The 60,948-nt window shown below is 67.2% G+C and overlaps 6 protein-coding genes across 17 annotated transcripts; 3 read left to right on the forward strand and 3 right to left on the reverse strand.

Annotated features, from left to right (window-relative positions):
- Window positions 1-4,605: 4,605 nt before the first annotated feature.
- DLX3 (distal-less homeobox 3) lies at window positions 4,606-7,764 on the reverse strand. Its single transcript, XM_009464615.2, has 3 exons — window positions 7,198-7,764; window positions 6,667-6,857; window positions 4,606-4,967 (listed from the first exon to the last, which is right to left on the reverse strand). Exons 1-3 carry the CDS (start codon window positions 7,514-7,516, stop codon window positions 4,626-4,628), a joined length of 852 nt encoding a protein of 283 aa, XP_009462890.2. The 5' UTR covers window positions 7,517-7,764; the 3' UTR covers window positions 4,606-4,625.
- Window positions 7,765-13,015: 5,251 nt separating this feature from the next.
- On the forward strand, window positions 13,016-29,035 carry ITGA3 (integrin subunit alpha 3). 2 transcript variants are annotated; one of them, XM_087770348.1, is made up of 26 exons: window positions 13,016-13,275; window positions 19,910-20,031; window positions 20,117-20,199; window positions 20,785-21,034; window positions 21,498-21,581; window positions 21,861-22,068; window positions 22,321-22,514; window positions 22,814-22,902; window positions 23,050-23,186; window positions 23,389-23,475; window positions 23,560-23,627; window positions 23,880-24,016; window positions 24,373-24,519; window positions 24,618-24,715; window positions 24,876-25,041; window positions 25,124-25,192; window positions 25,280-25,359; window positions 25,628-25,705; window positions 25,894-25,996; window positions 26,070-26,240; window positions 26,368-26,481; window positions 26,619-26,732; window positions 26,848-26,946; window positions 27,042-27,167; window positions 27,735-27,893; window positions 28,119-28,257. In XM_087770348.1, the coding sequence occupies exons 1-25, from the start codon at window positions 13,091-13,093 to the stop codon at window positions 27,843-27,845; spliced, it is 3,120 nt and encodes a 1,039-aa protein (XP_087626474.1). In that variant the 5' UTR covers window positions 13,016-13,090; the 3' UTR covers window positions 27,846-27,893; window positions 28,119-28,257. The 2 variants fall into 2 exon arrangements, with proteins under 2 accessions (XP_087626474.1, XP_087626475.1); XM_087770349.1 differs by lacking the exon at window positions 27,735-27,893 and having other exon boundaries at window positions 28,119-29,035.
- Window positions 29,036-29,533: 498 nt separating this feature from the next.
- On the forward strand, window positions 29,534-36,618 carry PDK2 (pyruvate dehydrogenase kinase 2). Of its 2 annotated transcripts, none has more exons than XM_087769838.1 (11): window positions 29,534-29,728; window positions 31,466-31,607; window positions 32,720-32,791; window positions 33,046-33,230; window positions 33,983-34,072; window positions 34,379-34,456; window positions 34,562-34,638; window positions 34,728-34,826; window positions 34,942-35,064; window positions 35,699-35,812; window positions 35,896-36,618. In XM_087769838.1, exons 1-11 carry the CDS (start codon window positions 29,611-29,613, stop codon window positions 36,034-36,036), a joined length of 1,239 nt encoding a protein of 412 aa, XP_087625964.1. In that variant the 5' UTR covers window positions 29,534-29,610; the 3' UTR covers window positions 36,037-36,618. The 2 variants fall into 2 exon arrangements, with proteins under 2 accessions (XP_087625964.1, XP_087625965.1); XM_087769839.1 differs by having other exon boundaries at window positions 34,942-35,049.
- Window positions 36,619-36,732: 114 nt separating this feature from the next.
- Window positions 36,733-42,797, reverse strand: SAMD14 (sterile alpha motif domain containing 14). Of its 7 annotated transcripts, none has more exons than XM_087769847.1 (10): window positions 42,656-42,797; window positions 41,782-41,833; window positions 40,281-40,417; window positions 39,865-39,964; window positions 39,676-39,763; window positions 39,302-39,376; window positions 39,073-39,229; window positions 38,469-38,582; window positions 38,228-38,383; window positions 36,733-37,563 (listed from the first exon to the last, which is right to left on the reverse strand). In XM_087769847.1, exons 2-10 carry the CDS (start codon window positions 41,819-41,821, stop codon window positions 37,408-37,410), a joined length of 1,023 nt encoding a protein of 340 aa, XP_087625973.1. In that variant the 5' UTR covers window positions 41,822-41,833; window positions 42,656-42,797; the 3' UTR covers window positions 36,733-37,407. The 7 variants fall into 7 exon arrangements, with proteins under 7 accessions (XP_087625973.1, XP_087625966.1, XP_087625971.1 ...); XM_087769840.1 differs by having other exon boundaries at window positions 39,865-40,123; XM_087769845.1 differs by having other exon boundaries at window positions 40,281-40,438.
- Window positions 42,798-44,904: 2,107 nt separating this feature from the next.
- Window positions 44,905-54,564, reverse strand: PPP1R9B (protein phosphatase 1 regulatory subunit 9B). Of its 2 annotated transcripts, none has more exons than XM_087769833.1 (10): window positions 53,003-54,564; window positions 49,347-49,479; window positions 49,101-49,221; window positions 48,816-48,920; window positions 48,272-48,407; window positions 47,971-48,123; window positions 47,799-47,852; window positions 47,221-47,450; window positions 46,305-46,401; window positions 44,905-45,037 (listed from the first exon to the last, which is right to left on the reverse strand). In XM_087769833.1, the coding sequence occupies exons 1-10, from the start codon at window positions 54,302-54,304 to the stop codon at window positions 44,984-44,986; spliced, it is 2,385 nt and encodes a 794-aa protein (XP_087625959.1). In that variant the 5' UTR covers window positions 54,305-54,564; the 3' UTR covers window positions 44,905-44,983. The 2 variants fall into 2 exon arrangements, 1 of the variants encoding a protein (XP_087625959.1); XR_015707412.1 differs by having other exon boundaries at window positions 44,917-45,037; window positions 45,832-46,401.
- Window positions 54,565-56,400: 1,836 nt separating this feature from the next.
- SGCA (sarcoglycan alpha) lies at window positions 56,401-60,330 on the forward strand. 3 transcript variants are annotated; one of them, XM_087769837.1, is made up of 9 exons: window positions 56,401-56,474; window positions 56,971-57,123; window positions 57,657-57,802; window positions 57,895-57,967; window positions 58,064-58,262; window positions 58,368-58,530; window positions 58,612-58,817; window positions 58,986-59,012; window positions 59,636-60,330. In XM_087769837.1, the coding sequence occupies exons 1-9, from the start codon at window positions 56,435-56,437 to the stop codon at window positions 59,817-59,819; spliced, it is 1,191 nt and encodes a 396-aa protein (XP_087625963.1). In that variant the 5' UTR covers window positions 56,401-56,434; the 3' UTR covers window positions 59,820-60,330. The 3 variants fall into 3 exon arrangements, with proteins under 3 accessions (XP_087625963.1, XP_087625961.1, XP_087625962.1); XM_087769835.1 differs by having other exon boundaries at window positions 58,368-58,817; XM_087769836.1 differs by having other exon boundaries at window positions 57,660-57,802; window positions 58,368-58,817.
- The last annotated feature ends 618 nt before the right edge of the window (window positions 60,331-60,948 follow it).

A 60,948-nucleotide genomic window follows, 5' to 3' on the forward strand; every position in this document is an offset into this window, starting at 1 on the left:
AGCCGTGGCGCCCGCTCGGCTTTCCCGACGGATGTGCTGCCAAGGACCTGCAGCCAGAGCCGCTTGCAGGTCCTGTCTTGCAGCGGGAGGGAGGCAGCAGCCCTCGGTTCCCGGGGCCAGGATCCGGCCCGCCCGGCACTCACGGTGCGGCCGGGACGGCGGCTGGCGCCCGGACCCCGCGAGCGGGGCCGCCTTCGCCCGCGGCTCCCCCTGCACCCAGCCATGCACACAGGAGAGCCGTGGCCGACCCCTCCTGCCCTGACGCGTGGGAGCAGATCCCAGTTAGGGCACCCTTGGGTGCAGGGAAATTCCTGCTCCAGCCCGTCTCTCAGGCACCCAGGGGAGCCCGCCCCTGCTGCCACTCGCCTGCGCTTGGGTCCTGCTTGGGATGCTCCCGTGGGATGGGGATGGGGACAGGGACGGGGTCTTGTGCCCTGAGGAGGGGGTTTGGGGGCTGTTCTGCCCTTTCCTCTGCAGCCAAACTGGACGGTGACGCCTTCTGCACCCCGGAGGGGGCCGGCGTTGCCAGCACGGCATCACTGAAGCTGGTCTTGGCTCTTCTCCACTGGCCAAAAGCGTCCCTGGTTGGGGACACTCAGAAAAGGCCAAGAGCTCCCAGGCATCCCAGTCTGGTAGGGTTTCACCCGCTGGATGGGAGAAATCCCACTGGGGACACGGATGGTCCTGGGCTTGTTCGGGTCCCTCTTCCCTCCACCTGTGCCGGCTGGAAATCCAGCCAGCCCCCTTCAAATTGCCAGGGCGGGTTTGGGCAGTGGGGGGACTTTGGGTTCCCTTCCTGTCTCCAGCCCAGGCAGGGTGATGGGACATGGACTGGGGCGGACAGGGAGCAGAGATGTCCCCAAGGCCACTCAGGAGCATTTCTGTCCTATTTTCCAGAGTTGACACAGTGACGGAGCCCCAGCTGGCGGCAATGCCGTGGCTGCCCGGCGTTGCTCCTTGGCTCCGGCTGCCGCATGCCGGGTTAGCCAAGAGCCGAGGAGGGGATGAAGACATGGCGGATGCCAGGCCGGGCTGTGGGCGGGCAGCTGCCCCCGCTCTTTGTGCTGGCAGCAGCCTGACGCAAGCGGCTGGAAGCGGCGTGTTGCAACGGGGCAGGAAACGTGTGCCGCGCTGGGAGGGCTGCGCGCCGGGGCTTGTGCACGCGGGGCAGAGCCGTGCGGGGACGCCGGTGGGACACTGGGCACTGCTGCCCCACAGCTTGGACCCACGGGGGCTGGAAAACACATCTGAGCCCTCCTCCTGCCCATAGCTGCAGGCAAAATCCCCTCCAAGGGGCTGGGTGTCCCCAGCATCCCCATCCCGGTACTGTCCGGTGCCACTCTCCAGCCCCAGGATAACCGGGATAACTGGGATAATGAAGGATGGTCACTTCATTCCATGCCAGGGCCGGGTTGAGGGATGCTGGGAGGAGTGGAGTGATGGGGGGACGTCCCCACCCCGGTGGGGGCCCTGCCTCTGGCTCTCAGGCCCCGTTCTGCTTTCGGGAGCACACTGGGGCAGCAGGAGCAGTGGGCTTGTCCCTGGGGAGGGAGCTCTGGGTCCCGCAGCCCCTTTTGGGGAGCTCTGAGCTGGAAGAGCTGCAGGTGCTGCTGGTGCTGGGCTATTGGAGATGGGGCTGAGCGAGGAGGAACGGGGGAAGGCAGCCAAGAGGGGCCGTGCCCGGCTCTGCTGCGGCTCATCGGGCAGGTGCAAGGGGCTCCCGCACCAGCCGTGGCTCCCGCCACCCAGCCCACCCCACAGGGTGCTGAGACCCCCAGGAACCCCCAGCCCTACGCGGGCTCCAGGACATGCTCTGTGGCCAGGACAGAGGGTGGGATGGGAGGGATGGGGGGGCTACATAAGCGCAACGTCTTCCCCGGTGCCCATCCCCGGGGCGTCAGGACTGGCGGCACAGGCTGCCGGGGGAGCCCGGCTCACAGGCAGTGCTGCCGGAGGGGAGCAGGATTAGTGCCTGTCCGCCGGCAGCGATGCACCCAGCATTTATATAATCCACGGATATGCAATCTTCTTTTTTTTTTGTTTTTCCTTCCCCCCCTAAATTAAAAAAGAAAAAAAAAAATAACCCAGCGCCAGCTCATGCCGTGCTTCTCACTCCAGGCAACGCCGCTCGGTTTCCTCCTCTCCCAACCCGCCGCCTCCTCGCTCTTGCTGGCAGCCTCCCCCTAATAACCCCCGTGTCTCCAGCGTGTCTGCCCGCCTGCCGGCGCTGGGGCGGTTTGCACGCAGCCTCCAACCCCAACCCCAGCCCCAAGTGCTGGGGGACGGGGGGCTGGCAGCACCCCTTAATTCTTTGCAACCGGCCTGGTCATGCAGGCGCCATATGGGGATGCCCGGGGGTCCGGCTGCGCCCGACGCTGGCACGCCGGGGGCACGGGATGGGGATGGGGAGCCGGCGGGTGCAGCCCGTGGTGGGGATTTGGGGAAACCCCCACGGGTGCAAGGTGCGAGGTTGGCCCCACGTGGACTTGGCTGTGGGAAGAGGGGACGTGGGGACACCTCTGGGGACGCTGGAGGCTGGGTGCGTCCCGGCCGTGCCCGGCGTGCCGGCACCCCACGGTGCTGGGGGTGTCCCCAGACAGTGCAGAGGGACCGTCCCCAGGGCCACCCCATCCATCGGGGATGCGATGCCAGGGACCAGGGCAGGTCCCCTGTCCCCAGCACGGCTCGGTGGGGACAGCACCAGGATGGGCGATGGGGCTTCAGCCCCCGACCCTTTGCTGCGTTCCCACCCATGAAACGATGCGAGTGACACCGGGGACAGCAGGGCAGGGGGACCGAGGTGGTTCAGCCCCAGGGACTGTCCCCATCACCACCCCAGGCCCCACGTCTGGGGCATCTTTGGGTCACTCGAGCCCTCCCAACCCCGTAACGCCGATGGGGAAAGTCACCGTCTCCGCAGTGGTGGCGAGTGTCGGTCCCGCGGCATCAGTGCCTTGGTGGGGGTCCTGTCCCCCACCAGCCCTCGCTCACAGCGTGACCCCAAAGGGGACACCGGAGCAGCCCAGCCACCCTCCCAGTTTGCACAGCTGGGAGCCTACTGGTTCCCAGTAAGAGGAGCGGGAGGGGAGCGGCAGGTCTCTGCAGCGGTTCAGGGGAGACTCTGCAAACCGGGAATAAAATCCCCCCCAGTTCCCTCTCAGCGGGGCAAAGCGGGACTCAGGGTGAGCCGGCAGTGGCCATGCCCATCGCCCGGTGCCATCCCCGGTCCCCACCACCCCTCAGCTGCCCCCAAAAATGGGGTGCGGGGGACGCGGGGTTTAACTCTGCGTTTCCCAACCTGGAAAACTCCTGAGCTCCTCCCTGCTCACCGAAAACCTCCCCAAAAATGGTGTTTGGAGCCTTCAAATTCAAAGTGGTTTTATTAACATTTATAGATCAGCTTCTGTTCACGAGGAAAGCAGCAAAGGGCGCTCAGAGGAGGCCCCGTCCTGAGAGGGGGCTCCCATCAACCAGGGTTGGTTTTTTCCTTAAAAAAAGAAAGCGAACAAAAAACCAGACCGAAACCAGTTTGGTTTGGATCAACTTTATACAAACTGAACCTTATGTACACTCTCTTTTTTCCCCCATACACCCCTATTTATATAAGGCAACATAAATAAGATCCTCGGGACTGTACAACGCATATGAACACTTCTTAAAACTGCACTTTCTGCTTTTAAAAAAATAGCATCATTCTCTTAAAAAATAGTAAAGAGTTTTTTTTTTTTTTATTTAAAATGTGTTGTCAATTTATTTAAAAAATAGGTATTCTGCTTCGCCGTTAGCTTAACTGACACAGATGGAGGCACTATTAGAAAACGGACATTAGCACGATTTTTCTCTTTAAAAAATAACTTAAGCCATTCCTGAACTGTTTAAATATTAAAATATTTTCTCCCCCCCCCACTTATTTATTTTTAAATAACCACCTTTTTGTCTGAGCATCGTCCCGGGCGATTCCTGCGAAGCTGCCACGGACGCGGCTGGGCTGGGGGTCCCGGTTTGCTCCCGTGGGGTGTCCGTGGGACCCCAAACCGCTCCCGGTCCCCGGATTTTGGGTGCCGCGAGGGCGAAGCGCATCCCCGCTCCTTTGGCATCGGCGCTGGGCACCTGCGCGCCGCGACGCTGCATCCTCCTCCCCACGGGCTCCGTCCCCGCCGGGGTGCAGGTGCTCCGGGTGCCCCTCGCACCCCTCCTGGGTGCCCACCCCTGCTCGGGGGGGCCGCGGCGTGGGGCAGCCCCCCCCAAGGCAGCTCATTGGGGTGGCCCCAAGAAGCAAAGCTCCGGCGAGGGACCCCCGGCGGGACGTGGCTCCTCCGGGGCCGTTTTTATTAGGGGGTGATGGAAAAAGAAAAAAAAAAGGCATAAGAAGAATTCGCCACCTTTTCCTCGCCTGCCCTGGGCTGGGAGCTAACGAGTTTAACCCTTTGCAGTCCTCTTGTTCCTGAGATGAGCTGGGAGAGGATAGGATATATAAGTGTATATCTAGGGGTGCGTGTACATTGGGTGTCCTTTTTTTTTTTTTTGGGAAAAAAAAAAAGAAGAAAAAATAAAAAGTAGGGGGAAAAAAAAGGAGGCAAAGGAGTTCTGCCACTGTCTCTTGTTCCTTTTCTCGCTCCGGGCTGTTAATAGACGGCACCGGTGTTGGGGGGAGGCCCCGGGGAGGTGTGATGCATCGTGGTGGCCGGCGGCGGCTGGTGGGGTCCGTGGGGTCCGCTGAGGGTCTGGGGGTGATACCAGGGGTTGTGCTCCTCCAAAAAGCCGGGGGAAGAGCTGTAGGGAAGCGGCTGGGGAAGCGGGGTCCGGCCCGGCGCGCTGCCGTGCGAGTTACTGTCCCAGACGGCCGGGGAAGGGGGGGAGTTGCAGGCCATGGAGTCGCTGTTGTTGGGGCTGTGCTCCAGCGGCACCTCGCCGTTCTTGTACAGCTTCTTGAACTTGGAGCGGCGGTTCTGGAACCAGATCTTCACCTGGAAGGGAGGGAGAGGGGTCAGTGCCCCGCCACCAAAAGCGGATGACCGGGTTGAACGGGGTGCGTGGGAAGGGGACACGGGATGGGGGTGATGCGGGGACCTTGGGCATGCGGGAAGGGACATGGTTGTCACAGGGAGTCCAGACACGACGCAACGTGGGAAGGGACCAGGGACGTGGGTGTCACGGGGAGCCTGCACACACTGTGCACTGCGGGAAGGCACCCAGGACGTGGGCATCATGGGGACCCCACACACCGTGCATCACGGGAAGCCCCCTGGGACACGGGTGTCACGGGGACCCCACACATGGCACCTCGCGGGAAGGCACCCGGGAGGTGGGTGTCACGGAGAACCTGGACACACCATGCACCGTGGGAAGGTGCCCACGATACGGGTGTCGTGGGGACCCCGGGGACATAGGCGTCGCGGGAAGCCCGTCACACCATGCATCATGGGAGGCCGGTCTGGCACGCCGGGCGTCAGGAGCGTCCCCGGTGCTGGGTGAGGCGGCGGTGCTGGACGCCCTTGGCCCCCGGGGAAGGGGTGGGGGGAGCGGTGGTTGTCACCCAAACAGGATGTCCCTCTGGGAGCGGGTGACGCGCTCCGTCAGCCCTTTGCCGAGTGTGCCCGATTGCTTCATCGCCCAAGGGAGGAGGAGGAAGGCCGGGCGCTGGGGAGCGCCGCGCCAAGGGCGGCACAAGGGCGCCGGCGCCGGCCCGCAGGCAGGGAGGGCGCCCGGGACTGTACGGGGTGCGGGGGAGTCGCACGCTGCAGTGACGGCGGTGACAACCTGCTCACCCTCACGCCAGCAGATCAGTGGGGACGATTTGTCCCCACATCAGGCAAGCCCCAAAAGCGAGGGTTTAGCCCCAAATCTGGGTGGCTCATGGGGAGGAAAAGGCCATCGCACCCATCCCTGCTCTTCCAGTCCAGCCTAAGCTGCCACCCCCAGCACAGGGTCCCTTGGGGGATGTGTCTCCTGTCCCAGATTCCCTTCTCTCTGCCTGGACCAAGTGGGATGGAGGAGACGGAGCGCCGGGAGGACGGACACAAGGGGAGTCCCAGAAAGCCCGGCCAGGGGGAGCAGAGTCCGGCCCCCAGGATCCCGCGCTCCAGCTGGATGCAGGGCCAGAACCTGCTGCTGGGATGGGGTGTCCCGAGCACCCCGTCCCAAGCACCCTGTCCTGAGCGTCCCGTCCGGCCTGGGATTTGGTGTCCCGTGTTCTCGGGAGGCCGGGCGTGTTGCTGACCCAGACCCTCCCAGGCACCGGGGCAGGATGCAGCCTCAGACCCTGCCGGGTGCCTGAGCAGAGCGAGGGCTGGGCTGGGGCTGGCTCCGGAGGGAGGGGGATAAACCCCAAAACCTGGGGAGCGGGGCACGGCCGGGCTCCGTCCCCTCTCTCTGCTCCTTCCCTCCTCTCCACCTTTTCCTCAGCAGCGCAGATCTGCTCTGCGCAGGGAAATCTGACGGCAGGGACCCCTGCGCCCGCGAGGAAGTGGGGAGCATCCATCTCCGGGGACCCCCAGACCCCTCCCGGCTCTCACCATCCAGCTGTGACCAGAGCCCCTCTCCCAAACTCCCACTGATTCGGGTTTTGCAAGGGGGGAGCAGCCCCGGCTCCCCCTCTTGCCGATCCCTCCTGCCTGTGGCTGGAATTGGGGTGATGGGGGGTGTCGAGGGGGGCTCAGCCCTTACCTGGGTCTGGGTGAGCCCCAGCTGGGCGGCCAGTTCGGCCCGTTCGGGCAGTGCCAGGTACTGGGCTTTCTGGAAGCGGCGTTGCAGAGCCGCCAGCTGGTAACTGGAGTAGATGGTGCGGGGCTTGCGGATCTTCTTGGGTTTCCCATTGACCATCCGCACCTCCGGCTCCGGCTCCTCCTTCACCGACACTGGGCAGAGAGCGGAGGTGTGAGGTCGGTGACAGCAAAGGGGTCCCAGTGCAGACCCCCCCCCAGCTCAGGGTCACCCTGCTCTGCACGGTAGCACTGTCCCGTCCCCCGGGGCATTGCCCCGGACGGCCGCATCCAGCGCGGCTCCATCCCGCTGCATCCCCCCAGCAGCACCGGGGATGCTGGAGGGGGCTGACCCCTGCCCCAACATCCACCCCATCCTTCGGCGGGGACAACACCCCCTTCCCCAGCCCCGCGGCCACCCTGTCCCCAACTTGGGGACACTTAGAGGGGTGCAATCAGTGGGATGGCTATGGCCCCTCTCCTCCGAGCAGCCTACCTGCTTCTTGGGCTGGGAGCTGCTGGTCCCTGAAGTGGCTGTACTGGCGGTAGGAAGGGCTGTAGGAATAGTCGGATTTGGGCGAGTAGGTGCCGGTGGTGCCGATGCCGTTGAGGTTGAACTGATGGTAGGGGTAGTGGCTCACGGGCTGGCTGTAGGACTGGCCCGGGTAGTAGTCGTGCTGGCCGGTGTAGTAGCCCAGATCGGTGACGGAGGACTCCGGTAAGGTGGGAGAGTCCTTGGAGGCGGCATGGCAGCTCAGCGAGCCCGAGAGGTCGGTGAGGATGCTGGAGAGCTTCTTGTCGAAAGACCCGCTCATCGCTGGACCTGGGGGGGGGGGGAGCTGCCCGCCTGGCTGGGGACCCCCCAACCCGGCGGCTCCGGCTGCCCGCACGTCAGGCCTGGCGTGCCCAGAGCTGGCTCCTCCGCACCGGCTCTTCGAGGAGCAACCAAGAGACTGTGCCCAAACCTCCAGCCCCGGCCGCCTGCTTAAAGCCTTTAATTAGGGAGCAGGGCAGGGTGGGTGCGCATTCCGATTGGCTCCAGAAATATTGCCTGGGAGGCAAAACAGGCTCCTGCCTCCTCTCTGTGTGTGTGGTTTTTTTTTTTTTTCTCTCTTTTTTTTTTTCCCCTTCTTTCCCTCTCTCAAGAAACAACAAAGAGTGGGTGAAGGAGGGCGAAGGAATAAATAAAGATCGCAGGCTCCCGTCTGCGGGAGCAGGGGCGGGAGGGGGGCGGCTGGCAGGGCCTCTGGGGACGCCAGCGATTCGGGGGGGGCTTTTTTTGCGAGGGGATTGGTGGCCCCCCGGGGACTCTTGGTGCTGAGGGGGGATTTGGAGGGGGAGCGGGGTGGGGGGGTGTTTGCTAGGGGGCAGGGGGGAGGAAGGGTTGGGGTTAGGGAGCAGGATGGATCCGGGCTTGGGGCTGGGCGGCTACGGGGGTGTTTTAGACACACACACCCCACCCCCGGCTCCCACCTTCTCCCAGTAGTTACCAGTGTCTCCCAGTTCAACACCATCCCCAAGGCAGAGCCCCCCCAGCCTCATGGAGCAGGGGACCTTCATTTACCCCAAAACTTGCCTCCTGGGGACCCTGGGGTGGTGTCAAGCCCCGATTCTGGGCCCCCCCCCCCCCAGGGGCTCTGTGCCCCTCTCCCACCCCCAGTCAGTGGCCCGACCCCCCCGCTGCCCTAAGAGCCCCCAACAGCATCGCCCAGCCCGGGGCCCAGGCCAACCCCTGCGACCCCCTCCCCACTCGCAGGGCTGTCCCCAGGCACCGGGGGGGGGCTTGCGGGGGGGACGACTTCTATTCTGGTGGGGGGGTCTCTGCCTCTGCTGGCAGGTCCTTACCCCAGGGGGGCTGGGGGGGGCTGGGGGCGGAGCTTTAAGGCTTCGCCCCCCCCGCCCCCCCGATTGCCCTCCCCGACCCCCGCAGTGCAGCGCGGTGCAATGGCGCCACCTGACGGCCGCAGCGGGGAGCGGCGCCGCCGGCTCAGCCGCGGGTTCGAGTCCCGGCCCGGCCGCCACCCCCGGGGCCAGGGGTAAAGCAGAAAAATGACCAAAAATGTGAACAGGATGGAAAGAGAAAGAATGGAACAGGAACAGGAATAGGAATAGGAACAGGAACAGGAATAGGAATAGGAACAGGAATAGGAATAGGAGAAATTAAGAATAGGAATAGGAATAGGAATAGGAGAAATTAGGAATAGGAAAAGGAATAAGAGAAATTAGGAACAGGAATAGGAATAGGAGAAATTAGGAATAGGAATAGGAATAGGAGAAATTAGGAACAGGAGCAGGAATAAGAATAGGAAAATGAACAGGAGGGAATAGGAATAGGAGAAATTAGGACTAGGAATAGGAAAAGGACTAAGAGAAATTAGGAACAGGAAAAGGAAGAGGAGAAATTAGGAACAGGAGAAATTAGAAATAGAAATAAATAGAAATAGAGATAGAAATAAATAGAACTCGAGATCAATTCCAGAGGGAAGCGGCCGGGACGAGGCAGGAGGCAAAGCGTGACCCGGAGGCTGTGTGACGGCACGGGCTCGCCTCCCCGCATGGGAAACGTAACTTGAGATTTGAGGAATTAATTCAGAGGGGACAGAAATGTCTGGGAGAAGCCCAGCCCTGCCCTGTCCCGCCTGGAGCTCTGCGGGGGCCTCCCTGGGGAGGCTTCCCAAGGTCCCGGAGGAGCCGCTGGGACATCCCCAGCTCCCGGGCCTGGCTGTCCCTCCGGCCGGACTGTCACCAGGGCTGGTTCCTTCTGGGAGAGGGTTTCTCCAGCAGGAAAAGCCGGTTCGAGAGCTGCAGGCCGGGGAGCGCGGCTGGGGAGCGGGGCGCAAACAGGGAGCAGGTCTGTGCAGTCCTGAACCAGTTTGGGACTGGGAGGCACTGGTGCCTCTGGCTGCCGGAGGCTTCTTGGCCAGGCTGGCGCTTGCTGAAGCCCCAAAACCATGGGAGCTCATGGATGGGGGGCGGGGACCGAGGGGGACTGGGGGGGGTCCAGTTTGGGTGAACTGGGACAGTGGGGGTGGCAGAAGTAGCTGCACTGGGGGTCTCTGCGGGGGTCTCTGCGGGTGGGTGTTGGGGGGGGCTGGCAGGGCTGACCCCAGGGACAAGCCAGAATCCCTCACCGCCCCCCTCCGCCCCCCACAAGGCTGGGGGGGGTCCCCTCCCCTGTGCCCCCCACAAGGCTGGGGGGGGAGGTCACCCCCAGGTGCCCCGGTTGGGAAATCCCCCTCCCCAGCCCGGGGGTGCCCACGGGAGACCCCTCGTGTCCCCAGCTCCGCCACAGAGGGGTGCGGGAGGTGGGGGGTCCGGGGGGGGGGGCGGGGCACCGCCCCCCGCAGCATCCCTGGGCGGACAGCGCCATCTAGCGGCCGCGCGGGGTAACGACACCCCCGCTGCGCGTGCGGGCACCCCCTCTTGGGTGGTCGTACCCCCCCGGTGCCGCCCCCCCCCTTAGGAGATAGCACCCCCGCACCACCGGGCAGGCAACACCCCCCGGGGGCAACACCTCCCCGCGGGGGGTCAGCGCGCTCCTGGGGTGCTGGCACCCCTCCCGGGCACAAACACCCGCTTTGGGTGCAAACACCCTTCTTTGGGTGCAAATACCCTGTTTTGGGTGCAAACACCCTTCTTTGGGTGCAAACACTCTCCTTTGGGTGCAAACGTCACTCTTCTGGGTGCAAATATCCTCCTTTGGGTGCAAACACCCTTCTTTGGGTGCAAACATCCCTCCTTTGGGTGCAAACATCCCTCCTTTGGGTGCAAATACCCTGTTTTGGGTGCAAACACCCTCCTTTGGGTGCAAACATCCCTTCTTTGGGTGCAAACACTCTCCTTTGGGTGCAAACGTCACTCTTCTGGGTGCAAATATCCTCCTTTGGGTGCAAACATCCCTTCTTTGGGTACAAACACCCTTCTTTGGGTGCAAAGATCCCTTCTTTGGGCGCAAACACTCTCCTTTGGGTGCACAGATCTCTCCTTTGGGTGCAAATACCCTTCTTTGGGTGCAAACATCCCTCCTTTGGGTGCAAATACCCTGGTTTGGGTGCAAACACCCTTCTTTGGGTGCAAACACTCTCCTTTGGGTGCAAACGTCACTCTTCTGGGTGCAAATATCCTCCTTTGGGTGCAAACACCCTTCTTTGGGTGCAAACATCCCTCCTTTGGGTGCAAACATCCCTCCTTTGGGTGCAAATATCCTCCTTTGGGTGCAAACACCCTTCTTTGGGTGCAAACATTCCTTCTTTGGGTGCAAACACTCTCCTTTGGGTGCAAACGTCACTCTTCTGGGTGCAAATACCCTCCTTTGGGTGCAAATACCCTCCTTTGGGTGCAAGCACCCTTCTTTGGGTGCAAACACTCTCCTCTGGGTGCAAACATCCCTCCTTTAGGTGCAAACATCCTCCTTTGGGTGCAGATACCCTTCTTTGTGTGTGTACACCTTTCCTCGGGTGCAAACCCCTTTCTGGGGTGCTGCCCCCCTCCTTGGGTGCCAGCACCCTCCTGGGTGGCAGCCAAGGCCACAGGACGAACCCCTGAAACACTTGACCATCCGGCGGGCAGAGAGAGGGACCCACTGTGCCCCAAAACGTCCCCAAGCTGGGGACTGGCCCCGGCTGCCCCGCCAGGGCTCTTCGTCCCCGTGCCGAGGGCCGTGTCCCCTGCCCGAGAGAAAATCCACCCGTCCCAGGGGAGACAGCGGGCGTTTGGGGTGCTCCGAGCCAGGATCAGGGCCAGGCCACGCTGGGGGACCTCGGGACAGGGACTGGGGATTGGGGACAAGGGACAAGGGACAGGGGACAGGGGACAAGGGGATGGGGGACAGGGGACAAGGCCCCGTGCCAGATCCTTGGGACTGTCCCCTGTGCGGTCACTCTTTCCAGTGACATCGCGGCGCGGGAGCTGTGCTGGGGCGCGGGGACACCGGGGCGGGGGACACAGGACATCCTGCAGCCGCCCCCCCACCCACGGGTTTCCTGGCACGGGTGGGAGCGGCGCGATGGCTCCCGGTGACCTTTGCCGGGGTTGGGGACCGGCTGCCACCGCCTCCCCGGGAGGGAAGGGACGATGCTGCGGCCGCGTCGCCCCGCGGCCCTGGTCCCGCTCCCGGGGGTCCAACCGTGACGCCCCGCCGCCGCCAGACCCTCAGGGCGGGGGTCTGTCCGTCCAGCCTCCCGCTGCACCCAGGCACCGGGACCCCCCCCGCCCCGGTCCTCGCAGCCATCCCCGGCGGGAGGGGCCCGGCAGCCGGTACCGGGCAGGGCGCCCGCGGGAGCCGGTACCGGGCAGGGAGCCGGCGCATTCCCGGCGTTCCCGGGCGGGCGGACGCCGTGGGAGGCCGGGGATTTTCTCTCCCTCCCGTCCCGCCCCGGCAGCTCCGACCTCCCAGCGGGGCACGGCCGGGGGGGCTGAGCTGAGGGGCGGGGGTCCCATCCCGGGGGTCCCCATCCCACGGGGGGTCCTAACTTGGAGGTCCCGTCCCGGGGGGGTCCGATCCTCGGGGGTCCCATCTCCCATCCCGGGAGGGGTCCGATACTGGGGGTGCCCATCCCACGGGGGGGTCCTACCTTGGGGGTCCCATCCCGGGGGGTCCCATCCCGGGGGGGTCCGATCCGCGGGGGGCCCATCCCGGGGGGTCCCATCCCACGGGGGTCCCACCCCAGGGGGGGTCCGGTCCTCGGGGGTCCCATCTCGGGGGGTCCCATCCCACGGGGCTTCCGATCCTGGGGGGGGTCCCATCCCGAGGGGCCCATCCTGGGGGTTCCGATCCCGGGGGGGTACGAGGAGGGGGGTCCCATCCCGGAGGGTCCCGATCCTGGGGGGTGCCCATCCCATGGGGGGTCCTAACTTAGGGGTCCCATCCCGGAGGTCCCATCCCGGGGGGGCCCGATCCCGGGGGGGGGCCATCCTAACTTGGGGGTCCCATCCCGAGGGGGCCCGATCCCTGGGGGGGTGCCCATCCTAACTTGGGGGTCCCATCCCGGGGGGGTCCCATCCTGGGGGGGTCCCGTCCCAGGGGTCCCACGGGACGGCGCAGGGTGCAGGACAGGTCACGTGGGTCCCCACCCAACTGTGGTGGGTTTTTTGGGGGGGGGCGCGCTGATTCCCCACCCACGCGTGGGCGTGGGCGGGGCGTGTGCCAGCGCGCGTGCTCCCGCCGCCCGCTGTGCACGCGCAGGTATTGCCCACGCCTCCCCCGCGCGCACGCGCGGGGCGGCCCCCCTCCCTTCCTCCCCCCCCCCCCCCGCAGGTGCCCGGTGCGGGGGGCGCGGCCCCTTTAAGGGGAGTGCCCGGAAGGGCGGGCGCCCCGCCCGGCCCCGCCCCCGCCCCGCAGCGCACCGGTACCGGTGGGGCGCGGTCGGCGGCGGGGGCCGGTGCGGGACATGGCGCGGAGCCGCCGGCTGCTCCCGGGGCTGCTCCCCGCGCTGCTCCCGGCGCTGCTCGGTGCCGCCGCCGCCTTCAACCTGGACCGCGCCTTCCCGGTGCTGAAGGAGGGCGCGACCCCCGGCGGCTTCTTCGGCTTCTCGGTAGCGCTGCACCGCCAGACCGAGCGGCGGGAGCGGTGCCTGTGAGTGCGGCGGGGCCTGGGGCTGGGGAGGGGGGGTGCAGGCAGGGGGGTTCCGGGCGTGGGAGCGGGGTCCCGGGGCTCGGGGGGGGGGGGGGGTTCTCCGGGGGGGTGTCCCGAGGCTGGGCCGGCCGCCGTGGGGGCAGGGGGGCGCCGGGAGGAGGAGCTGGGGGGCGGGGGCAGGGAGAGGGGCGTCCCGGGGGTCTGGGTGCTGGGGTGGGAATGGGGGGGTGCTGGGGGGGTCTCTCGTGGGAGGAGGAGGCGGCCCCGGAGCCCTGAGCTTGGGGTACAGGGGGGGTCTATGCTATGAAATAGCTCCATGGGCGTTCATCCCCTGCTCTGGGCTTCGCCTCGCACCCCTTTATCGGTCGGGGTCCCATCCTGACCTTGGGGTCCCCCCCCCCACCCTCGTTCCCCGGGTGCTGAGTGCCCGCTGTGGGGCCCCCAGCGCAGGACCCCGGTGACACGGGGCAGGTCTGGCAGCAGAGCAGGGACACGCCGGGACAGCACCGGTGGGCACGGAGCCCGGCAGCCGCCCCGGGACGCGGGGGCCATCCCCACCCGTGGGGTCCCGGACAGCGCCGACCCTCGCTGGGGCGGTTGCGAAGCCCCTCGCGTCCCCCCTTCAACTCTGACTGGAGGCTCCGTCGCCATCCAGCAGTCCTGCTTCTGCCGGGGGAGCCCTGGGGAACCTGTTGAACTGTAATTCCTGCTGCCGAGCAAAGCCCCAACAAAAGCCCTTTTCAGCCGGTGCATTCCCCGTGTGATCCCGCCACTGTCACTCGCCGTGTCCCCCGCTGTCCCCCCGCTCAGCCGGACCCCCCCACAGCCAGCATCCCCGGCTCCCATCCCTCCTGGCCGGAGGTGCGAGTCGCGTGTGCGAGTTGCGTGTGCGTGCCGGGGAGAAGGCGCCGGCGCAGGGCTTGGGTTGGGTTTTTCTCACTTGGGGGCACAGTTTTTTGCTGGCTCACCCTCCCGTGGAACTCCCGGCTGCGGGGGGCCCTTCGGAGACCCCGAGGGCTCCCTCTTTTCTGCCGTGCCCATGGCGGAGGGACCGGTGGCAGCTGCTGGACGGAGGCATCTGCTGCTCCGCATTCCAGAGATGCATTTTGGCCGCTCACCCTGCTGTGGGACGTCTTGTTGTTGCTCCCGTCCAGGAGGGAGTGAAACCGTTCCCTGCGGAGCAGCTGTGGGCGTGCAGGAGCTGGGCCAGCGCCCCGGGGACCCCTCCTCCCCATGGGGACACGCTGGCTCCCATCCATGACTGTGTTCCCCCAGCTCTGGTGGCATCGGAGCAGCTGGCAGGGGGGGCATCGCAGTCAGGGTCCTGGCTGGCACTGGGGCAGACCGGCTCATCCATCTTCCTGAGATGCTGGTGGTGGCTGTCACTTTGTCTTAGGGGGTTTTGGGGGGGCTCTGGCCCCTGCAGGGGCTTGCGATCCCCCGCCATGGGCCACGTGGCCTGTGCATGTCTGAGCGTGATGCTGGCGAGGCGCGGAGGCTCCGCAGTCTGTGGGGGAAAGGCTTTGGAGCACAAAATCCCCAGGGGATCTGCACCCCCTTCCCCGGGAGCCCTCCGCTGCCTGTCCCCATTGTGGGGGGGGACAGGGGACCCTTGTGAGCGCAGAGGGGCCATTGGATGCCAAGCACGTCCCTGCTTCCCCACGTGGCCTCGCGTGTGGACAGCAGACCTGGATGGGCTGTGCAGGCAGCTCTGCCTGCGTGGCACAGGCAGGAGAGGGCCGGGGCGAGTGTAGGCAGCTCCTGCCTAACCCAGGCCTGGCTCACTCACTGGGGGCAGGTCCAGGGAGGGCACCTGCCTCTCGTGGAAGTGGCAGGAGGTGAATACCAATGTCGGTGTCCCGACGGCCAGCTGCCCTCCTGCAAGCTTCTCGCTCCTGCCCGGGGTGGGACGATGCAGGCAGGAGTGTGGCAGGGGGCTGGAAGAGCCGCAGGGTTTGCTCCGTCTGTGGGGGTCTCCGTTGTCCCCAACCAGGGGTGTGGGTGCCGTTCCGGGCGGATGTGGTGAGTTGGGACTGGCGCAGGCGTGCCCCCCGGCTCTCCCCATCCCAGGGCAGCCAGCCCCGTGCTTCATCTCCGCAGCCGAGCCGCCCGCTGGGGCGGGGGGTGCTGAGCCGGGCTGCAGCACCCTGGGGGCGAACCCGCTCCCCTCCCTCGGCCCTGGCAGCGGATGGCAGCTCTCCCTGCACTTTGCTCGCCGGGCGGGCCCTCGCAGGTGCACCCTGCCGCAGCCGGGGTGGGGACAGGAAAGGGACGCTTCCTGCCACCATCCTCCCCGACGGCGGGGTGTGTCCCGTGCTTTTTTGGGGGCTCAATGCCTGGCGTCACCCTGACGCGGCTGCAGCTGCCAGAGGTGTGGGGATGGTGGTGGGGTCAGAGGGATGCTCCGGAGCACAGCTGGCATTCCCAACCTCCCGGTGGGGTTGGGAGAGCCACTTCCCGGCTGGGCGCTGGCGGGGGGCCAGGCTGGCACGGCACGGCCAGCGTGACGCCGGAGTCCCCCCGCCCCCACGGTGTTTTTTCATGTCCCAGAGTTGTACCCATGCAAAGGTTTGTTTGCTCGCTCCTCCCTGAGCCAGGTGAAGGCAAGGTGGAAGCAGCGGCGTTATCTGCCTCCCCGAGATTAAGAAACTCCTTTGGCTGCCCATGGCGGCTCCGGCCACTCCTGCAGATTCTGACGGGGGGAGCTGGACTGGTGGACCTGGCAGTGCTGGGGAAACCTGATCCATGCAGGTTTGGGGGTTCCTGAGTGACGTGGAGAAACTGAGGCACGGTGTGTCCATGCCGGGGAGGCTGGGGGCCCCGTGTGTGCAGCCCGGGGGGAGGCAGGAGGCAGCACCCACATCTGCAACCGTCTGGGTGCCTCAGTTTCCCTCCCATGCATGGGCGAGCGGGGGTGCTGCCCCGGCGCTTGGGGGCCTTGCTGGTCTCAGCTCACCAGTGGGGAGAGGGAGGGCAGGGCCGGGTGAATTCCCAGCTTTCCCTCCCCCTCGCCTGGTTTTCTGCCGATTGCCAAAGCCGGCCTGGCCACGCTCCCCCCGCCTTGGCCGGGGGCCGGCGGGGCTGCAGCTCCTTGGCAGGCGGAGGGGGGACGGATGTGCCGTGGCGGGGCCGGTGTCCGGGGGGTCATCCATCCATCCATCCCTCGCTGCTTCGAGGAGGCATCTCTCCCGCCTCCTTTCCGGCACGAGCATCAGCAGATTTGCCAGCTCAGGGCTCCCGGGGGGGATCGATCGCTGCAGAGCCCCTCCGTTACAAACGTAGAGAGCGGAGAGGGGTCAGGGTGCTTTGGGGTTGGCCTGCAGCAGGGGTGGGCTATGCTGGGGTCACCCCTCAGTTGCCCACCTTTGGGGGGGTTGTTGGGGGCTGTACCCTGCAACCCAATTGAGGAGCTGAGCTCTTAAACCTGGAGCCAGGTCCAGCCCCAGCGTGGGGTAAGGCTTGGGGTGTGAAGCCTTGGGGAGGTTCCCTGCGCCCCACTGCGCCGTCACCGCCTGTGACCAGGGCTGGGGCACGATGGGGTGCTGTGCCGGACCCCCCACCCTCCTGCCCACTCTTCCCCGCTTGTCGCTCCTTGAGCGTGTCGGGCGATGGATGAGGCCCTGCGCTCCCCGCCTGGCGCCCGCCCCGCCGAGAGGCTCTGGGCAGTTGGGCTGGGGTGCGCAGGCTGCCCTTTGGGGGAGCACGGCCCCCCTGATGCTGAGCCCAGCCCGCCAGCCGGGCCCGATCCCCCTTCGCATCCTCAGCAGATCTCTCCCACCCCAGAGGCGGCTGCGTTTCGGGGCCGGTCAGTGCCCTGGTGCTGAGACCAGCCCGCAGCCGCCCCTGCCGACTCGGCCAGCGCTGGCAGGGAGCCCCCACGCTGCCGTCCCCGTCCCCCCTCCGGTTTACCAGGGCGGATTAGGACGGGGCACGGCCTCTCGCATTCCTGCCTCACTCCCTCCCCAGCCTCCCCCTCTTGCTGCTGTTTGACCATCCCTGCCTTTGCTCTGCTCTCTGAGCACAAGGCCTGGGCTGAGCCCCATCTCCTCATCCCCCTGCCCAAGATGGGACCAGTGCCACAAATTGGTCCTGGCCTCCCTGAGATGGGAGCCCCAGCATCCCAGCTCCTGGTTTTCCTGGATCTTGAGGTAGCTGGGCTCCATGTGGCATCTTGGGGCATGCACGGGTGAGGGATGCCTGTGCATGTCCTCCCTGCTCCAGTGGAGCTCAGAAGCCCCCAGCATCCTGCAAACCTCCCCCAGGAGCAGAGCCTGCGGGTGGGCTGCCGGGCCGGGAAGTCTTGGCTGGAGGCAGCGAGACGCTGGAGCTGCTTGGCTTGGGTCGGCTCCCACCGCGCTGGGACCTGCAGGGCACAGCCATGAGGAGCGGTGGTGGCTGGGAACGGCTTTGCTTGGGGCTGGGGTCCGGCTGAGCCAGGACCACCCAGGGAGGCTGGGGGCAGGTCCTGGCCGTGGCAGCCCCCAGCAAGGGGCCGTATGTGTGTCCCTGCCCCCAGGAGCTGTGCTTATGGTGGGGCAGCAGCCGAGGGCTGTGGGTCCTGCTGGGGCTCAGGGCGGGGGGCAGGACCCCCCCGACTTCTCCCTCCAGCCCTGAGTCACAGCGCGGCTGCCCTGAGTCACTTCCCCTCCAGATAAGTGGGGACAATGGTGCCCCTTGTCCCCCCCACGTCCCTCAGGTGTTGGGGTGGGGGGCAGGAATTAGGGGGGCAGATTCCATTGTGCCAGGCTGCAGAAAGTCAGGAGGAGACATCCTCCCTTCTCCGTGCCCTTGCCTTCGCACCCAGCGGGCTGCACTTCCCCAGGGTGATGTGGATGCCGCTGGCATCCCCAGCCCAGCGTTCCCGGGGGCAGCAGACACCCCACTGCACCCCTCTGGGGGCTCTTCTGCGGCTGAGCGACGCCGTCCCCCCACCTGCAGCATCTGGCTGACTCAGCCGGAGCGATGCCGCCGGCGGTGCCCGTCATCACCGGCCAGGCAGACGCGGCGGGGGCCTCGGCGTGCCGAGGCGGGGGCTGCCTGGGGCCCCACATTCCTCCTGAGCCTGGGCTTTGAGTCAGCCGCCCCGGCGCTGCCCGGACGTGCCCACGCTCCCGGCCTCGCATTGCTCAGCTCTGCCCAGCGCAGCCTCCTGGGAGCTCCCTTCCCAGTGGTGGTGGTGGCAGTGGGATGGGGACGGCCAGACTTGCCCCTGTCCTTGCCGGTGGCTGGGCTGGCCACGCTGAGGACTGGCCAGCTCATTACCCCAGTGCCCTACGATAAGGTCTGGGGGCTGTGGCAGCTACCTGGGTGCCTTGTCCTCCCCGGCAGCTTGCCTCCGTCCTGCCTGCGAGGGGGGACGCGCTTCCTCTGCTGGCACGGTGTGACCGTGCCTCCTCCACGCCATTGTCCTCGCGATCCTGAAGGACTTCCCGGCGGAAAGGCTGGCCTTTCCGGAGCCCCCCGGGCACGCCGGGTCCTCCTGCCGTCCCCCTGACCTGCGGCAGGGCTGCGGATCCTGTGCCCTGCTGCTACCTGGGGGTCCCCAGTCTCTTCCCTGCTGGGGAGCTGCTTGTCTTGGGGTGGGGGGGGGGGGTCAGGTGGGTGCTGGGGCCCCTTGTATTCTTCAGCATCACCTTAAAGCCCCTGGGGGATGAGCACACGTGGAGCTGGGCTGCGGGTGCTGCATCTCGAGCCCGGGCACCCCTCCAGGCATGCCAAAGGCCTCCCCTCTGCGTGGCACCACCGTGACTCAGCTGGGACATCTCAGCCCCTCCAGGGGCCTGAGTCACCCCCGGAAGGGTGCTGCCTCCCCCGGGACCCCCGGGGCTGCCCGGCGGAGGGGAGGCAAGCCCAGACCCCTCCTGGGAAGAGGGATACACGTGTACCCCTCCCGGAGCTGGTCCCAGCTCACCCTCCCCACTGCTGGGGGGTTTCCCCCCTCGCCGCGACGCCCGGTTCTTGCGGCATTCCCTGGCATGGCAGCGGGAGGCGGCGAGCCTGTCTGCCAGACACGCTGCAGCTGTGCCGCGGAGGCCCTGGCCTCGCCGCTGGCTCAAAGGTTGGCCTGGAAGGGCTGCGGCTGTTTACACAGGCATGGGGGCCCCGGCGCTGGCGGCAGCTGAGTTGTGCCGAGCGGCTCCCCGCTTTGCTTTCCCTGCTGGTACGGCGACCCCCTGTTCCTGCACCCACCGCGCACCGGGATGGGGGGCTCAGCCGTGAGCCCAGGCTGGGATCGGGTCCTGCAAGGAGGGGGCAAGGAGCGTGTCTGTCAGTCTGTCCCTTTGCTGTCCCGTGAGACCTGTCAGCATGCTTGTGCACCCACATGCCGGGGGCGAGAGGCTGGTTGCTGCCAGCCCCCTGTGTGCCCATCCAAGGGGAACCCCAACTCCTGCTCTGGAGATGGGGCTGGGGGTCTGCCGCCCCCCGTTATTTGGGGGTGTCAGGGTGTGACATGGACTGGGGAAGCAGCTCCTGTCCCCTCCGAGCACCTCCTGGCCGCTGTCACACCCCACCACCCTCTCTCCAGGGCAGCCTGCCTGGCTTTGCACCCCCAAAATGAGGCAGAGGGCATTGGGGTGAGTGAACCCACTGCCCCCCCCATTACCCACCCGCTCCCCCCTTCTCTGCCCCCCAGGCTGCTGGTGGGGGCCCCCCGCGATGTGGAGCCGACGAACAGCACGCGGACGGGCGCCGTCTATGCCTGCCCCCTCACCGTCTCCACGAGCGACTGCCAGCGGCTCGACATCGAGTTGAAGAGTACGTGAGCACCCCAGGGCACCCCAAAACGCCCCCCCCGGCACGTGGGGGGTCCCCGCTCTCACACGGTCTCTTCCTCGCCCAGGTGAGCCGGAAAAGGCCATCATCGATGACATGTGGCTGGGGGTGACGGTGGCCAGCCAGCGGCAGCCGGCGGGGAGGGTACTGGTGAGTGCACGTGCACCCTGATTCTTCGCACACGCACCCCCTTCTTTGCACGCGTGTGCCAGTTGTGAGCTGCCGCCTTGCACGACTGCACGAGGGCACCAGCGAGCTGCTGATGCTTTCACGTGTGCCTTGCACGTGTCCCCAGCGTGGTGGCACCAGGCAGAGGCACTGCGGGCGCTCCTCCGTCACCTCCCTCTCTCCCTGGCCTCTGGGGCAGGGAGCGGTGGGGTGACAGGGTACTTGGACCCCTCTCCTGGTAGCGTGTACTGGTGTGGAGGGACTGAAGCTCTCGGGAGTGTCGCAGATGCTCTCAGGACCATCTTGGGAGCATCTCAGATGCTCTCGGGAGCTCTCAGGTGGCAGAACAGCGTCATACTCTATAGCACATCATAGCCAGGATAACACTGGGACGTATGGGCTGCGCTAACGGTGGGGCAGCAGCTGTGTACGCGGCCTGATGCCGGGATCGGGGCAGAGGCAGCGCGTGGGGCGGGGGGGGGGGCGGCCTTGGGAAGGAGGGGGCCGTAGCCCCTCATTTTTGGGGGTGCTGCAGGTGCTGAGGCAGGTGCCGGGCTGTCCCGGCAGGCCTGCGCTCACCGCTACACCAAGGTGCTGTGGTCGGGCAGCGAGGACCAGCGACGCATGGTGGGCAAGTGCTACGTGCGGGGCAATGACCTGCGCCTCAACATCAGCGACGAGTGGCAGACCTACCACAACGAGATGTGCAACTCCAACACGGACACCGACGAGACCGGCATGTGCCAAATGGGCATCAGTGCCGGCTTCACCGCCAACGTCATCTATTTTGGGGCTCCCGGTGCCTATAACTGGCAAGGTGCGTGTGCCTGGGGAGGGGCAGGGGTGGGCAGCCCCCTTCCCCAGGGATGCGTGGTGCCCGTACCCCCGTGGGGCATCTCCTCGTGCGTGCATCGCACGTGGGCACGGGCATCTGTGTGCGCATGCACATTGGAGCACACGTGTGCATGCGTGCTTGTGTGTGCTTACGTGCCCGGTGAGTGCACACACGCACTGGAGCATGCACGCACGTGTTCGCACGCTTGTGCATGAGGACGTGCCTGTGTGCCCTCCACGTATCACACGTGTGCATCTCTGCATGTGCTTATCTACACACCCGTGCACACCCTCTGCGTGTGGCTGAGCGTGTCCGTGTGCACCTGCACGCCTATGGCCGCGGGCGTGCTCACGTGCTGCGGGTGTGCAAGGGGAGCGGGTGCCGAGCCGGGGGGCGAGGGGCTGTCCCCCGCTGCGGGATTGACCCCCCCCCCACCCTGTCGCAGGTACTGACTACATGCTGCAGCGGGAGATGTGGGACCTGCACGACTTCTCCTACCCCAACAAGAAGAACGGCAATACCTATATAGGTGGGGGGCAGCAGGGCAGGGGGCTTCCCCCCGGTTCCTTGGGGGGATTTGGGGTGAGGAGGAGGTTTGGGGGATGTGGATTTAGGGGGAACCTTGGGGGTGGATGTTAAAGGGGTGTGGGGTTTAGGGGGGCTTGGAGACCCCCCCCAGGGATGGTGTGAGCAGGGGGGCAGTGGTGGCACTGTAGCATTGAGGGGGTCATGGGGGGGAACATGGGGTCTGGGGATGTTGGGGGGGTCCCGTGCTGGCCCCCATCTCACCAGCAGGGTTTGGCGGCAGGGTACACAGCGGAGGTGGGCAGCGCGGTGCTGCAGCAGGACGCGGTGACGGTGGTGACGGGCGCTCCCCGGTACAATCACACGGGCGCCGTGTACCTGCTGAGCCGCAGCCCCCAGCAGGCGCTGGAGAAGAGCCACCTCCTCCCCGGCCACCAGGTCGGCTCCTACTTCGGCAGCGCCGTGGCCCTGGCAGACCTCAACAACGACGGGTGAGGGCGGGCAGCCGGGACCCCCCAGCTCCCGGGGGTGGGGGGGTCTCTCCTGGGGCATCCCGCAGCTCAAGGGGGTCTCTGTGGGTCACAGCATGGGGGGCACAGCTCCGGGGGTGGAGGTCTCGCTGATTTTTTTTTTGAAGGGGGCATCTTTTTATGGATCTGGCGGGGGTCCCCACCACTTCTGGTGTGTCGGGGGGGGGGGGTATGTCACAGCCCCCAGCCCCAACCAGCCCCTCGGCCCCACAGGTGGCAGGACCTGGTGGTGGGAGCCCCTTACTACTTCCAGCGGAAGCAGGAGGTGGGGGGCGCAGTCTATGTCTACATGAACGAGGTGGGGGGCTTCCAGTCCCACCCCAGCCTGGTCCTCACCGGCCCCAGCTACTCCGCCTTTGGCTTCGCCGTGGCCAGCATTGGGGACGTCAACCAGGACGGCTTCCAGGGTGAGGGGCTGGGGACCACTGCAGGGGGAGCCATGGTGGAGGGTGCAGCAGGGCTGCCTTTGGGGTGGGGGGGTGTCTTCAGGTAGGAGGGGATCCCACTTGAGGGGGGTGGTGGGTCTCTGGAGAGGTTTGGGGTGAAGAGAAGGAGATGGGGGGCATCTTGGGGGGGGTGTTTAAGGAGGAGAGGGGCTGGGTGAGAATTGGGTGCGGGGGGGGGGGTGGGTTGAGGAGAGGTGGAGGTACTGCGGGGCAGCCCTGAGCCCATTCCTGTGGGGCTGACCCTGCTCTTCGCCCCACAGATATCGCTGTGGGGGCTCCTTTCGAGGGGCCCGGCAAGGTCTACATCTACCACAGCAGCGCAGAAGGGCTGCTGGACAAACCCCGGCAGGTAACGGCCCCGCGGGGAGCCCCTCGCTGCGGCAGCGGGGCTCCGGATCCCCTCCGAGCATCCCGTGCTCCGAGGTGGGATGCAGCGGGTAGATCCCCAGATCCGTGGGGCTGGTGAGCAATGGGTGACATCCCCCTACAAACGCAGGTGATCAGCGGGTCGGATCTGGGCCCTGCCAGCATGCGGACCTTCGGGTACTCGCTGAGTGGGGGGCTGGACGTGGACGGTAACTCCTACCCCGACCTCCTGGTGGGCAGCTTGGCGGAGAGGGTCGTCCTGCTCAGGTAAGGGAGCCGGCAGCGAGCGGCGGGCGTCCTACAGCCCTCTGCCCTCCCTGCCACCTCCCAGGGACAGATCCTGCCTCTGCCAGCGCCCCAGGGCAGCGAGGTGGGCACGGAGCAATGTGCCCGGCTCCGGGAAGCTGGCACCGGGCAAGGAGGGGCTGTGCCGCTGCGGGGTGCTCAGCCGACCCCCATCTCTGCCCAGAGCTCGGCCCGTGATCAACATCTTGGACAAGACCTTCACGGTGACCCCCAGCAAGGTGGACCCTGCCCGCTGCACGCCGGACTCCTGGTGAGCCCCACCGGTGCAGCCGGCCCCGCTCGCGGCACTGCGGTGCCGGCAGCTCCGCTCACAGCCCCTTTCCCCCCCCCCCAGTATCACGGTGACCGTCTGCTTCTCCTACAACCAGAGTGCCGGGGACCCCAAGTACAAGGAGAACATCAGTGAGTGCCCGGGGGCGCGGGTGCACGTCGGAAAGTGCTGGGGGGGAGGCATCCACCAGCGCTCGTGCAAGGGTGTGCGCACACGCGTGGGGGTGCAGGGGGTGCGTGCGAGCACAGGTTTGGGGAGGACGTGCACGCGTGTTGGCATGTGGGGATGCGCACACGTGCGTGCAGGGGATACGCGTGCACGCACAGGGTTGTGTTGGAGGCACGCGTGTGTGCAACACCCCCGGCACTCCGCTCTCCCCGCAGCCCTGGAGTACACCCTGGAGGCTGACAAGGACCGGCACCCCCCCAGGGTCAGGTTTTTGGGGACCCACTCTGCCACCTACCGCGGCATCTTCCCCATGCCCCAGACCCGCTGTGAATCCAAGGAGCTCCTGCTGCTGGTGAGCGTGCGTGAGTGCACGTGTGTGTGTGTGCACGCATGTGGGTGCTGCGTGTTGCTCTGCGTGTGGCACTGGAGCTGGGGACCGGCTTCTGGGAGATGGGGAGAGGGGTGGTGTGGCGGGGCAGAGGGTCTTGGGAACAACATGGGCAGGAAAAGAGGTGGAAATCCATCCGTCCGTCCGTCCGTCCGTCCATCCACCCCTCCATCCTGTGATGCGTTTGTTGGGTCTCACAAGCAGGGTGTGAGCAGGAGCTGGTACCCCAGACGCGGCCAGGGGCTGCCTGGCTGCAGCTGGAGCTGGAGGGGGGCCGGGGATGGAGCCGGGGCTTTGCTGTGATTTCTGCCACCCTGCAGGACAACATCCGAGACAAGCTGCACCCCATCGTGCTCTCCATGAACTACTCACTGGTGGAGAAGCCCAGGACCTTCCAGCTGGGTCCCCGCTCCCTCGACGCCTTCCCCGTCCTCAACCAGGACCAGTCCCACGAGAACGAGACCAAGGTGCCGGAGGGGTGATGGAGATGCTGGGCTGCAAGCGCCCCAGCGTGCCTGGCCCCGGGGGTGGGAGAAGGCTCATGGGGACGTCCCTGTCCCTCCAGATCGAGTTCCAGAAGGAGTGCGGCTCTGACAACAAGTGCTACAGCAACCTCCAGCTCCAGAGCAGCTTCGTCACCGACCAAAACCAGCCCCTGCCCAGGTGATGCTGGGTCCCTCCGGGTCCCCATCCACCTCTGCCGCCTGCTGTGCCACCCTCCTTAGCCATGGGTCACCCCTCAGCCCCCCCCGGGCTGTACCGGGGGTCTCCATCCCGCTGGGGTGGGCCACCCGTGTGCTGAGCAGGGACGGTCTCTGCACAGGCTGAACGGTACCCAGGTGCTGCAGTACAGCCGGGACGTGCGGAAGCTCTACCTGAGCATCAACATCACCAACGTGCCCACCACCCCCTCCAATGGCGAGGATGCCCACGAGGCGCTGCTCAGCATCACGGTGCCCGCCAGCCTGCTGCCCTCCTCCGTTCGCCCGGTAAGCGATGGTGTCCCCCTCCCCAGCTGGAGAAGGCACGAGGACCAGGGTGGGATGTTCCTCACCCTCTTCCCCTCCCCAGAGCGGAGCCTGTACCTTTGCGGAGACGGTGCTGTGCGAGCTGGGCAACCCTTTTAAGAGGAACCAGAGGGTAAGTGCTTCTCCCCAGCCCTGCCTGGGGGCTCAGCGGGTAGGTGGGGGTCCGGCCGAGCTGCTCCACGGTCCCTCTGTGCTGCAGGTAGAGCTGATCATCACCTTCGAGGCCATTGGGATCATGCTGGACACACGGGAGGTCTCGGTGTGGCTGGACCTGTCCACGTGAGTGTCCTCGGCTGGGTGGAAACGGGCTGGGAAGAGGGTGCCTGGAGCGATGTCAGCTCCTCGTTCCGTTGGTGGAGCTGGGATCGTATCCAGCAGCGTTGCTGGTTGGGGAAGGATCGGAAAGCAGGCAGGGAGCTGCTCAGCCCGGCAGGGGTGGGCAGGACCCCAAGGGGACCCCAGGGCTCCTGCTGGGAGGGTGGGGGCTGTCCCACGCTGTCCAGTGGCTGTTCGGCGGTGGGAGACGCTGACCCCGATGCCTTGGCAGGCAAAGCACCCAGGAGGACCTGCAGCCCGTGCTGGCCAAGCTGCTGGTGGACTACAGCATCCAGTCCTCACTGACCATGTGAGTGCAGCAAGGCTGTGGCCCCCATCCCGCTGCGTCCCCTCCATCTGCCCCACCCGAATTTGGCTGCGTCAGGTGTGGGCACGGCCCCGCCGTGTCCCAGGAATGGGGCAGAGGGATGCCCCAGAGATGCTCCCTGCCCTCTCTGCCCACCTCGACATGCCTGTACCCCCCCACCCTGTCCCCAGATCCCCCTCCCACGCCCAGTCGCACTTCAGCGGGACGGTGGTGGGCGAGTCGGCCATGCGGAGAGAGCAGGACGTGGGCAGCCCCCTCGCCTTTGAATTCCAGGTGAGCTGGGGGGCGGCCGGTGCCCGCGGCGGGGCCGGGAGTCCCAGTCTCCATCCCCTGCTCTGCTTTGCAGGTGACCACCAAGGGTGAGTCACTGGGCACCCTGGGCACCATCCTGCTGGGTTTCGAGTGGCCCTACGAGATCCCCAACGGCAAATGGCTCCTCTACCCCACTGAGATCCTCGTCAACAGTAATGAGACCTGCCAGCCCCCCGGGGGGGTCATTAACCCCCTCAACCTCACCGTGAGTGACCTTGGCCCCACTGCTTTGCAGGGATGTGCCCCTGCCCCGCTGCATGGGGACTTCCAGCCCCATCAGCCCTGGGTGGGCAGAGCTGCCCGGGCTCTGATGGGGCTCGTCTTCCCCCCAGCTGCTGGAGGACCAGGCTCCATCCCGGCAGAGACGGGAGCTGGAAGCCCCCGAGCCGGCGGAGCCCCCCGTCACCCTGGCCACCGCCAAGAAAGCCAAGTCGGAGGTGGTGCTGGTGAGTGGGGGCTGCAGGGTGGGGGGGGTCCGGCAGCACGTGCCCCCCACCGGGACCGCGGCACATGCTGCTTCTTGGCACTGGCGCGGTGCACTGGGGACTCTGGTTCCCCCCCCCGACCCCTCCTTATCTCCCAGAGCTGCTCCAAGGGCACAGCTCGCTGCATCTGGTTCGAGTGCCCCCTCCTCCACACCCAGCACCCCACCACCTTCAGCATCCGCGCCCGGGTGTGGAACAGCACCTTCATCGAGGTCAGTGCGGGGCCCTTGCACTGGGGGGGACAGGGCTGGGCTGAAACAGGGCACCGAGTTTGCCAGGTCTCAGCTCAGCAGCTAACACGTGTCCCTTGCCCCTCCGTCATCCCAGGAGTACAGCGATTTTGACCGGGTGAAGGTGGACGGCACAGCGACGCTCTTCCTCCGGACCCATGTCCCCACCATCAACATGAGGAACCACACGGTGCGGGTGAGTGATGCCGGAGCCTCTTACTGGGACAGGCTGGTGGGGACTGGAGCTGCTGGGAGCTCTTCTCCCGACGAGGTTCCTCTCGGCCCTTCCAGTTCTCCGTGGACGTGGACTCGGAGCTGACGGAGGAGCAGCCGGCCGAGATCGCGCTGTGGCTGGTGCTGGTGGCGGTGGCGGCCGGGCTGCTGCTGCTGGGGCTGATCATCCTCCTGCTCTGGAAGGTGAGGGGGTGCCCGGTTTCCCCCCCCCGGGGAGGGGGTGCAGGAGCCGTGCTGAGACCCGACGGGCTCGTGTCACCGGTGGCTGCCATCCTCCCTGCCTGGCTGTGGGATGCTCAGGAGCGGCGGGGGGAAGGTGCCCGGCTGCTGAGCGATGAGGAAGAGGAGCAGAGAATCCCGACTTGCCCCCTGCCCCGGTGCAAAACATTTTGGGAGCTGCAAAAAACCCCCCAAAGCAGGGCTGGACGATGGCACCTCCTTGCCCCGCGGCTCCCACCTCCCCCTGCGCCGCTGGGACTGGGGACCTCCTGGCTCCCTGGGGACCCCCAGCCCCTTGGGGACCCCCCAGCCCCCTGGGGACCCTCCTGGCTCCCTGGGGCCCCCCCGGCTCCACTCTTTGGCCAGGCGGGGTTACGTGGCTCTGCAGGGCCGCACACCCGCAGCATCCCTAGGGGTGAGGGTGCCATGGGGCAGCTCCCTGCCCCGCTCCCCCCGCCCCACGGGGGTGGCCAGGAGCCCCCCGTCCCCTCTCCTGTCCCCCATTGACCCCTGTCACCTCCTTCCTCGCAGTGCGGTTTCTTCCGGCGGGCCAACACGCGGGCCATGTACGAAGCCAAGGGGCAGAAGGCGGAGATGAGGATCCAGCCGTCGGAAACCAAGCGGCTGACAGACGACTACTAGAGGGGGGCAGCCCCGCTGCCCCCCCCGGGTGCCCACGCCACCCGCTTGGTAATGCCCCGCGGGGCCGGCTGCGGCGGCATCCTCCTCCTCTTCAGCCTCCTCTCCTCTTCCTCACTGCTTCATCTCTCATCTGGGTCCCATAGGGTCCCTATAGGGCACAAAGGGCTCCGTGGGGTCTCCAGGACTGCTGCTCCCTTTGCCTCTGCTCGTCGCTGGCTCTGGGGTCTCTCTCCTTCGCCCCACGCTGACCCTCTCCCCTCCCTCTCCCCCCAGTGCGACTTCTTCCAGCGGACCCGCTACTACCGGATCATGCCCAAATACCACGCGGTGAGGATCCGGCAGGAGCAGCGCTACCAGCCCAGCGGCCTCCTGCCCCGCCGCCGCAAGAAACACTGGGTGACCAAGTGGCAGGAGCCAGAGAAGTACTACTGACCCCCCGCCCGCCCCCCGGCCCCCGTGCGAGGGGAGCACGAGGGGCCCCTGTTTGACTTTGCACAAGCGCATCCCTCCCTGCCCCAATCCGCCTCCCCCCTCGGACGCGGCCGCATCCCGGCGTTGGCTTCTACGCGCTCCTGTCCGCTTCCCTGGGCTCGCCGGCGCGCAGCCTGGCTCTTGCACGCTCGTGCCTTGCACGCTGATGGGGACGAGCCCCAGCTGTGCCCCCCCCCGTCCCCCGACGTGGCCGCTGCTGGTCTCACCGAGTGCCTTCCCCCCCCCTGCGCAGACACTCCTCCTGCCGCGTCCCGCACACGTCCTGGCACACCGGGACACGCTTGCCGCCCCCGTGCATCCCCTTCCCTCCACGGTGGGTGCCGGACTCCCCTCGGCTTTCGCCAAGGCTACGTGCTACGGCGGGGCCGGGGGCGGTGGGAGCTCGTTCCTTCCTCCCCTGCCTCCTCCTCCTCCTCCCCAAAGCAGTGCAGGGGCCCGATCCTGCATGTTCACCCGCCCCCCCCCCCCCCCAGTCTGCGTCGGACGCAGCTTTGGCTCGGGGGGGTGCAGAGCACGAGGCCGTGTCCCCCCACCCCGCAGCCTTGTCCGGTGGGGGTCCGGGGGTCTGTCCCACCCCACGGACGCTGCCCCAGGGGTTAAGTTATTCCGTGTGTCTCGTTGGGATTTTGGTGTTGAGCCCCGGAGCACAGTCGGTACTGGGGGCTGGGGGGGTCCCGTACCCCCCAGCCCCCTCTTGTCCCCCGCTGGGGCCCAATAAAGCCTCGCTCCGGGATTTGTAACCTCTTGTCTCCCCACGTCCCAGCTCAAAGCTTCGTGGGGGTATGGCTGGGGGGGAAAGGGGTGTTTTGGGGGGGGGGGCCGTGGGCAGAAGGGGGTGTTGGGGGAGGCTGTACCCCAGCTGGGCTGGGGAAAATGTCCCAGGTGGGCAGGGGTATTGGGGGGTAACACCCCGGGAGGGCAGGGGCGTGGGGTGTAATGGCGGGGGCGGGGCGGGCCCAGTCCCCCCGGGAAGGGGCAGCGGGGCGCCCCGGGCAGCGAGGGGTTAAGCGCGGCGGGTCCGCTCCGGCCTAGAGGGGGTTACAGCTGAGGGGGGGCGTGGCTAGCGGCGAGGGGGCGTGCCCACCCCGGCCGGGGAGCGGTGCTAACGTGCGGGGCGGGGCCGGTGTCAGGAGGGGCGGGGCCAACCGCAGGGCGGTCGGTGATTGGCAGCGGGGCGGGTTGTTTGCGCGCGGCGCGGCGGGGGCGGGGCGCGGCGGGGGCCGGGACCGGGACCGGGGGGCCGGGGGGCCCGGACCGGGGAACCGGTGCCGCCATGCGGCTGCTGCGGTGGCTGGGGAAGCGGGCGGCGCTGGCCGGCGTCCCCACCTACATCGAGCACTTCAGCAAGTTCTCGCCGTCGCCGCTCTCCATGAAGCAGTTCCTGGACTTCGGTAAATACCCGCCCCCCCCCCCCCCCCCCACCACCGCGACCCTCACCCGCCGCGGGTGGGTGACCCCCCTCCTCCCTCCCGAAATGCACCCGCTCCGGGTAAATACACACACCCCCCCCCTCCGCTGGGGATGTGCGGCCTGGGGGCGGTGCTGCGGGGCGGGACCTCCGCGCACCCACCGGGTAAATATACACGCACACCCCCCCCGTGCCCCCGTGAATAAATACCCGGGGGGGGGGGGGCTGTGGGTGCTGCCCACCCGCTCCAGGGGGTCTCAGGGCCTGGGTAACTGTGACCCCCCCCAATACCCGGTTATTGTTGGGGGGTGGGTACCCCCCAGGTGCTCCCAGGCCCGGGTAAATATTTCTGCCAGGAAATACCTGCTCCTGGGTAAATAACCGGGGCTGGGGACATGGCCTCCAGATAGGCGCCTGCTGGGGGGGTGTCCCCCCTGTCCCCCCATAACCACCCACAGCGAGGTGTTACCCTCCACGGGCAAGTAATGACCCGGGTAAATACCCCCCTGGGGAACGGCTGGGTGGATACCCCTCCCTCTGGGTAAATACCCCTCCCTCTGGGTAAATTCCCCCCACCCTGGGTAAATCCCCCTCCCTCTGGGTAAATACCCTCCCCATGGGGTACCCCCTGCCTCCACCGGGTAAATAACCCTGTGTGCGGGACCCCCAGCCGGGTGTTCCCTGCACCCCCCTGTTACCCCCCCGCGGGCAAGTAATGACCCGGGTAAATACTCCCCTGGGGAACGACTGAGTGGATACTCTCCCCCCGGGTAAATACCCCTCCCTCTGGGTAAATTCCCCCCCCCATGCGGTACCCCCTGCCCCCACCGGGTAAATAACCCTGTGCGCGGGACCCCCGGCCGGGTGTTCCCTGCACCCCCCTGGTCCCCCCCGCAGGCGGGTAAATACCCGCCTGGCCCCCCAGCACCCCCTGGGTGGGCGACGTGGGTGCCCCCCCAAGCAAACACCCCGGGTAAATACCCCAGGGAGGTGGAGATGCCCCCACCCATCGCTGTCACCCGTCCCAGGCCCCTCCTGTGTGTGTGTCCCCGGGGGTTTTAATGTCAGCGCTATATTTACCCGCGTCCCCTCCGCGCTGTCCCAGCCCTGGGGGTCCCCAGCCCCTGTCGGGGTCCCCTCTGGTTCTGCTCCGTCCCACCGGCACTGGGACCCCCCCTCGAGTCCTCGTCACGTTTCAGCTCCGTCCCGTGTCCCTTGTCTCCAGGGACGTGCCCCTCCAGGGGCTCGGGGGCAGCTTTGACCCCCCCCTCCTCGCTGGACGCCGGCTCCTGGTTGGGGACATCCAGGTCCTGGGGACGCTTCGCTGCGTCCCCGTGGCCGAGGCTCTCGGCACCCCGGGCCGAGGGTCTGGGTTGGGCGGCCCCAGCTCTGGTGGCGGCTCAGGTCCTTCTCCCCACCAGTTTGCCTTTGGGGGGCTTCCAGCCCCAGTCTGGGCTGTACTGGGCTATACTGGGCTGCACTGGGCACCCATCCTGCCCTCCCAGCGAGCCAAACTGTGCCCCCCCAGCCCTCCCAGCCCCTCCAGGGTCCCCTTCCAGCATCCCCCTCCAGCCAAGGGCAGGAACCTGCTCCTGCCTCCTCTGCTCCAGTCTTCCCAGTACCTCCCAGTCCCCGCCAGCAGAGGAGCAGGAGCGAAGCCAGCCCTGGGGCTGGGGAGGTCGAGCCGGGGCTCAGCCCGTGTCCCCCCCCACCCCGCCAGGCTCCAGCAATGCCTGCGAGAAGACCTCCTTCGCCTTCCTGCGGCAGGAGCTGCCCGTCCGCCTCTCCAACATCATGAAGGAGATCAACCTGCTGCCGGACCGCGTCCTGCGCACTCCCTCCGTCCAGCTGGTGCAGAGCTGGTGAGACCGGGGGGGCTGGGGGGGGCCTGCTGCCACCAGGGGTCCTGCCGCCTCCGGGACCACCCGGTCCCACATGGCGTTGGGTGCAGAGGTGCCACCACCATCGTCTGTATGGGTCCTGCTGCCACCACGGGTCCTGCTGCCGGGCGTCCCGCTGCTGTAGCTCGTGGGGGTCCCACCGTTGGTGCTTGCACGGGTCCTGCTGCCTGGGGTCCCACCACCGCAGGTCCCACCGTTGTCACCCAGTGGGGTCCCACCACCGTCACCCACCTGGGTGCCACCGTGGGTCCCACCGCTGTCACCTGCACGGCTCCCATCGCCACCACGACTCCTGCCACCACCGTCGCCCAGGGGGGTCCCCGCTGCCACCGCAGGGTCCCACCACCGCCGTGTGTCCCACCGTTGCCACCGACTGTCCTCCCCAGCAGCGAGGGGCTGGCATGGCAGCACCCAGCTGGTGCCACGCCATGCCCTTAAGTGACAAGGGCTGCAGGCCCTTCAGGGACACCCCCATGCCAGCAGGGTGTCCCCAGACATCGGGGGGGACACCAGTGCCACCCCCATGTCCTGCCCCAGCCTCCTGCCCCCCGAAAGGGCCGAGCCAGCCCCATGACTGGGGGGTCTGTGTCCCCGGGGGGGGTCTGGGTGTCCCTTTAAGCACCGTGTCCCCCTGCCAGCTCCGGCAGCGTTGAACCTTCTCCCAGTGCCGCCACGTGACGAGTTGTTTGTGCAGCGTCCTCAGCCCCTGCCAGCCCTGCCCGGCCCTGCCAACACGGGCAGGCAGCAGGATCCGGCCGTGCCTCGCTCCCTCAGCCCTCGCGCGGGGACCCCGCATTGCAGTGACCCTCGTGCCCCCCCGCCCCATCGGAGGGGCTGCGTCCCCAAGTGTCCCCAAGGGCCACCGTGCCAGCAGGGGGGTGGAACAAGCTTGGGCCCCCCACCAAGTGCAGGGTGGTTTCATGGCAGAACTTTTTTGGGGGTGGGGGTCCTGGTTGAGAGGTGCTGAGCCCCTCTCCCTGCATGGGGCAGTGCCCCAGGGCACCCTGTCCCCCCCTGGTGTGGGGTCCCCGGGGTGTCCCCGCTCTTCGGGGGGTGACCAGCTCCTTCCCCAGGTACGTCCAGAGCCTGCTGGACATCATGGAGTTCCTCGACAGGGACCCTGAGGACCAGACCACCCTGGGACAGTAAGTTAGGGGGGTGGCAGCGTGTCCGTGACACCCCTTGTCCCCAATCCCAGGCGTCACCTCCTCCCAGACTCACACTGGTGAGAGCTGGCATCACCGAGGGGCCCTGGCACCCTGCACCCCTGTATTGTCCCTAAACTGCCCCTCACCCCGCTATGCCCTGAGTGTTCTGGTGCCACCAGACTCCGGGGGAAATCCAGCCTGTATCTGTGCGGACCAGGTGCCCCCCAGCTCCATCCCATCCCCCTCCTCAGGTTCACGGACGCCCTGGTCACCATCCGCAACCGGCACAACGACGTGGTGCCCACCATGGCACAGGGGGTCATCGAGTACAAGGATGCCTACGGGGACGACCCCGTCTCCAACCAGAACATCCAGTACTTCCTCGACCGCTTCTACCTGAGCCGCATCTCCATCCGCATGCTCATCAACCAGCACAGTGAGCGGCCCCGGGGTCCCCAACCACCCCGGGGGTCCCCCCTGCCCCGAGTGTCCCCATCAGCCCTGAGCATCCCCCCGCAGCCCCAGCCATCGCGCTCCGAGCGTCCCCATTCCCTGGGGTCCCCCCAGCCCCAGGGATCCTGACCCGAGCATCCCCATTCCCCGAGGGTCTCCTCAGCCCCAGGGATCCTGCCCCAAGTGTCCCCCCTGCCCCAAATGTCCCCCCCAGCCCCAGGGCTCCTGCCCCAAATGTCCCCCCCTGCCCCGAGCGTCCCTCTGCTGCAAATGTCCCCCTGAGCATCCCCCTGCCCCAAATGTCCCGCCCAGCCCCAGGGCTCCTGCCCCGAATGTCCCCCTGCCCCAGATGTACCCCCAAGCATCCCCCTGCCCCAAATGTCCTCCCCAGCCCCAGGGCTCCTGCCCCGAGCATCCACGTGCCCCAAATGTCCCCCCAAGTGTCCCCCCTGCCCCAAATGTCCTCCCCAGCCCCAGGGCTCCTGCCCCGAGCATCCGCGTGCCCCACATGTCCCCCCGAGGGTCCCCCCTGCCCCAAATGTCCCCCCCAGCCCCAGGGCTCCTGCCCTGAGCATCCCCCAGCCCCACGTGTCCCCTTCCCCCTCACCCCCGGCAGGGGCAGTAAGGCCAGCCTTGGGCACAGCCTGGGGTGGGGGGCTGAGGGGGGGTCCCTGGGTGTCTCTGGGGCCAGGGTGGGGTCCCCGCTGCTCACCGTCCCCCCCGTCCCCTCCCCAGCGCTGCTCTTCGATGGCAGCACCAACCCCGCGCACCCCAAGCACATCGGGAGCATCGACCCCCACTGCAGCGTGGCCAACGTGGTGAGAGGTCTGTGGGGGACCGGGGGGCTCCTGCCCCGATGGGGGACACGGTGCGGGGGGGGGGGGGGTCCCCCGTGATCTTCCCCCCGCCCCGGGATCTGCCTGTTTGGGAGCCATTCGTGTCATGAGTTTGGGCAGGCCTCAGCCAAGGTGTCCACGGTCCCTTGTGCTTTGGGGTCACTCCAGAGGACCCCAGAAACTTGCTGGGTGTGTAGGAATAGAAAATATTTTGGGGGGGTGGGGGGAAGGGGGCCCCAAATCCTCCCCCTACCTTCGTGCTGGGGGTGCTGACCCCTCTGCCTCCCCCTCCCAGACGCCTACAACATGGCCAAGCTGCTGTGTGACAAGTACTACATGTCCTCGCCCGACCTGGAGATTGAGGAGGTGAACGGTGAGGCCGGGCCGGAGGGGATCCCTGCAGCAGGGGATTCTCGGGTGGCTCGTTTGGGGTTGGGGAGGATGACGATGCTGACAGCCGCTCTCCTCCTCCCTGCAGCGAGCAACTCCCAGCAGCCCATCAGCATCGTCTACGTCCCCTCGCATCTCTACCACATGCTCTTTGAGCTCTTCAAGGTAACCCCAGCCCTGTCAGGGGGGGCTGGGGGGGGCAGGAGGGAGGCTGGGGGGGGTCCCCTAAACCACAGCCGGCTCCGTGCCCGCAGAACGCCATGCGAGCCACCGTGGAGAGCTACGAGAACAGCCCGCGGCTGCCGGCCATCAAGGTGATGGTGGCCCTGGGCCAGGAGGACCTCTCCATCAAGGTGTGTGAGAGACCACTGGCTCCATCCTGGGGGGGTCCCCGAGCCCAGCCTGGGGCATGCTTAACCCGGGGGGGGGGCCAAGAGCAGGGTTGTCACCCCCCACCGCATCTGGCAGATGAGCGACCGGGGCATGGGCGTCCCCCTGCGGAAGATCGAGCGTCTCTTCAGCTACATGTACTCCACCGCTCCCACCCCGCAGCTGGGCACCGGGGGGGCCCCCCTGGTAGGTGCCCCCCTGGTAGGTACCATGGGATCCCCGCACGGCCCTGGGGGATGGGGGACAGGGCGCAAGTCTGCTGGGGGTGGCATCGGGACGTTTGGGGGTGCCTGAGGGTGGCTTGGGGACATTTCAGGGTGGCTAGAGTGGCACGGGGGTGCTTTGGGGGTGGCATGGGGAGGTTTGGGGGTGCCTGGGGTGGTATGGGGCAGTTTGGGCTTGGCGTAGGGACTTTTGGGGACATTTGCGGGTGGCTTGGGGACATTTGGGGAATGCCTGGGGGTGGTGTGGGCACATTTTGGGGTGCCTGAGGGTGGCACGGGCATGCTTGGAGGTGGCATGGGGACACTTTGGGGTGCCTAGGGGTGGCATGTGCATGCCTGGGAGTGGTGTGGGGACACTTGGGGGTGGCATGGGGGTGTTTGGCTTGGCATGGGGGGGCTTGGGGGTGGCATGGGGACACGGGGGCGGCATGGTGACTTTTGAAGGTGCCTGGGGAGGTTTGAGAGTGGCGTGGTGATCACTGGAGGTGGCATGTGGACACTCGTGGGTGCATGTGGTGCTACCTGGGGTGGCATGGGGAGGCTTGGGGTCTCCTGGGGGTGCCGACCCCAGCACCGGGGACGCTCCCACCCCATCTCCTCCCCCTCCCCAGGCCGGCTTTGGCTACGGCTTGCCCATCTCCCGCCTCTATGCCAAGTACTTCCAGGGGGACCTGCAGCTCTTCTCCATGGAGGGCTTCGGCACCGACGCCGTCATCTACCTAAAGGTGGGTCTTTCCCCCAGGACTGGGGGGTCCGCAGCCTCTGGGGGGGTCGCAGGGCCCTCCCCAGCTGCCCGTGTCTCCCACAGGCCCTGTCCACAGACTCGGTGGAGCGATTGCCCGTCTACAACAAGTCGGCGTGGCGGCACTACCAGGCCAGCCAGGAGGCAGGGGACTGGTGCGTCCCCAGCACCGAGCCCAAGAACACCTCCACCTACCGCGTCCCTTAGGGCTCCCCCGGGGGCTTTCTGCCCCCCCCAGGCTATCAATAGCCCCTGGGCCCCCCCCGGGTGGCCCCCATCACCCCAGGGTGGTGTTTTATGCCAGTGTGGTGTTTTAGCATCCCGTTTCTGCCTCCCGCCGCCGCGGCTGTTTGGGCTCGCTGGGAAGCATGTGAAACGTGGGGTGGGGGGGTCCCAGTGGGGTGAGGGGTCCCAGCACTCCCCCGCCTTGGTGGCACTTAGGTACATAGCTGAGGGTGACATCAGAGCAGCGTGGAGGGGTAGAGCCCCTGTTGCCCTCCCCCCCCTTGGCACACACCCCAGGGGTACCCCAGGGGCAGTGAGGGACTGGTCCTTTCCCAGTATGGCCAGTAGCACTTCCCTGCCTCTCCAGCCCTGACAGGGTGGGGGGACCAGGCCTGAGCTCCCCCCCAGCCCAGCTCCCTGCGCCGTCCCTGGTATTGCACTACTGAGCTGTTCTCACCCGCGTGTGCCCCCCTGCACCCCCGGGTGGGTTCCCCACACGCACTCGGGAACCTCCCCCTGCCCCCCCAGACCCTCCCCGCTGTCAGTAAATTGGATGTTGACTGAGCTCCTGGCATGGCGTTTTGGGGTCTTGAGAACCAGCCCCCCCCTTTGCACCCTTCCCCGTGCCTCAGTTTACCCACCCTGGGGTCGCCTGGGCTTGGGAGGAGGCTGCTGTGTCGCCCCAGCCTGGGCGCAGTCACGGAGTGGCACTTGGGGACACGGGTGGCTCGGGGATGGGGAGCTGGGTCCTGGGGTGGGGGCTGCACTCTGTCCCCCCGCCTCCCATTGCCCCCCCAGCCTGGCACAGGGCTCCCCCCACCCCATCTCGTCCCCCAGCCCCAGCCCAGTAAGGCTCACGCTGGTCACACTGGTTTGCACTGGCCCTCGATACCCTTTTATTTCCTGGGGTGTCCCCGTATTTGGGGCTGGGGGGGGTGTCAGCATTCGTTCCCCACACCCCAACTGGGGCGTGGTGTGCGTGTCCGGGGGGGGTCTGTCCATGCACTGTCCTCGGCCGGTGCCGCGCCGTGCCGGGGGGGTGGGGTGAGGGGGGTGGCTGTGACCCCTCAGGGTGGTGGGGTGATGGGACAGGGGCGGGGGGGTTCCAACGTGTCGTTTGCATCCGGAAAAGGGGCCCATGGGAGGCCCGGACTGTGCCCGTGGGGTGCAAGGGTGCAGGCGGGGAGGGGGCTGCTGGAGGAGGGGGGGGCACGTGCCGCTCCGTGCCCGTCTCAGCCTGGCACCGCCGTCCCTTGGCCACGGCAGCGTGTCCCGTGCCGGAGCTGGGTGCCCCCCGGGTGTCCCGGGGGCTGTGGGTGGGGAGGGGGTGCAGGGGCGCTCCCGGCCCCCACCTTAGCTCCGCCGCTGCTCCTGGTCCCTTTTCTTCTGCTTCTCCCGCTGCTTCTCCGCCTTCTCCTGGGCCTTGCGCTCCTTCTCCACGGCCAGGCTCAGCTCCTTCAGCTTCCGCTTCAGCACCGCGCGGTCCTGCGAGCTGCCCACGCCCAGCGCCTGCCGGCACAGCCGGGCGCTGGCGGCGGGGCCACGGGGACCTCCCCATGGCCTTGGGGCGCCGGCACCCCCCTGCCCTATGGACCAGCTCGTTGGGGTACCCGGAGCCCCCCTGCACTGCCTGTCCTCAGGATCATCCTGCTGAGGTACCTACAGCCCCCATGCACCAGCCCCTTGGGGTACCTAGAACCTCCCATCTGCCTCCTTGACTCATCCGTTGGGATACCTGGAACCTCCCTCCACCTCCTGCCCTGTGGATCAGCCAGTTAGGACAAGAGGTTTTAAGCGCCCCATGATAACTCATTGGGGTACCTAGAACCTACCTGCATCTGCCCCATGGAGCACCCCGTTGGGGTACCTAGAGCCTATTGTTCTATAATGAGCCCATTGGGGTACCTAGAACCCACCCAGACCTCCTGCCCCATGGAGCACCCTGTTGGGGTACCTAGAGCCTGTTATCCTGCGATCAGTCTGTTGGGATACCTGGAACCCTCCCAGAGCTGTTCCATGGAGCACCCTGTTGGGATACCTAGTACCCACCCAGACCTCCTGTCCCATGGAGCACCCCATTGGGGTACCTAGAACCTCTTTCCCTACAACTGAGCCTGTTGGGGTACCTGGATCTCCCTGCACCCCAGCAGAAGAGGTTCCCCCAGCCCCCTACCTTGAGCTTGGCACCGTCGAGGTGCAGCAGCCGTGGACCATCGACGCCGTGGGCCGAGAACTCCTCTACGTACTGCTCCAGGTTGAGGCTCTCCAGCCACTGTCCCACCTGCCGGCACGTCCAGCCTGCAGCCGCACCGGGGGGCTCATCCAGGAACTGGGCGTAGGGTGCCGGGCGTTAATGGGGGGTCCCCACAGCACCTGGGGGGGTACCCCGACCTCGCATCCCCCCTGGGGCTCACCTCATCCGAGGACTGTGACAGGGTGTGGTAGGGGTAGGAGCACTTGGTGGCGGTGGGGCCGGGCAGGCGCGGGCTGGCGCTGGGCGGTGGGGAGTCCTCGCTCAGCGTCGAGTCCTGGGGCAGTGGGAGGGGCGAGGGCAGGGCTGGCCCCGCTGCCCCCACAGCAGCCCCCAGCCCCCTCCCTATAGCCATCCTCCCCATAGGGCTCCGACTCCCTACAGGGCTACCAGACCCCCTGGGGCTTCAATCCCCCCTAAAGCCATCTTGACCCTATGGGGCTTTGATCCCTCTTCCTATAGTTACCCAACCCTATGGGGCTTTGAACCCCCCTCATAGCTACCTTGACTTTATGGGGCTTTGATACCCCCCCCATAGCTACCTTGACTCCATAGACTTTGATACCCTCCCCTATAGCTATCTTGACCCTATGGGGCTTTGTCCCCTGTCCCTATAGCTGGCTTTGACCTCTTCTCCTATAGCTACCTAGCTCATAGGAGCACCAATCTCCTTCTCTATAGCACCCTGGCCCTATAGGGCTCCCGTACCCTCCCCTGTACCCACCCACCCTAGAGGGCCGGGAGCCCCCCCGTTCCCGGGCACTGACCTGGGAGGCGGATTTGGCGGGGCTGAGCCCCTCGTGCCGGGGGGAGCCGGCAGGTGACGCGGAGCCGGGGGAGGCCGAGCCCCTTGCGCCGTCCGAGAACCAGGAGAAGGGCAGGAAGGGTGACCCCGAGGGGCGGCCAGGACCCTCCACCGCCTCCCTGGGGACAGAGCTGCGTTAGGGCCCCGGGGCTGTCCCCACGCAGCCCCCCCTGCCCGGGGGGGTCCCTCACCTGCCGCCCATGGACAGGCGGTTGCTGCCCTTCTCCTTCCGGCTCTTGCTGGAGGAGGCCCGGCGCAGGGTCACCCTGGGTGGGAGAGCACCGGGTTGGTGGGGTGCCCCGATGGCTGTGCTCCCCCATGGCCCCCAGCCCCACCTCCGGCCATCCCGAGACCCCCTCCATCACCTTCAGAGGATCTTCCTCCCTCCGCGCATCCCTCCCTCCCTTCGCGCATCCCTCTCTCCATCCGTCCCTCCGTCTTTCTGTCCCTCCAGGCCTCTCTCCATCTTTCCATTGCACCTCCCTGCGTCCCTCTATCCCCCTCCATCCTCTTTCCATCCCTCCCTGTATCCCCCCTCCGGCTCCCCCCTAGGGCCAGGTCTCACCCCAAATCCAAGAATTTCCTCCGTGTTTTCTTATCGAGCCCCACGGTGGGGCTGGCCGGCTCGGGGGGGCTCATGTCCCGGCTGTCGTCTGCGGGAGGAGAAGGCCAGGGGTGTCACCCACTGCCCCCCACGTGGGTGCCGGGGGGGTGCCAGGGTCCCCAGCCTGGGGGGATCCGGGCGGGGGCTCACCTTCGCTGTGCCGCTGGGGCCGGGCGTCGCGGCGGGCGAAGCCGGGCGAGCTGTCGGAGCTGTGGCAGGACTTGGGCGAGGGGGTGCCCGCCAGCCCCTCCTGGGACGAGGCGTTGGTGAGGGGCCGGTAGCGGCTGAGGGGCGGCGAGGGGGCCAGGGGGTCCCCCAGCGCCCGCCGCACCGCCCCCGCCTCGAAGGAGAACTCGACGCCGTGGGAGAAGGGCGAGGGGGCCGGGGGGCCGCCATCGCCCTCGGCTCCCTGGGGGGCACACGGCATGGGGGGGGGGATGTCAAACCCCTGTAGCCCCCCCCCGGGGTGTCCCCCATCCCCTTCCCTCCCCCCAGCCATGGGGTCCCCCCAAAGCCTCCCCTTGGGTCGGTGGTGCCCCCCGCCCCGCAGCCCCCCCGGGGCTCACCGCCGCCTCGGGCCCCTCGTCGCCCTCGGTGGAGCTGGCGCTGTCTCGCAGGCGGGAGCGGGAGGGCCGGTGCCGGCGGCCCTTGGCTAGGAGCCGGGCTCGGGCCTTCTGCAGGCTGCTGTCCAGGCGCGGCGTCTCTGGAACCACAGCGGTAAAATCTGGGGGTGAAAGAGAGACCGGGGCAGAGAGAGAGAGAGAGACGGACAGACGGACAGGGGGGCCAGGGATGGGCAGAGGTGGATGGGTGGGCAAATGGATGTGGAGAGAGGGATGGGGAGAGGGAGGAGACGGATGGACAAATGGAGAGGCAGGGACAAGGCGATAGGAGGGAGGAATGGTTGGAAGGATGGATGGACAGGTAGGGAGGGAAGATGTGGATGGATGGACAGACAGACAGGTAGGTAAGGAAAAGGAGACGGTGGACAGACGGATGGGTAGGGACAAGGTGGGGATGGAGGGATGGATGGGGACAGGGATGGACAAAAGAGGTAGGGACAAGGAGACGGGAGGCAGGGAGGAGGGATGGAAGTGTGGATGGACAGGTAGGGAGAAGGAAGATACGGATGGATGGACAGACAGATAGGTAAGGAAAAGGAGGCAGGGTGGACAGACGGATGGGTAGGGACAAGGAGAGGGAGGGATGGATGGATAAGGCCAGGTAGAAGAGATGGAGGGACAGATGGACAGTTAGGGACAGGGAGACAGGGATGGAGGGATGGATGGCCGGTAAGGGACAGGGAGAAGGAGATGGGAGAGCATTGCAGGGAGAGGTGGAGACAGTCAGGAGGCGGCCAGCCCGGTGGAGAGGGACAGAGGGACAACAGGGCACGGGGACAGGGTGGGGGAGTCACAGGACGGGCAGGGGATCCCAGCAGAGACGGGAGAAGGAGAGGGGAGCGTTGGGGACGTGGATGGATGGGGCACCCCGGTGGGGTGGGACAGGGGACAGAGGGACAGAGAGAAGTGTTCAAAGAGATGCCCCGGCACGGGGAGAGCAGCAGGGGGGTGTCCCCGAGGACAGGGTGTCCCCGTCACCCGGCGGGGAGGAAGCTTTGCCCAGGGTCTGACCGGGATCACCCCGATGTCCCTGCCCTCCTGCACCCCAACTCCAGCCTGAGGAGTGGCTCTGGGCCATGTCCCCTGCTGTGTCCCCACGTCCATGTCGCCCTCTGCGTGCCCATACCCACGTGCCTGCGTGCCCGGTGTCCCCATGTCCCTGTGTCCCCGTGTCCCCATGCACGTCCCCATCCTCATACCCACGTATCTGTGCCCCACGCATGTCCCCGTGCCACCCTGTCCCCCTGCCCCATATGCATCCTTCTGCAGGTGGCTGCATGCCCCATGCCTGTCCCTGTGTCCCCAAGTACGTGTTGTCCCCAAGCCCAGCTCTGGAGTCCCCCCCCCACCGCTGCAGGCAGGAGGACACCGAGGGCGGGTGGGGACCCACGGGGGCAGCACCCACGGGTGGCTCTGCACCCCATGGGCCCCCCCGGGGACTCACCGAAAACCTCATCTGCGTCCTGCAGTTTGGAGACCGACATGGTGGGACAGGGCTGGGGACAGAGGGGACAGTCAGGGAGGGGGGACCCTGCGCCGGGGGGGGCGAGGGGGAGCGGGGAAGGGAACCCAGACCCTGACGCACCCAGACCCTCTGCGAGTGGGGCTGGGAAGGGTGCGCCCCCCCCAGTGTCGTCCGTCCCCCCCCCAGTGTCCCCAGTGTCCCCACACCCTCAGCCTCAGCACTGGGGGGGGCACAGGGACTCGGGGGGCAGCAGGCCGCAGCACCGGGGCGGGGGGGGCGGCCCCCGGGGGACGGGGGTACCGGGGACCCTTTGCAGGGCAGCCGGGAAGGGGTTACTCCCCCCCCCCGGTGTTCGGGGGTCCCTCGGGGGGGTGGGGGGTCCCTCGAGGGGGCTCCTAAAGCCTCGGCAGCACGGGGGAGGTGGGCGGGGGGGCTGATCTGGGCCCAGGGAGCCGGGGCCGGGCGGGGGGGGCCGTTACCGGGAGGGGACAGCACCGCGGGGGGGGCTGTACCGGGGATGCTGTACCCGGGATGCTGTACCGGGGCCGGGGCTGTACCGGGGGTGGGGCTGTACCCGGGATGCTGTACCCGGGATGCTGTACCGGGGATGCTGTACCGGGGCCGGGGCTGTACCGGGGATGCTGTACCCGGGATGCTGTACCGGGGGTGGGGCTGTACCGGGGCCGGGGCTGTACCCGAGATGCTGTACCGGGGGTGCTGTACCGGGGGTGGGGCTGTACCGGGGCCGGGGCTGTACCCGAGATGCTGTACCGGAGCCGGGGCTGTTCCGGGGCCGCTGTCCGGTGGATGGGGCTGTACCGGGGGTTACGCCCTGGTCCCCCCCCCGACTCACCCGCGCTCCTCGGGCATCCTGGGCGCCTCCCGCCGCCGGGCCGGGCCGAGCCGGGCCGAGGGCGCCGGGGAACCGGGCCGGGCCGGGCTGGCGGAGCGGAGCGGAGCGGAGCGGAGGGCGCTGCGGAGCGGGGCCGCCCCGCCGGGCCGGGGGCCGCGGGGGGGGACAGGAACCCGGAAGCGGCCGGGGGGGCCGGGATCAACCGCCCCGCCCCGCCCCGCCCGGCGCGGCCCGGGCTCGGCCCAGGCCCGGGCTCAGGCTCGGGCTCGGCCCAGGCTCGCCCCAGGCTCAGGCCCGGCTCAGGCTCGGCCCAGGCTCGGCCCAGGCCCGGCTCAGGCCCGGCTCAGGCCCGGCCCGGCCCCGGTGCGCGGCGGCGGTGCTGAACGGACAGCGCCCGCGGGGCGGGGAGAGCTCGGGCACCGGGCGGACGGACGGACACACAGACAGAGACACACACACACACACACACACACGCACACGCACACACTCACAGTCACACTCACACACACTCTGCCTCCCCCAGCCCTCGCATGCCCCGTGGGTGCATTGGCCTCCCAGTGCCCCCCACTCCTCCCAGTGCCCCCATCCTCCCACTGCCCCCATCCTCCCCAGTGCCTCCAATCCTTCCCAGTGCACCCCATCTTTCCCAGTGCCCCCAGTCCTCCCAGTGCCTCCATCCTGCCCACTCCTTCCCAGTGCCCCCATCCTCCCCAGTGCCTCCAATCCTTCCCAGTGCCTCCAGTCCTTCCCAGTGCACCCCATCCTTCCCAGTGCCTCCATCCTGCCCACTCCTTCCCAGTGCCCCCATCCTCCCCAGTGCCTCCAATCCTTCCCAGTGCACCCCATCCTTCCCAGTGCCCCCAGTCCTCCCAGTGCCCCCCATCCTGCCTATTCCTCCCAGTGCCCCCCAGTCCCACCAGTGCCCCCCACTCCTCCCAGTGCCCCCAGTCGGCCCAGCCGGCCGGGAGAAGGAGGCGCGGGCGGAGGCTGAGGCCGTGTTTATGGGGATGGCGGGACGCGAGGACGCTGCATTACAAAACGAGGACCAGTACATACATACGTACATATATATATAGTATATACACCCACAGGTATACGTGTGAGATTAAATAACCCCAGCACCCCCCCGGGGCTCTCGCTCCCCGCCCCCCCCTTAAATACTCCCCCCCCCAAGTGGCTCCAATCCAGTCGGACCCCCCTCCCCGCCCCCCCCGTGTGCCCCCCTCCTCCCCCTCCCAGTATAACCAGCTCTGGCTCCCAGTTGCCCCCACATCCAGTTACTGTCGGAGACTCAGTACTTCGAGGGGGGGGGCAAATAGAAACAAAAACTAAAGGGGTTCCCCCCCGGGCCGAGGGGCTGGGACCCCCCGAGCCGGCTGGGGTTGGCCGGTGGGGGGGCGTCCCAGCCCCAGAGAAATACTGTGATTTATTGGGGTATTTACAGTTGGGGGGGGAGCATCGCCCCCACCCTGGAGGGGGACCCCCGTGTCCCCCCCCGCCTTGCCCAGGGAAGGCGAAAGCCCTGGGCTCGGGGAGGGCAGTGGTGGGTGCTGGGGGGGCACTGGGGGCACCCCCCGGCCGTGCCCCCGCGGTGGGGTGCCAGGCAGCCCCCACATCCCCGGGGGGCCGCGGTGGGGCCGCTGTGCCCCCCCCCCCGTGCCCGCTGCAGGGGTTGGCAAAGGCTGAGGGGGTCCCTCCTGCCCGGTGGTGGTGGCACGGGGGGGACACTGGGGGGGCACTGGGGGGTCCCGGGCACCGAACCCGAGGGGGGCACCTTGCTGTGGGGCCGGGGTCGAGTCCGCAGGGGGGGCCTCAAAAGCAACGGGCCCCCCCGGCCAGTGCTCCAGGAGAGTCCCAAGAGGAGGAGCTGGGGCCGGGGGGGCTTCCAGCGTCCCCCCCCTTTGCTCCCCAGTATGGCTCACATTTGGGGGGGGGGCATTTCTGCCTGCCCCCCCCCCCCCAGCGTCCAACCGGGGTGCCAGCTCTGTGTCCGGAGGGGGGGTCACGTCGGGGGGAGGGTGCTCTTGGGGGGGGGGGGCCTGGGGGGGGCCGTGTCCCCCCCGATCGGTCCATCACGTCACCACGAGACTCACACTGGACACAGACACGAACGCGGGGTGTCCGCCCCCCCAAAAAACCTCCCCTGAGATGCACCCCGCCCCCCCCCCCCGCTGTCTGTGCCCCCGGGGGGGGAGTGGGGGGCACCAGGAGGCCTTGGCGGGGGTCTCGCCTCCTCCCCGGTGGGGAAGGCGTGGGAAGGGGGGGTGGGGACAGGGCTGGGGGGGGAGAGGGGCTCCCCCCCCGAAATCGCTGTGGTTTGAGAGTGGTTTAAGTCGGGTTGGAATTTTTCAAAGTCTGCAGCTTGGCCTCCAGTTCGGAGATCTGAAAAACAGCAAAGGGGAGAGGTCTCAGCGTGGGGGGCGGGGGGGCTTGGGGACGGGTGGGGGGCACGGGGACAGGGGTGAGGACAGGGGGGAGAACATGGGGTACAAACATGTGGCGGGGGGGACAGGGCTGGGGACAGGATAAGGATAAGGGGATGGGGACACGGGGATGGGGACATGAGGATGGGGACACGGGGATGGGGGGCACAGGACATGGGGGTGCTGGGGTGGGGGGAGACACGGGGCTGGGGGGAGGGAGGGGCGGCCAGCGCAGGGGGCTGGCGGGCCAGCGTGGGGCTGGGGGCACAGGGGCGGGCGGGGGGGCTGCAGGCAGGCGGTGGGTGAGTCTGCGGGGCGTCAGGGGGACATTTTGGGGGTGAGGGAGGGCACATGGGGGGGCTCTGCTGGGTGCCAGGGGACCCCCTCCACTGCCCGCCTGCGCCCTGGTGCCCCCCAGCCTGGCGGGTGCCGGCCCCCCCTGCCGCGACCCACAGCAGCCTCCCGGGCGCTGCAGGATCCCGGGGGATCCGGTGACCCCATGGAGGATCTGCTATGACCCAGCACAGCTCTGGCCCCACCCGCTGGGGGGGATCCAGTGTAGCTAGCATGGAATCCAGTGTGATCTGTTGTGGGATCCAGCATGACCAGCATGGGATCCAGCTCCCAACAGAGGATCGAGTGTGACCCCGTGACTTGCGCAGATCTACCAGGAACCACTGCGGGATCCCGCGCAAGCAGCCTGGGATCCAGTGCCCAAGAAGATCTCTTATGATTCATTAAGGGATGTCAGACCCTGAAGCAGGATCCACTGCGACCCAAACCCTAGGCAGATCCACTGCAATCCAGTGTGGGATCCAGTGCCAGGAGGAGGATCAGGCGTGCGCCAGCACCCGAGCAGATCCACTGCGATCCGGTGCAGGGCGCAGTGGCGGGAGCACAATCCGGTGGGAGCCGGCGCCCAAAGCAGATCCACCGCGATCCGGCGTGGGATCCAGCGGCCGGAGCTCAGTCCGGAGGAGAGCCAGCGCCCCATGCAGCTCCGCTACCACCCGGTGTGGGATCCAGCGGCTGGCGCGAGCCGGCGCCCGAGCAGATCTGCTGCGATCCATCCTGGGATCCAGAGGCGACGGGAACCCATGGGCCGCGACGGCGGCGTGGCGGGAGCGGCGTGGCGGAGCGGGACCGGGCGGCGGCGGGGCCAAGGCCGGGGCCAGCCGTGCCCGTGGGGCTCAGGGGCAGCCCGCGTCCCGGCGGCCGGTGCCCACCTTCTCCTGCAGCTTCTCCATCTCCTCCTTGTGCACCGACTCCGACTCCTCCAGCACCCGCCGCTGTGCTGTCTCCTTCTTCAGGAACTCGATCTCCCTGCGGGGGCCAGCGCGTGGGTGCATGTCACCCCCACCCAGCACCGGGGAGACCCGGGGGAGGGGGGGCAGATCAGGGGGACCCCGGGACTCGGGTGTTAGGGAGGGACTGTGCTCAGTGGGGTGGTGGTGCCCAGGGATCTCCCAGGGGATGGTCCATGCCCAAGGACGAGGGGTGCGCAGGAAGGAGTGGGTGCCCCAGGGGTGGGTCAACGTCAAGGAGAAGGTCCCTGCCCAGGGGATGGTCCCTGCCCAGGGATGAGGGATGCCCAGGAAGGAGTGGGTGCCTCAGGGATGGGTCCACGTCAAGGGGAAGGTCCCTGCCCAGGGGATGAGGGGTGCCCAGGAAGGAGTGGGTGCCCCAGGGATGGTTTCGTATCAAGGGGATGGTCCCTGCCCCGGGGGATGAGGGATGCCCAGGAAGGAGGTGGTGCCCCAGGGGTGGGTCCATGTCAAGGAGAAGGTCCCTGCCCAGGGGATGGTCCCTGCCCAGGGGATGAGGGGTGCCCAGGAAGGAGCGGGTGCCCCAGGGACAGGTTTCTACCCAGGGGATGGTCCGTGCCCAGGGAACAGCTCATGCCCAAGGGGTGGTCCATGCCCAAGGGCAAAGGGTGCCCAGGAAGGGGTTGGTGCCCCACAGGTGGATACACACCAAGGGCATGGTCCATGCCCAGGGGATGGTTCATGCCCGATGGCACGGTCTGTGCCCAGACACAAGGGGTGCCCAGGAAGGGGTCGGTGCCCCAGGGATGGGTCCACACCCAAGGGATGCTCTGTGCCCGGGGAAGGATCGGTGCCCAGGGCCCAGCGCTGCCCTCACTTTTGCTGGTACTCCTTGATGAGCCTCTTGGCCTTGCTGTACTTGCGCTCCAGGGTCTGGTACTGGGCCTGCGTCTCCTTGAGGTGCTCGTCCACGGCCTGGCAAAGGTTCTGCGCCTCCATCCAGTACCCCTCCAGCTTCTCCATCCGCTCCTTGTTCTCCTCCACGCTCTGCTCCAGCTGGGCCTTCTCGGCCCGCCAACGTGCCTTCTCCTGCTCCAGGCACTGCAGCTGGGGGACAGCGGGGTCAGGGCACGGCACGGCATGGCACAGCATAGCCAGGGAGCAGGCATGACATGGCATGGCACGGCATGACACCACACAGCACAACACGGCGTGACACCACACGGCACAACACGGTGTGACATAGCATGGCATGGCATAGCCAGGGAGCAGGCATGACGTGGCATGGCGCAGCCATGGCACAGCATGGCACGGCACAGCATGGGGAGGGGTCTGGGGGGGGAGATGTGGGCAGCTAGGAGGGGATGGGGGAGATGGAGATCCAGGGGGGTCTGGGGAGATGGAGGGGGGGTCCCTCCCACCTGCAGGGAGCTGGGGCACCCGGGACCCGCTCACCTTCCTCTTCAGCTGCTGGATCTCGGCCTCGGTGACGGCATGCTTGATCTGGAGCTGCGAGAGGAGCCGGGCGTTCGCATGGAGCGGGCACATCCCCCCACCGCTCCTGGGCGTGCACGCACGCTGCCACATGCGGGCACGCTCCCCTGGCACCCCCCCATCCCCTCCTCACCTCCTTGAATTTGTGCACCAGCTTTTCGGGGTCCATCTCCACAGGGGAGAGCGTGTCCTCGTTCTCAGCCAGCTCGAACACCTCGATGGCCATCTCACCACTGGGGAACATGGGGCTCATCTCCTCCTCCTCGTCTGTGGCGTACTCGCCCGTCTGCGGAGGGCACGGAGTGCCGTTGGCACCTGGTGACCCCCAGCCTGGCACCCCCACCCCATCCCACCTGGGGAAACCGAGTCACCAGCCCTGTACTGGGTGGGGGGACCACGTCCGTCCCCTCCTGGGGTGGTGCGGTCTCTCTCACCTCCTCGTCATCCTCGGTGTACTGGGTGTAGCGCTGCTCGATCATCTCCCGCTGCCACCGCTCCTGTTCCAGCGTCTGCTGGATCAGCTGTGCCACCTCGCTCTGCTCCCCCGGCTTCTCCCGCCCGATGAGGAACCTGTGGAGATGGCGGGGCTCAGCTGGGGATGGGGGTTCTGACCGTCGGGGGTCTGGGGTGGGGGACACCCAGGTGGCACAGCTGGGGGACATCCCTGCTGGAACTGGCAGTGCTCCTGGGGGTGGCAAATTTGGGGGGGATGTTATGGGGCCTGTGGATGAGTTGGGGAGCTGTGGGGATCCTGGGCTGATGTGGGGGTATTTTGGGGGGCAGAGGGCACCGGGATGGCACAGGGCAGGCAGTGGGCATGGGCATTGGGGGAGGCAGAGGTATTTTGGGGCAGGAGGACAGCCCAGCCTGGGAGCTGGGGTGCTCTGGGGACAGGCTATGGGGCAGGGTGCCACAGGGGACCCAGCACGGGCTGTGGGGCTCTCCCAGCCCCCCAAACCCCCCGGCCTCAGGCCCTACCGGACGCGGCCCTTGGTGTTCCTGAGGACAGAGGCGGCGAAGCTCTGCGTCACCCCCACCAGGCTGGTGCCGTCCACCTCCACGATGAGATCGTTCACCTGGATCCTGAGGACAAGGGGACCGTCACAGCGGGGCCACCCCTTGCCCACCTCCCCGGCATCTCCCACTCTGAGGAACATCTGGCACAACTGCCTGCTCCCACACCAGCTCCTCCACCACCACCCAAGCCCATGGGTGTGTGGCAGTGGGGACCCGGGTGGGTGTTTTGGGCCGGGCAGCCCTTACCTGCCATCCCGGTGGGCCGCCCCACCCTCTGTCACCGTCTTGACGAAGATGCCCAGCTTCTCCAGGCCCATGTCAGCCCCCGCACCCATGCCGATGATGCTGATCCCCAGCCCTTCGGAGTCTGCAAAAACAGAGAGCCGTGTCCTGGTGGGGTGGCAGCGGCCACCCAGCACCGATGGAGTCACTTCCAACCCGTCCCCAAGGTGCCGCGGGGGGCCCGGGGTGTGGGACAAGGTGAGGACTCACCTTTCTCCAGCTCCACAGGGAAGAGGTCGAGCCGCTCCACCCTCTTCTCCAGCTCATACTCAGCCGATGCAGCCATGGGGTCGACGTCTTCATTGCGGCGGTCATAGTCTTCGTTGGAGTAAGTGCTGAAGACCTGCCGGGGCAGAGGGAGCTGCTCAGCGAGGCAATGGGGTGGGAAAACACCGCAGCCATCCACCGGCCCGGCACCCACAGACGAGGGGGCATCCTGGGGTGGGGGGAGCCCCGGGCAGGGGCATGGGGGGTGTTACTGAGCCTATGAGACACTGGAGAATCCCCCCCAAAGTCTTGTCATGGAGTGAGGGGGATCTGAGGAAGCACCGAGGGTTTGGGGTGGCCCTGGGAGCAGAGATGGTGCCGTGCCCTGCACCCCACAGGAGGATGGATGGGGGGATGGATGGACAGGGATGGACGAAAGGGTGGATGGATGGAATGGCGGATGGATACATGGATGGATGGACAGACAGATGGAGGAAGGGGGGGAGGGAGGGATGGAAGAATGGATGAATGGGTGGAAGAATGGAAGGCAGGAAGGATGGAAGGAAGGAAGGATGGACAGAAGGACGAAAGGACGGACAGAGGGATGAATGGATGGATGGGTGGACGGATGGATGGATGGATGGATGGATGGGTGGAGAGGTGGAAGAATGGAAGGAAGGAAGGAAGGATGGATGGATAGAAGGATGGATGGGTGGATGGATGGACGGATGGACAGAAGGATGGATGGGTTAATGGGTGGGTGGATGGACGGATGGATAGAAGGGTGGGTGGATGGATGGATGGATGGATGGATGGATGGACGGATGGATGGATGGATGGATGGAAGGAAGGATAAGCGGATGGATGGGTGGATGGATGGGGTGTGCAAGCACTGGCTGCTCTCAGTCACACAGCTTCGGGAGGGCAGAACTGGCTTGGTCCCCCCTGCTCCCCTCACCCCTTCCTCAGGCAGGGGCTCCCCAACTCTCAGCCCACCACCTTCTCCTGGTCCAAACTGCCCTGTGGGCGCGGGCTCTCCCCTTGGGGCAGCCTCACCTCCTCTGCCCTTCCCTGCACCTCACCCCTGCCTGGGCACCTCCGCACGAGCCTGGGCTGCCAGCGCGGAGCCCGGGGACCCAAGCCCACCATCGTGCCTGGGAGAGGTAAATCCCACCATAAGTTTGCGGGTGGTTTATTCCCCTGGGTTTCCACCTGGCAAGTTCAACTTCTGCCTCCATGTGTTTGCCTGGAGGGATGCCTGGGCACAGGGAGCAGCAGGGACTCTGTGGGCCTCGGAGGTCCACAGGTCACCTCCATCCCCAGGTCTCCGTCACCCCCATCCCCAGGTCTCCATCCCCCCTGTGCCCACCTTGCCCCATCAGGCTTCACTTGCAGGGTGCTTGGGCACTGAGGAGGGGTCAGCCTCGGGGCTGGGGCTGCCCCTGTCCTCCTGCGGGTCTGGGGACACAGAGGTCCCCAGCCACCTTCAGTCCCAAGGGAGCAGGGACAGGGATGCCTGGGATTGTCGAGGCCTCATGGCAGCCCCCCGAGGATGGGGAGGGGATCCAAGCAGGGACAGCTGGTTGGAGCGCGATGCTGAAAGGCAAAGGTGGTCGAGGACACGCATGAATGGTCCTCTAAAGTGGTAAATCCCTGGGGACGCTGACCCCTGGCGTGGGGCAGCCCCAAATCCTCCCACGCTGGCTCAGGAGGGGCTGGGGCCACTCCACGCTCACCCCGAGGCTGGGTGTCCCCGTGCCGGGCACCAAGGTGCTCCTGGCCAAGGCCAGACGTGCCACCAGGTTGATGTCCCCGGCCCAGAGCTGGAGGGAATGGGGTGCCACGTCCCTGCACCCCGGGAGGCTGCCAGCACCCCTCCGGGTGCTGAGCCTGGCAGATGTCTCCGGAGGGGCCCTGGCCCAGCAATGCCGCCGGGGCGAGTGGATTAGGGATAACAGCGCAGTGCTAAAGCCTCGCAACAAAGGGTATTAGGGATGAGTGTCAAGGGCCATCGTACAAAGCCCAGTGACACCCAGAGATGGGCAGGACCCACCCGGGTGGCACCCAGGGGTGCCGGGGATGAGCAGGGCAGGGGACGTGCCTCCGTCCCCCTGTCCACACGTGAGCCCCCAGCCGCAGGCACACATCCCGCCTCACCCTGCTGTGCCCCCCACCCCTGTCCCCGGGTCCTGGGGGTTTGGGATGTGCTGGGGGTCTAGAGTGGGTTCCAAGGGAGAAGCAGCCAGAGCCAGCATATGCCCAGGGGAAGGGGCTGGTGGTGTGTGTCCCCATCCTGGGTACAGGGTGCCTGCTTTGGGGCCCTGGGGCTGGGTGGGGGTCCCCAGTGCTCCCGACCCCCACCCCCACAGTGGGTTTGGGGGGCTCAGCATCACCCATGCACCCGGGGTGGCGGGGGGGGGGGGGGGGGAAGCTGGGGCTCTCGGATGCCTGGGTCCCCTCTCCACCTGCCTACGGGACCCCCACCATCACCCTGCAGTGGGACGTGGGTAAAAGCAAGAGGCTGAAGGCAGTGCTGGGGAGGAGCGGAGCACCCCAAAAAGCCCAGCTGCCCATCCATGGAGGCGGGGACACCCTTCCCAGGGCCGGGCTGGCCGGTTCCCATGGGACCGAGACCCTCCCAGCGGCATGCAGCCACCCAGCACACTGCCACCGCTGTCCCCTGCCCGGGCCACGGCTGTCCCCGTCCCCCCGTCCCAGGTGGGGCCACCCACCCGCTCTGACTCAGAGCCAGAATATAGGCCGGGGCTCTAAAAATAACCCAGCTCCGGCACAAAGCAATTGCTTCTCCTCCGGTCGGGGGGATTCGAGGAGGAGAGAGCACCCCGAAATAGCTGCATGGCCCCTTCTCCCCCCCGCCCCATCACTGGGGGAGCATCTGAGTGGGGACCCCAAACCCAGCCAGGGTCTCCGCCAGGGAATGGCAGGGGGCCGGGCGACGATGCTGCCCCCCGCCTGGCCATGCCACCGAGACACTTCCCCTTCCTCCACTTCCCGAAACGGTCCTGGGTGCCAGGCTGGGCCCGTGGCAGAGGCAAATACCCCGCCACCATCACTGCTTCATCCCCGGGGACCCCCGGCTTGGGAGGAGCCCTGGCACCGAGGGAGCCCCAGGGACCAAGGGCAGAGGGTGGCGGTGCAGCCGCCGCACCCAGCACCCCACACCCGGATATTTCGGGCATCCCCACCCAAAATATGGGGGTGGGTCTTGGCCCGTCCCAGGCGTGGCAGTGGGTTGGCACTGGGTGCTGTGCACGGCCCCCCCCCAGCGGGTCCCAGGGCCACCCCTCCCCATCACACCGACCCCAGGGTGGCCCCTCGCTGGTGGGGGGGGGCCAGGCCGTACCAAGGCAGGGCCCTTCGTTAGCGGGTTCGTTAGCCAGGCTCAGGCGGCCGCGCTCCTTCCCCCAGTGAAAAGGCATGGCCAAGCAGGATGCCATGCCCCATGGCTGGGGGGGTAGGGGGGCACAGACCCCCACCCCACATGCCTGTCCCCGGCACCAGCCCCCCCCAGAGGGGTGGTTTTGGGGGGTCACGCTCCCCACCCTGGGCTGCCCCTCAGCCTGGGGTACCCCCCATCCCCAGTGCTGCCCACCCCGGGGCTCCCCCCAGCTGCCCCCCACCATCCCCGGCGGTCTCACCTGGATGGGGGCCGTGCTGAACTGGATCTTGCGGTTGGGGACGGGCTCCTCTTCTTCGGACAGCCCGGGAATCTCCACGCAACCCGACTCGGGCTCATACAGCCCTTCGGCCTCCTCCTCCTCCTCCAGCCCGCTGCCCCCCGAGTCCTCCCCGAGCCCGCTGTAGGCACTTATGTCCACCAGGTCCGCCTCAGAGAAGTCCTCCTTCTTGGCCTCCTCGTAGGCATCGCCCTCCTCTGCCCGCTCGCCCTTGACGCCCTCGACGCCCTCCTCGCCCGCAGCCGCCCCCGAGCCCCCTTCCAGCCGGGGGGCAGCAGGCACCGGACCCTCGTCCCCCTTGGCCGGTTGGGGCGCAGGCACCGGTTCACCCGTCGCCGTCGCCTCCTCTTCCTCCTCCTCCTCGGCCTCGCCGCTCTCCTCCACCTCCACCGGCTTGATCTTGCAGACCTCCTGCACCCGCGGGGCGGCTGTCTCCTTCTCCGCCGGCCGGGTAGTCTTCCCCGCTGTCTTCTCCTCTTCTGGTGGCCGGGCACGGGCCGGGGCAGCATGGCCATCACCCGACCGTCCAGCCTCGGGGCTCGGCAAGAACACCCGAGGTCGCTTGCCCACCACCTTGGCATTGAGCGGTCCTCCCGCTCGCCCTGGCGCCTTATGGAGGTTGTTACGGAGGTCGGCCTTCTCAAAGACAGCACTGAGCTGGCTGACGGTGGGCGAGACAGCTTCGGTGTCCAGCTTGTCCAAGGATTCGGTGCTGCCATTGAACCTCACCACCACGTCCAGCTTACGGTCCTGGAAACCGGCTCGTTCCTTACGTAGCAAGAGCTTGGTGGTGGTGGCCTTCTCCTGCGGGCTCCTCTCGAAGATCTTACGGGTCTCCTGCAGCTTGGAGAAGGGTTTGTCAGGCTTGGAGTCGAAGCGGCTGACCCTCTCCGAGACACTGGTGCCCAGCTTGAGGAGGTTGCCCTGGTCCATGCTATCGCTGAGGCTACCAGCCCGGGGCAAGGAGAGACGGACAGGCTTCTCCTTGGCCTTGGCCAGGTCGCAGGTGCCCTCGGGGCCGGGCGCCGTCCCCATCTGCAGGAACATGTTCTTGATACGGTGAACATTGGAGCCATACTTCTTACCCCGGCTTTTCTTGCCATCTTCGCCATCGGCCTCCTTTGTGGGTGCCAGGGCCTGGATGGTGGCCTCGTAGGCATTACGGTGGGGGGACGCGCTCCGGAGACCCCCGCCGCCCGTCGCCCCGCCGGAGGGGGACCCCCCACCGGCGGCCGCCCCGCCGCCTGCCTCCGTCCTCAACATGCTGCCACCGGGCTGCCGCGCCGCATCGCCCGCCGCCGCTGCCACCACCGCCGCCGCCGCCGCCGCTTCCCCCGGTCGCGCCGCGGCCCCTCGCCGGCTACAGCGGCATGGGGAGGGGGATGCCGCCCGGGGGGGGCCGCCGCCAGCACACCTGCACCGGCCCACGGGGGGCTGCGGGGCCCGGTCAGGCCATGTCCATCCCGGGGGGCCCCCTCCACCCCGGCCCTCCTTCCTTCCTCCCTTCTCCTCCTCTTCCCCTTTCTCTGTGGCTGGTGATGGAGCCGCTGCTGCCTGCGATCTGCCCGCCCCGCTGCCCGCAGAGCCCTCTGGGTCTTAGCGGCGCGCTCGCTCTTCCTCTTCCTCGCCGCTGTGCTTGGGCCTCACCGCCACCGCCGCCTCGGCTCGGCCACGGGGACCCCCTGAGACCCCCACTTGCCACCGAGATGCCCCACGGTCCCCTCCCCACACCCGCACGGGGGTCCCCTCCCTGTGGCATGTCCCCCCCCAGCATCCGTGCTATGCCGTGCCTGTCCCCCAGCTTGTCCTGTGTTGCCACCCCCCAGCTCTGTCCCCATGTCCCCCTCCAGCTCTGTCCCCCACCATGCCTGTCTGCTTCTGCCCCTGTCCCCCCAGTTTTGTCCCCGTGGTCCCCAGGCTGGTTCCTGTGTCCCCTCAGTCCTGTCCCTGTACCCCCCAGTTTTGCACCCACCTCCCCAGGATCTGCCCCTACATCCCCCCATGCTGTTCCCATATCCCCATAAATTTTGTACCTGTGTCCCCCCATCCCATCCCCATATCTCCCCGAGTTTGTACCCGTGTCCCCCCATCCTGTCCCCGTATCCCCCCATTCAGTCCCCATACCCCCCCAAGTTTGTACCCACATCCCCCCATCCCATCCCCGTGTTCCCCAGAGTTTGTACCCACGTCCCCCCATCCCGTCCCTGCGCCCCTCCCGGGTCTGTCCCCATGTCCCCCTGCTCCTCTCCCTGCGTCCCCTCAGTTTTGTCCCCACATCCTTCTGCTCCCATCCCTTGGGACCTCCACATGCCCGTGCCCAAAGCCCCCCATCTCGAGGTGTCCCATGGTGTCCCCACAGGGCCCCTATTTATTTTCTGTCCCCATAAACCCATCCCCAGGGCGCAGCACGTACCCCCTGACGCCTCCACTCAGGGGTGGCTGGAGGGGAAACTGAGGCAGGGAGGCCCTGGGGCAGGGGGCCACAGTGCTGCTCCCCTGCCTTCCTGCACGCTGCCAGGTGACATTTTGGGGGGTTATTGGGGGTTTGCTGCCTTCCCAGCAGGTACCGGGGGGGCCAGGGCCAAGAGCTTGGGGCCGTGCTGGGGGTCCCTGCTGTGAGAGGAGCAGCCCAGGGGGCTGGGAGATAGGGTGGGGGGCACGCCTGCTCCCCCAGCCCAGGGAGCGTGCGGGCTCCAGGACCCTGCAGATGCCCCACGTCTCCCAACGCAGCCTCCCGGCCCTTTGTGCGTTACGCGGCGTGACGAGGCGTGACGTGACGTGACGCGGCACGACGTCCCCGCCACGGCCACCCCCTTCCCCTTCCGCCGCCGCCATCTCCCCCCCCCGAACCCCACCGCAAGGCCTGGCCCCCCGCCACCGCCAGCCTCCAGTATCCCAGTGCCCTCCGCTTCATCCTGCCAAGGGATGCCGTCCCTCCACACCCCTGTGCGCGCACATGCGTGTGCACACGCGTGCTCCCCTCCGGATGCCACACAAGGGCACATGCGGGGGGGGGGGGGGGGGGGGAGCGGTGCTGGCAGGCTGCCTGCCACACCGGTGGCAGGGGTCAGCTGTCCCCAAGTGTCCCCCCACCCTGCTGTGCCCCGTCCCATGCCCCAGATGCCATCCCACCACCCATGAGTGGGGACACCAGGACAAGCCCACCCAGGGGACACCCCACCGGACCCCCCTGGGGGCACGGGAGCCCCTCGGCAGCCCCGCTCCTCCCCGCCTGCCAGAGGGGCTCCGTGCCACAGGGCCTTGGTGGCAGGAGGTGGCCGTGACGGGGTGTCCCTGGTGGGACCCCCCCAGGCGGGCCCCCCCGGCCAGGCCAGCCCCGCTGCCTCCGTCAATCAGCCCTGGCCCCGATCCCGATCCCGGCTGGTGGCGAAGATGGAGGCCCCCGAACTGCTCTGGGTCTGGGTGTTGGCAGGCGAGTGGCAGCCCCGTCACCCCCCGGGGGGGGACACGGCGGGGCTGGGGGTACCCCCAGTGGGGAGGGGATGGGGGGGACCCCCAGAGCGGTGTGGGGACAGGGAGTGCTGGCGGGAGGGGACGGGGGGGAACATGGCTGCGACGTGACCGAGCTAAATAAAGCCATCCTGTCCCTGGTGCCAGCTGGGTTTGGGATGGGGGGGACCAAGTGGGACCTCTCCGTGAGGGGTCCAGGGCAAGGGAAGGTGCTGTCCCCATCCCCATCTTTGTCCCCATCCCCGTCCCTGTCCCCATGCCCACCGTCTCCTAAATATAGCCCACCCCGTTGTCCCAGGACGCCTGGTGCCACAGGGACATGTTTCTGCCCCAGCTGGGTGTCCTGGGGGGGCTGTGGGCACCCGTGGGTCATCCTGGGGTCTCTGGGCAATGGGGAAACTGAGGCAGGGAGGACCTGTGGTCCCCAGCCCCAGCTCTAGCCCCCTGCCTGGCTGCAGCCGTAGCACTGGAGGGGTCCTGGGCCACTCTCCCCGACCACCGTGTCCTCCCCGACCACCCTGTCTCCTCCGAGACCGGAGCCATCTTCATCCACGAGCTGGAGCGGGAGCTGTTCCAGGAGGCCTTCCTCACCGGGCACGAGGATGATGGCGGTGAGGGCCAGGCCAAGGGCAGTGGGGACGAGGGGGTGTCCTGCAGTGCCTGGGGCGGGAGGGGGTCTGGGGCTGTTAATGGGGGCACCGGCTCCCCACCAGGCATGACCCCAGCTGGGCCATCTGTCTGTCCCTCCCTCCATCCTTCCATCCCTTTATCCATCCAGTCCTGTGCACCTCCATCCATTCTTCCATCCATCCCATCCTCCATCCATCCTGCCCTCCATCCCCCACCACCCCTCCACCCATTTGGGGACACCTGAGCATCACCCCATCATGCTGCTAAACCCACCCGGGAGCAGCATCCCTTCATCCCCCACCACTGAGGGCTGGGGGTCACCTCCGTTTGGGGTCATTCACCTCAAAAAGGGGATCAGGACCCTCCTGGGGCACAGCTGGCGCAGGGACCAGTCATGCTTCCTTGGTGGGACCAGTTGGATGGTGAAGGGATTGCAGGGCAGGGGTCTGCCTGGTGGCATACGTGTCCCCATGTCTGTGTCTGTCCCCACCCATCCGTGCGTCCCGGCACCCAGCAGCCACCCCCATCACCTTCCAAGCCCACCTCCGGAACCACCCCGACCTGCCACGGTGGCTGCGGTACATCCAGCGTGACCCCCGCCAGCCGGGCTACCTCTACGGTTGCCCCACAGCTGCCGAGGTGGGCACCCACGCCATCGAGGTAGGTGCCTGCCCCCACGGCCCCGTGCCAGGGGTGACACGGGGGGCGGCAGGTGGAGCTGGCATCTTCGGGGGTCTCTCCTTGGCTTGCAGGTGCTGGCATACAACCGGCACACCTACGAGACGGTGGCACAACGGCTCATCATCACCGTCATCCCTGCTCCAGGTAAGGGCTGTGCACCCCCAAATCGCACCGGGCTGTCCCAGAGCCCCCCCGGGTCGGGCGTGGGGTGTCCCCACAGATGCCACATATCCCCCACAGATGGGGAGCCGCCATACCAGGGCGAGTTCCTGGTGGGGAACAGGAACGTGGAGGAGCTGCTGCCGGAGGCTGCGCAGGAGATGTTCCTCCAGGCCACGGCCGGTGTCTGGGAGCAGGACGACCTCCATGTCATCAACATTACCTCCGCTCTGGACCGGGGCGGCCGCGTCCCGCTGCCCATTGAGGGGCGCAAGGAGGGGTACGGGTAGACCTGGGGGGTGCTGGGGTTGCTCCTGGGCAGACCCCCAGCTTCGTGTGTAGGTTTTGGGGGGCCGCCTCCAGTCGGTCCCCCCCACCCTGCCAGGGTGTACGTGAAGGTGGGCTCCAGCGGTGCCTTCTCGCCGTGCCTGGCGTCGGCCGCCTCGCCGCAGAGCCGCTTCCGCTGCAGCCTGGGCCAGCAGCCCCTCGCCTCCTGCTACGACACCTTCGCCCCCCACTTCTCCATTCGCTGGTGCAACCTCACCCTGGTGAGACCCACGTCACCCCCCACCCCATGCAACGACCCCCGTGGGGACCCTCCACCCCCTCTAACCATCCCCCCATTGCAGCTGCAGGTCTGGCCCAGCCCCACATCGCCAGGGCTGGCGTGGGGTTCCGGGGTGCTGGAGGAGGGTGGGGATTTCCAACCCCCCACCGAGGTGCCCCCCCGGGACCTGCTGCCCGGGTACCTGGTGACGCTGCTGGTGCCGCTGGCGGTGGCCGCGCTGCTCTGCCTGCTCCTGGGCCACCTCATGTGCTGCCGCAGGGAGGGAGTGTGAGTCAGGGGGGCACGCTCAGGGTGGGGGTCCCCCCACCCCAACCAGGGCATGGGCACCCCAGGCTGGGTGACCCTTCCCCAGCCGTCATGGCCCCATGACAACCTGGGGGTGGTGAGAGCCCTTCTCACAATCATTTTTTTCCCCCTTTTTCCTCCATATTTTAGGCAAAAACGGGACTTGGAGACGTCTGAGTAAGTCCCTGCGCCCGGGCTGAGCCATGCGGGTGCTGGGGGGCTGCTTTGCGGGGGGCTTCGTCATGGCCAAGCACAGGGAGGGCCAGCAGGGATGGGGACGGGGAGGAGAGGGGGACGGGGAGCGGTCGGCGCTCTGGGGGATGTCATGGACGTGGTGGAGCCTAAAGATCTCCCCATCCCGAAGGGGCCCCCCAGCCCCCCTCCTCCACTCCCCACGCCTCGGCGCCCCCAATAACCCCCCACAGACGCGGGCTGGAGCACAAGAGCTGGTTTACTTCTCCAACAGCCTCGGCTGGACTCAACACCAGCAAGGAGGATCCCAACGATGGGGTGCAGACCCCAATGATGGGTGGGCAGACCCCAATGATGTGGGTGGAGAACCCCAGTGATGGAGGGCAGACCCCCAATGATGGGGAACAGACCCCCAGTGATGGGGGACAGACCCCAGTGATGGGTAGGCAGACCCCCAATGATGGAGGGCAGACCCCAGTGATGGAGGGCAGACCCCAATGATGGGGGATAAGCCCTAATAATGGGGGGACAGACCCCCCCCAAGCCCCTGCCCAAAGGGATGAGGGTGGGAACGCGGGGTGCAGCACCCAGTTGTCCTTCCCCCTCAGCATCCAGCTGGTCCACCACACCACCATCCACGGTGACACAGAGGAGCTGAGGCACATGGCCAGCAGCCGGGATGTCCCACGGCCCCTTTCCACCCTTCCCATGTTCAACGTCCGCACGGGTCAACGCATCAACCCCATGCCCGGTCCCTCGGATGGTGCCCGTGTCCCCCTCCTCCCGCAGTGAGCCGGGGCGGTGGGTACCCAGGTCACACCAGGATGGAGGACAATCCCAGGGATGGGGATGGACGAAGGGGTGTCGTGATGTTTTTGGGGACCCTTTGGCAGGGGACAAAAGCCCGGCAGCGGGCAGAGCCCAGCTGGATGGGTGGTCGCCCGTCCGGCTGGGTTCTGCCCGCTGCCGGGCTATTGCCTGGAGGATTTTGGGGGGCTACCAGTACTTGGAGGGGGTCTTCAGCATCCATGTGCATCAGTGGGGCAATAGAGGACACCTGCATCCTATTCCCTTCCCCTCCAACCTCATCTGTCCCACCTGGCCCGATGAAACCCTTAAATAAGAGCTGTGGGAGCATTATAACCCCTTTTTGGGGGGGAATAAGCTGTTTTCCTCCTGTTTTCCAGGTAATGTGGGTGGCAGTGTTGCTGTCACCTTCCCCAGGGGTGACCCTGCCGAGGTCCTTGCTGTGGGATGGGGGCTGGGGTGGGTTTGGGCTGATAAAGTTGTTGTTTAGCGATGAGATGTGGCTTTTCTGCTTTATTTTTGCCCCCCCATAAGCAGTCCAGCCTGGCCCCGGTGGCTGCAGTGGGCTTGGGGGGGGGGGGGGGGTGGGGGGGGGTTTTGGGGTGCAGCCTGCTGCTGGGCTCCCTCTGGCTGCAAACAGCGCCTTGAGTTTGCCAGTTCTCTGCCCCAGCCGGCCCCAAAAGCTGGATGTGCCCTGGGGTTGGGGGAATGCTGGGGGGGTCCTGGTCTGTCCCTTCTGCTGGGGGGTCCTGCTCCCCCCTGCCCCCCTCTTCACCTGCTGTGCTCCCTCTGGGTGCCCTGTTTGCACCCTCTCCCACCCTGCTCTTTCCATGAACCCCCAAAAAAACTTGCACCCCTCGCAAGGGCTTGGGCTGACCCTGCCCCCCCCCAGCCCTGCGGAGGGAAAGGGGCTCGTGGAGAATAGGTTGGGGATGGGGACGATGGGGGGGTCACAGTCCCAGGGACCCACGATGGTGCCCCAACGTCCCCCGGCTCACCTGGGTGCCTGTGTCTGGCAGGATCTTTCCTGGAGCCCCCGGCTGCTCCGGCTGCTTGCCCCTTCCACCGCGCAGACCCTGCCATCCCGCTCAGCACCCCCATAACCCCTCCCCGG

The sequence above is a fragment of the Nipponia nippon genome, unplaced genomic scaffold, assembly GCF_047370975.1.
Source record: "Nipponia nippon isolate SJK-2023a ecotype South Korea unplaced genomic scaffold, ASM4737097v1 scaffold_32, whole genome shotgun sequence".
In the NCBI taxonomy this organism is placed as follows: domain Eukaryota; kingdom Metazoa; phylum Chordata; class Aves; order Pelecaniformes; family Threskiornithidae; genus Nipponia; species Nipponia nippon.

Bases quoted from the DNA above. Each gene is read 5' to 3' on its own strand.
- PPP1R9B (XM_087769833.1), bottom strand. From the start codon at position 54,304: ATGTTGAGGACGGAGGCAGGCGGCGGGGCGGCCGCCGGTGGGGGGTCC. The intron at 47,853-47,970 runs GTGAGGAGGGGA...CTCCTCTCGCAG, and splicing joins TGGTGCACAAATTCAAGGAG to CTCCAGATCAAGCATGCCGT. The intron at 47,451-47,798 runs GTGAGCGGGTCC...GCTGTCCCCCAG, and splicing joins TCCAGCAGCTGAAGAGGAAG to CTGCAGTGCCTGGAGCAGGA.
- DLX3 (XM_009464615.2), bottom strand. From the start codon at position 7,516: ATGAGCGGGTCTTTCGACAAGAAGCTCTCCAGCATCCTCACCGACCTC. The intron at 6,858-7,197 runs GTAGGCTGCTCG...CTCTCTGCCCAG, and splicing joins GCTCCCAGCCCAAGAAGCAG to TGTCGGTGAAGGAGGAGCCG. The intron at 4,968-6,666 runs GTAAGGGCTGAG...CCTCCCTTCCAG, and splicing joins TGGGGCTCACCCAGACCCAG to GTGAAGATCTGGTTCCAGAA.
- PDK2 (XM_087769838.1), top strand. From the start codon at position 29,611: ATGCGGCTGCTGCGGTGGCTGGGGAAGCGGGCGGCGCTGGCCGGCGTC. The intron at 32,792-33,045 runs GTAAGTTAGGGG...CCCCCTCCTCAG, and splicing joins GACCAGACCACCCTGGGACA to GTTCACGGACGCCCTGGTCA. The intron at 34,639-34,727 runs GTAACCCCAGCC...CCGTGCCCGCAG, and splicing joins TGCTCTTTGAGCTCTTCAAG to AACGCCATGCGAGCCACCGT.
- ITGA3 (XM_087770349.1), top strand. From the start codon at position 13,091: ATGGCGCGGAGCCGCCGGCTGCTCCCGGGGCTGCTCCCCGCGCTGCTC. The intron at 20,032-20,116 runs GTACGTGAGCAC...TTCCTCGCCCAG, and splicing joins GCTCGACATCGAGTTGAAGA to GTGAGCCGGAAAAGGCCATC. The intron at 25,360-25,627 runs GTGAGTGTCCTC...ATGCCTTGGCAG, and splicing joins GTGTGGCTGGACCTGTCCAC to GCAAAGCACCCAGGAGGACC.
- SGCA (XM_087769835.1), top strand. From the start codon at position 56,435: ATGGAGGCCCCCGAACTGCTCTGGGTCTGGGTGTTGGCAG. The intron at 57,124-57,656 runs GTGAGGGCCAGG...CCCGGCACCCAG, and splicing joins CGGGCACGAGGATGATGGCG to CAGCCACCCCCATCACCTTC. The intron at 59,013-59,635 runs GTAAGTCCCTGC...CTTCCCCCTCAG, and splicing joins CGGGACTTGGAGACGTCTGA to CATCCAGCTGGTCCACCACA.
- SAMD14 (XM_087769840.1), bottom strand. From the start codon at position 41,821: ATGTCGGTCTCCAAACTGCAGGACGCAGATGAGGTTTTCG. The intron at 40,418-41,781 runs GTGAGTCCCCGG...CTGTGGTTCCAG, and splicing joins GGACGCAGATGAGGTTTTCG to AGACGCCGCGCCTGGACAGC. The intron at 39,230-39,301 runs GTGAGGGACCCC...CTCTGTCCCCAG, and splicing joins CGCCTGTCCATGGGCGGCAG to GGAGGCGGTGGAGGGTCCTG.